This window comes from Telopea speciosissima, chromosome 1, assembly GCF_018873765.1.
Source record: "Telopea speciosissima isolate NSW1024214 ecotype Mountain lineage chromosome 1, Tspe_v1, whole genome shotgun sequence".
NCBI classification, from domain to species: Eukaryota; Viridiplantae; Streptophyta; class Magnoliopsida; order Proteales; family Proteaceae; genus Telopea; species Telopea speciosissima.
The window spans coordinates 26,474,874-26,526,771 of NC_057916.1; the positions used below are offsets into that span (position 1 = coordinate 26,474,874).

General features: G+C 38.0%; 4 protein-coding genes across 5 annotated transcripts; 2 read left to right on the forward strand and 2 right to left on the reverse strand.

Annotated features, from left to right (window-relative positions):
* The first annotated feature begins 6,863 nt into the window (after positions 1 to 6,863).
* On the forward strand, positions 6,864 to 8,175 carry LOC122667797 (germin-like protein subfamily 3 member 2). Its single transcript, XM_043864230.1, has 2 exons — positions 6,864 to 6,888; positions 7,528 to 8,175. Exon 2 carries the CDS (start codon positions 7,546 to 7,548, stop codon positions 8,173 to 8,175), a length of 630 nt encoding a protein of 209 aa, XP_043720165.1. The 5' UTR covers positions 6,864 to 6,888; positions 7,528 to 7,545.
* Positions 8,176 to 8,404: 229 nt separating this feature from the next.
* Positions 8,405 to 10,046, reverse strand: LOC122667780 (protein trichome birefringence-like 36). Its single transcript, XM_043864210.1, has 5 exons — positions 9,663 to 10,046; positions 9,325 to 9,496; positions 9,062 to 9,246; positions 8,797 to 8,955; positions 8,405 to 8,717 (listed from the first exon to the last, which is right to left on the reverse strand). The coding sequence occupies exons 1-5, from the start codon at positions 9,998 to 10,000 to the stop codon at positions 8,414 to 8,416; spliced, it is 1,158 nt and encodes a 385-aa protein (XP_043720145.1). The 5' UTR covers positions 10,001 to 10,046; the 3' UTR covers positions 8,405 to 8,413.
* Positions 10,047 to 17,507: 7,461 nt separating this feature from the next.
* LOC122665324 (diphosphomevalonate decarboxylase MVD2, peroxisomal-like) lies at positions 17,508 to 44,731 on the forward strand. Its single transcript, XM_043861444.1, has 10 exons — positions 17,508 to 17,835; positions 17,945 to 18,143; positions 19,180 to 19,243; positions 19,457 to 19,520; positions 19,636 to 19,716; positions 22,149 to 22,235; positions 22,943 to 23,100; positions 23,237 to 23,285; positions 44,089 to 44,213; positions 44,326 to 44,731. The coding sequence occupies exons 1-10, from the start codon at positions 17,620 to 17,622 to the stop codon at positions 44,546 to 44,548; spliced, it is 1,266 nt and encodes a 421-aa protein (XP_043717379.1). The 5' UTR covers positions 17,508 to 17,619; the 3' UTR covers positions 44,549 to 44,731.
* Positions 44,732 to 49,125: 4,394 nt separating this feature from the next.
* Positions 49,126 to 51,519, reverse strand: LOC122665334. Of its 2 annotated transcripts, none has more exons than XM_043861463.1 (5): positions 51,393 to 51,519; positions 50,986 to 51,239; positions 50,353 to 50,564; positions 49,993 to 50,260; positions 49,126 to 49,669 (listed from the first exon to the last, which is right to left on the reverse strand). In XM_043861463.1, the coding sequence occupies exons 2-5, from the start codon at positions 51,235 to 51,237 to the stop codon at positions 49,352 to 49,354; spliced, it is 1,050 nt and encodes a 349-aa protein (XP_043717398.1). In that variant the 5' UTR covers positions 51,238 to 51,239; positions 51,393 to 51,519; the 3' UTR covers positions 49,126 to 49,351. The 2 variants fall into 2 exon arrangements, with proteins under 2 accessions (XP_043717398.1, XP_043717390.1); XM_043861455.1 differs by having other exon boundaries at positions 50,986 to 51,247; positions 51,393 to 51,473.
* Between the last annotated feature and the right edge of the window lie 379 nt (positions 51,520 to 51,898).

Below are 51,898 nucleotides of genomic sequence, written 5' to 3' on the forward strand. Positions count from 1 at the left end.
ATATGTATTTCGACACATGTTCAATTCTTGTCCGAACCAGACTAGGTGGGTCTTTGGGGCTTTTAGGGGCATCTCTGTACTTATCTGGGTTAGGGTTTCCTTGTAAAATGTTCTTATCACGTTGAGAGGGTAAGGTGAGATCTAAGGTTTTGTAACTTGCTTCAGAGAAGTAGTGAAAATAGTTCTATCGCTTGCCGTGGAGGTAGCCTACCAAAATTGGGGGTGAACCTCATAAAATCTGGTATTGTGTGTTTGTCTTCACTTCTTTTTTGTTTTCTTTTGCAAAAATCCCCATTTTTGGACATTAATTTTCTAACAATGGCCCTCTGCTTATGAATTTGATTTGAATCTAACCCACTTCATAGCTTACTACAGTAAAGAGGGAGAGGGTGAGGGGGAAGGATAATGTTCAATGCGGTAGTGAATTTGGTAGCTGTCACTTGGAAAGACTAAGTGGATCCATGTCATAGTGGCCCCACAACCTATTTATGTATTGTCATGCACCCTCTTGGTAATCCTAGATTTTTGAAAGCATCAATAGGTGCATGGACGTACGTTGAGCAGCGTTAATTTCGCAAAAGTAGATATTAATGAGACACGAGATGCTAGATATCAAATCTTTATTTTTTATTTCCAATAATGGAATGTGTTAATGAATTGGAGGTAGAAAAGAGAAATGTTGTAAAGATCTTAGGATAAGATTGAGGGACTTTCAACTCGAGCTCTTAGCCGTTAATATAACACACACTCTATGACAAAGTGGCAATCTAAAACGGTTTCTTGGTCAATGTATCTCTCCTCTAATCCTCCTCCTGAACTCTCTCCCTCCTTCCCCTAAATTCGGGATGACAGGTATGTAGTGTGTGGGTGGACCATATTCATCAAACTACAAAGCACGCAATGTTAGTGTGAAAAATGATAGCTAAGAGGGAACGACAACATCTCCTACTCCTCATCAAGCAACCAAAGCTAATAAGTGAAAGTGCTTTTCCCTTCCTTGTTTCGGTATCATTGTCTCAAAGAGAAACATAAAAACGGTTTTATTCTAACTTCCACCAATGCTCTCTCCCCGTTGTAAACCATTTTCACCACCATTCCTGTTCAAAAATCATATCTCACGATCCAACTCCTTAAACTATGAAATGCACTAGTTCTCACGACTAGAATCTCAAGCCGCAACAATCATATTTTTCTTTAGGCGAAAGGTTCCCTAAAAGGAATTGTGGCCCCTCCACCAGTGTGGGGGCCAATGGGAACATACAATGAAGCATCAACAAAAGTGGAATGTCTGCCTTTCATGGGGGGGTGCATTTCACGCCCACTGTGTCTGGGTGCAGGGGCCACACACCGTCTTTTGGGGTTCTTTTTCCTTTTCTTTATTTTCTGAAAATTTCTCTATCACCGTTGATTTAATAGTTTGTGACATGTGAAGTACCCATAAATCATAATAATATCATGATCTCACAATCTACCCTTTCTGTTCAAATCCCAAACATGCAAAAGATCCACTATAGTGTGTAAAGGTTTGAAGGAGAGAGAAGAAAGTACATGGACATAAATAGGAGAGAGAGAGAGAGAGAGATGTCAGAACAAGAAGCTGTTTTAGATGACCTCCTCATCTCGATTCTAGAGGTTGGGTGATTTCAATGGCTAAAGCCTCGAGCCAAAAGCATTTTTATTTTTGCAATATTTTTCAGGGGAAAAGGTTCTTGTCACTAAATTAGGGTATGCTAACACCTTTGCGTCTATCTCTCTCCTCTTGACATGAAATAGCAGTTTTTCCCTCCACTGTAACATGTCACTTTGTCACACCTCATTGGTCTGCTCCTCTATGCTGTTGTTTGCTTAAAGAATCCTCACCTTGATTTAGGGTGAGCTTCCATATTGTATTTACACCTAAGGTTTAAAACATTGGAATTAGATGAGTTGAATCGTCCAATCATGGAAAGGTTTCTCAGATTCAAGGTGATCCCAAGTGATTCTTAACTGATTCTGGTTGAATTGGAATTAGCATAAATAGTCTTGTTTCTAATTCTGCTTACTTGAACCTTGTTTGCACTCCATTGAGTACTCTATTACATACTAATTACGAAGTATTACCAAACCCCAAGATAAGTATGCTCATGAAATTAAAAAAAATTAAGGGAAAGAGAATGCCACTCAGTTGCGCAGTGCACGCCACCCTTGTATCCTAATACAGGGATGCACGAAATGACCACCGCACCCCTGGAACCTTATAAATGATTAGAGTTGCAGTGGTCATTTCACGCGCCCCTATGTCTAGGTGCAGGGGCAGCATGTCTAGCACAACGGGGTGGCGTTCTTTTTCCCAAAAGTTAATTATAAAACAAATAGATTTACAAGACAAATAGGTCAAATAGGTCAAACGTGCTTTTTATAAATAACTTTCTTATCTTGTAGTTTTACGTAAATAAGAAAAGGAACCAGGAGTGCTGGCGTAGGTCTCTCTCCTTCCCATATGAAAAGATAACTCTGCCCCCTTACTTTGAGGAGAGGAATAAAGTAATGAGAGCGCGGTCACTCTCCCGCATAGAAAACTGTTTCTCAAACAAAAACCGAGGAGGAACACTTTAGCTACTTCCAGAGGAAACCATTTGAAGATTAAAATTTACACTAGTTTCAAGAGTGAGCTACGATATTCACGAAGAATCGATCAAATTAGTCCATCTCTAGATGGATCGATAAAATAATATCAAAATCTAACCAAAATCCATTACTGAAAAGCATTATTAAATTAACTAGAAAGAAAGAATATTGATTCAAAATGAGAATAAGAATAAGAAACAAAATTTCTTCAGAGAAAAGAAAATTGAAATCTAAAGTCAAAGTACAGAAAAGTGTACCTTATTGGATCCTCTGCTCTTCACTCTTCGCGAATACCACTTCCACTACTCCCATACTACTGGTCCAAATTTTCCTCTTTCACGATAAATAACCAAATCTCAACAATTGGACCAGAAATTAATAAGATTGGCCATTGACGAGCTTCTGGAACTTCTGAGATTCACCGCAAAGCTTCTGCGGTAACAACTTATTCCCTTCTTCTCTCCGAGAAGAAGAAGAAGAAGAAGAAGAGGCCCTGACAATGACAAGTGCCAACAGACTCAATAAAATGGTTCGTTTTTCGCCAGACCCATTTTTATATAGTCTGTTCAGTTTTCAGCCCCACAGCGGCTGTTTTTATTGAGTTTTTACGGTCCGTTTTCTTACCTAGCGTCGTTATCTCCGGAAAATGTGGTCCCAATTTAGGTCAATTCAGCTAAATTTTATACTGCTCTTCAAGTCCAGTTCTGTAGATACAGAGACACGTTTTAGCCAGGTGTCAGCAAGAGCTGTTTCCTGCTACTCTCACTTCTCTTAATGCTGTATTGTGTCGTGTCCCTCATTCCCTTTAGCGTTCGGTGCATGCGAGTCAAAATTGTATTTAACCGCATGTGCGCTTTTGATGCATTCTTTTCTATTTTGACACATTTGCCCTTATCTTTTATCTCTTTTGTCTCCTTCAGTGTTTCTTTAGTCCTTATCACGTTTCTTCGCACTTCGTAGTATCAGGAGTTTGGACCGTATGTCCTACACTCCTATATACCCGAGAATGAACTCCACTGTCTTATTACTTCTATTGGGCCACGTTTTATTTAGGTGGGACCTAGGACTCTGTAAACGGAGGCATCATCCATCAACTTCTATTTTTTTGTACTTTTCATTTTGATAATATATCGTGGGGAAAAACCGAAAAAAGCTCCCCACAACATCATACATTCATACTGCAGTTTTTCTTTCGTATGAATTTTTTTATTTTTTTTTCACTGAATATGATGATTCCTATGTGGGTGTTATTTTTATTAGACAATCATTGGTCTGGCATGCAGATTCTCAATGTTTTTCTCCTACCACAATAGGGGGTAGATATATCATTTCATATGAGGATAAGAGAGAGAGAGATAGACATAAGGAGGTGCCAGCATACAATAACCCCAAGGGGTTGGGGACAAGGGGATACAAGGGGTGAAGGGGGGATACTTAGATGAGGAAAAGGGGGGGGTCTTGAAACCGAGGTCTCCCGGTGGGCTAGGCTGTACTTTACGAGCCACTAGCCAGTTGCACTAGTAGTTGTCCTCTTTTTTCTAATTATTTTGGAAGTGACTTATCATTATGTTTGAAAATAATCATTATGTTTGAAAATGTCTTCATCTATGTAAAATGACATGAATTAGTCTTATTGAAGAAACAAAATAAGTGTATTATATTCGAAGGGCAAAAAGGTAAAATTATAATTTTTTTTTTGAGAAAAATATTTGTACAACACTAGCTAAAAAATGAAATTGTACACCCCCTCACGACGTTTAGAAGACTGAGATGAACAAACCTATTCATCTTCCAGTGAGTTACTCGGCAAGAGAAAGAGAAGCTTTGCGTCAAGAAATTGTCAAGGGGGATCCTCCAGTGACATAGCCTACACAGAGGAACAGAGAAAGCACAAGAGAGTCGGTCTTCTCCGACAAGGAACTCTTCGATGCTTAAGTTAGGTCTCTTTAGCAACAGATAAAATACTAGAAGTCAAAATAAGATCTGTTATGGTTTATATCTGAGTATATATAGAGTAGACTGTAGATAGAGGTGGTGGTAGATAGTCCCGTTTATTGAGTCTTCTATTCATGGTAGGAGATTCTCTAGAAGAATCCTTTTGGAAAAGTGATCCCTAATTAGTAGGAATCGTGAGTGCTCCTTATGGAGATGTAGTTTCTTTATAGGAGTGTGATGATAACTGACTGCGGCATATTAGGAGTGGGATTGTTCCCACGTGGTGGATAATGTCCCTATATAATTGAATCCCTGGTTCCGAGTAAGTAGGCGCGTATGTGAGCCTGACCAAGTGGGCTTTTATCCATCGGACTGTTCCTTGCCCTAATGACGTGGCGTGATGTCAATATCATTGGGTGGCTATATTTAGGTATATCAAGAAGAATATCTCTTTCATCAGAATTAAAAACCTAGCCAATTAGAGAGAGCTAAGATTTCGTCCGATAAAACAAATTGATTATGGCTTCTGTTGCTTGGGCAGGATATCTAATTAGCGTTTTCCATTCTGCAAAGTTCCATCCAAAATGGTGGGACTTTGGAGGGGGGTGAGGTGAGAGAAATGGATTGCTATGTAGGCCGACAATCTCCCTTGATTTAATTATTTTTGTCTCTTCAATTCTCCCACTCTGGCAACCAAACAACAACAATTTTGATATTTTATGCAAAAATTTAAAATCCTTCCATCCCTTTGTTCCCATCCCTTATTTTTCTTCCGGCAAACAGATCAAGCTTAAGTGTAATTTGTCAAAACATTAGCTACCCCTCATATATGTCATCCATCATTCGCCATTCGCTCAAAATGTGAGAACCTTCTCCCTTTTTTTTCTTTCAATAACCTCATATACAACAAGAATTTTTTATTTAAATTACACTTGGGGTATCTCATATTTCAAAAACTATATTTGGGGTATCCTATTTGAAAAATGTTATATTTGGGATAACGCACGTTTCATAAATACCTTCTATTTTCATATTTTCAGTTTTGTCCATAGCTCTCACCCTCTCTCTCCACATTTCAAAAATTATATTTGGGATACCCTATTTAAAAAATGTTATATTTGGGATACACACACAACCAACTAAAATATCTAAAATACATGCGGAGACTTAGTCTCCGTGGGCTATCATATGAACTCATGTTGGGTTTTTTTAATGGAAAAATCTTATTGTAATCAAGATTGGTGAAAAAAAGTTTACCTTATTTTTTTTGTCCTTTGAGTATAATAAAAAATTTTCAATGAGGGTTAATCGTGTCATTTCAAATAAAAATTATATTAAATACTTCATTAAATAACTTTCAATATTTTGAAAACTCATTTTTACCCTTACATCAAATACTGTATTAAATAATTTTAAGAATACAACAATGGGCAATTAAAAGAAGGTTACGGCTTCTAATTAATTTTTAAATCCTTACCCCTAGCTAGGAGAGGGTTTTGAGAGAGAATTTTGGAGCTTAATTTCCATTCTATGTTGTCCAAAAGGAATCTACTCAATTCCCTTTCCTCGCTTATAACATCATTTTAATTTTTAAGGATTATATTTTGAGGGTGGTAGGGAAATGAGTTGGGGGCCTAGGGCAAAAGGTATTTTTATCTGCTCATTTTCCTGTCTATTCCATTTCTCCAAGGTTCTCTAATCTAGGCAATGTGTTCGGGCAGGGGTGGGATGGTCATTTCTATCTCTCTATTAGAGGGACTTGGGAAAATGGACCTGCCGATGAAATGAAGCAGATAAAGGTCCGGGCAAAGGAAAATCAGTCCAAACATATGACATAACGAAATTAGCAGTCCTATTGCCAGAGTATGAGTTGTTGTAGGGGTGTCAAACCCCAAATTGAATCGATCCAATCTGATCGAAGAAACTCAAATCAATCCGAATCGATTTTTTATCGGACTAGCTTTGGTTTGAAATATTATGACACTAGTTAAAATCGGACTGAACCGGACTGATAAAATGGTACAAAACCAATAAAAATTTGAAAAGCGATAAAAATAAAAAATAAAAAATCCATATCTTTTTAAAATATATACATGATAGATTGAAGATCCGAGCTTGATATCAAACTGTTAATAGCCCAATAAAAAGAAACCGAAATAAACCGAATCTAAGACCGATCCTTCTCTTATCAGGCCAGCTTTGATTTCACCTATCAATCTAAAACCGGTCAACCCAATCGAACCAAATCAAACTGATGGATTGATACCCCCCTAGTTGATGTTAGATTGGTGCATTACCACTTCTTCGAACCTAGAGTGTCCAAAACCATGGTTAGAGGTATTGGTATCAGATTGGCCGATCCGTCCAACTCATATCGGTATCGGTTGATCGGTATGGATAGGTGTAAAAATGAGAAACAAAAGTAATTTTTTGATGAAAACAGAACCGATCCAGACTGATACGGCCGTTCAGGATCAGTATCAGTCCGATACTAAAACACTGGTCCAAACACATAAATGATCAATCCCTAGTATTGCGGGTTTCTAGCCATACCTAATGTTCACGCTAGCTGACTGCCATGATCATGGCATCTTCCCTTTACTAACTACAAGACATCCAGAAGTGACCCAAGCTTAAGTGGATTGAATCATGTCCTCCACTGTCCTGCTCCAGCTTGAACCTTACGCAAAGGATGCTATACTATAATTTCGAAACCATCCCTCACTGAAAGTCATCCATTAATGGATGTTCAAGTCACACATAATGCTCAAAGACAATAGCAGTTGTAGTCTAATTAAGTCCTTTCTTGCTTCAATCAAGTTTAATTTTGTAATAATGATCGTAAGAACATGATTTGAAAATTGGGTGCAGTTTAATCATTTCATTAGCTCAAATTCTATAAAATGCTTCTCCGGCAATCTGGTTCCAGACCCATAAGGACTGAAGGAGTTCAAGATGGAAGGAAAAAAATTCTTTAGTTTATTGGTTACTCTCCTGTTCTTCATGAATGGAAACCACATAATCATGGCGTCCGACCCAGATCCTGTCCAAGATTTCTGCATTCTCTATACACCAAAGCCTGACTCGGTAAGAGTCGGCAGAACCAGTAGTCTCCAACGGTGCAAGAACGCATCGGAAGCTACCGCAGACGATTTCATCTTCTCCGGAATAAAATCCGCCGGCGACTTCAAAGAGTCTGGCTTTTCAACCTTGTCTATCAACCCCACAGCCTTTCCGGGGCTTAACACTCTGGGGATGTCGTTCGTGCGAGCAGACCTTGATGTGGGTGGCATCAATGTGCCTCATTTCCATCCCAGAGCCACAGAGGTTGCATTGGTGCTGGAAGGAAAGGTTTACTCGGGTTTCGTCGATTCAGCTAATCGGATTTATGCGAAAGTGATTGAGAAAGGGGAGGTGATAGTGTTTCCAAAGGGTCTGTTGCATTTCCAGATGAACGTCGGAGATTCGCCGGCGACGATTTACGGGAGCTTTAACAGCCAGAACCCTGGATTGCAGAGAATCCCCGCGGCGGTTTTTGGGTCAGGGATAAAAGAAGAGCTCTTGAAGAAGGCGTTTGGATTGAGTGGAAAGCAGATTGATGAGATGAGGAGGAAGTTCAAACCAGAGGATTGAGTGGTCAGAATTGTAACCTTACTTGCCTTTAGAATTGTGGAATTCCATTTTTTGAATCTAAATTTGTAGATTTATATCATATTTTGTCCTGAATTACCTAAAAGTTTTCCTAAAAAGACAGAATAACCTGAAAGAAAGCTTCATCATCTTCCCCAACAAGTCATTGGGGAAGGAAATCTGAACATACAGCAACACTCAAAAAACACCCGTGATTACATCAGATATCTCTAAAGCTAAGCTAAATTAATGCATTCAACATTTCATTCCAGATATCAGGAACTCCAGGAAGGCACCAATGGCTACAGTCAGAGGTGTAGTCTCTTGGGTGCTGTCTCTCCTGCGGATCCAAAGCTCTGGCATACACAGATGGATGACCATCCCTTCGAAGCTCTGACATTGTTGTGATATCTTGCAAGTATACTGGAAATCTCATCTGTTTCAGAACCCCTTCAAGTATTTTCACTTGTCCTGGAACATGAACTTGGTGGTGATTCAAGTACTCCATAGGCTCTCTTTGATTGTAGCATTTCCAACCATTTTCTCTGTTAGAGAAACCCATTAATCTCATTACTATACTTTTCATTTAGCTGCATACATCATCAATTAATCGATGGATTTTACCTGTTATGTCGAGGCGAAACGCTTCTGAAAATGACCTGGGTTTGTCGAGGATCTAGGTTTAGATCTACCCATCTAGCCCAGGTGGTGAGTCCCTTCTCATAAGCAACCATTGGGTTCATCTCTGTAAACATTTTGTTCCCCTCCATCAAAAAATCCCACCTGCTAATGTCAAACAGTTTTTGATTATTAAAGAATGGAAATCATGAAGTAGCTAATCAGGAAATTTAAAAAAAAAAAAAGCCACACCAGGTGTTTGTTCTCTTACGTGCTTGAATCACTGGCATGTGTCCACCAGTGAGCTGAATCAAACACAAGAATATCAACACCTCTCCAGAATCTTGCGTTCTCTTCAATAGAATCCAAATGTAGAATCCTTTTGTTCTGAGGTCCTCCCCTCTGCAATTCCACCAGGAATGGAGCCCAGCAAAACTCAATCGATGTTTCAAAATCCTGCACAAATAGATTGACAGATTACTCTTACTGCAAAGGGAGATGAAGAAGGAAAAAATGAAAAAAATTTGATCTTACCAAGAGGTGGAAGGCCATGGTTGGACCAGTGTAGGTTACAATCTTTCTCTCAGTTGGAATGACTGATTCAACAAGGCAAACAAGAGACTCCCATTGATTCCTGACTATGGAATCACCCACAAGCATTATCCTCTTCCTCCTTATCTTCCCAAGAAACTCCAACGCATTAAACCTGAATTAATCAAGAAGATCAAGAAAAGGAATTTTGAATACTCTGCTAGCTAGTGTAAGCTCAAAAGCTCCAAAATTCAGCTTTGAAGTTTAAAAAAACATTGGAACTTGGTGTGATTGGGTGTTGTACTGAGAAGCAACTAGTATGAGTAGTAAGAATCATTTACCTAGGAATTGTACAGCCTTGAGGCGTCCACCTCCATTTTTCATAGTCTGAATCTGGCCTTCCATTTTTTTGACAACTAACTGCAGAACTAAGATAAGGGCAAGTTGAATCATAAAGAGGGTAAGATGAATCATAAACCCATTTGCCAATAGACATGTCACAACTCTTGGGAGAACCCCACTGACTCTGAACCATGTTAACATCATCATCTTTCTCTTCTTCAAGCCATGGATTCTCACCTTGGTTGAATTGGGTTGATTCACCATGGAAGAAGAAGAGTGTCACAGAAAGGAGGAACATGAGGAAGAGACAAGAGCAGAGTGGTGTGGATTCACCCATTGTGAGGCTGAAGAGAGGTCAAGAAGAAGAGGAAAAACAGAGATGAAACTTAAATGTCCCAAGCCTCTAGGGCCAAGGGGGAAGGGAGGCACTTTGGCTTTTAAGATGTGAGCTCCATAGGTTGACTAGATATAATTTCGGCATAAGTTACGGTGGATATGGACCATGCAATGCGCTTTTTTTACTCCATTTCATGATTTCCTGCAATTGAGATGTCTAGTTTCACTTTTATTATGTTGGCTACTTTTGGCTAAAGAGAGAGAGAGAGAGGCTGTAATAATATTAGGTCTGTGGACCATTGTGATTGTGGTAGTGGTAAAGCTTAAAAAAAACCGGGCTGGAATGTCCGGTTAGACAGGTTTAATTGGAGCCGGCCACCTTTCAAGTTCATTGTTTTTTATAATGCCCAGTGGTTAAACCAGAAACCAAAAAGTACACCCAGATCGGGGTTTTAATAATTGGAAACGACCGAACCCAATCCGAATTGGCCGGTTCATGTTGGATTTCTAGGGGTTCAGGTTGATTCCAGACCAATTTTGATCAATTCCAGTTGATTTAGAATTGACTAAAGCCGGTCCCATTTTAAAATTGAGGTCGTTTAATTAAACGGTTTGAACCAAATCAAATCATTTAATCAAATAAACCATTTAACACTCTTAAATGTACATAAATGTGTCAAAAGTCACACATAAGCCGTTTACCTAATTTGAACCGAACCGTTTAAAATGGAAACCATTTAATAAATGGTTCGATTATAATTTCAAAATTGAGACCATTTCATTAAATTATTTAAATCAAACCAAACCGTTTAACCGAAACTGAACCATTTAACACCCTTACCTTTTCATTTGTGGTTTTGTTCGGAGAGAGAGAGAGAGAGAGAGAGAGATAAAAGAACCTAGTGGTTAAGATTATTAATTACCCTAACTCCAGTGATTGAATGTTCCATGGGCCACACACAATTTTTCCCTGTTTCCCCACGTTAAAAGGCGTGTCACATACGGGGATCATCATAGACGAGGGAAGGTAACTCTGCTCCATCTTGCAATTAACTTGAAAACGGTTTAGTGGGTTTCAAGAACATGTTGTGGGCCTCACCACTATTGTGGGGCCTGCGTTTGGTAAAAACCGATCGGACGGTTCTCATGTGTGCTGTAGAATTAGTACAGCGATAAAGAAAAAGGGTTCCTTTTCGAGCAGTGGGATCCATGGGAATGAGTACCATTAGGTTAGGTACGGAATCCATCGCATGCAGCGGGTTACTCAGGGACTCAGCCCCAGTTGCTGGTAAGGTCTTGGTCGAAATTTGGGCACCTGATCCGATCAATAATTGGGCCATAGAATGAGACTAGACCAGTTGAACAGACCATAACTGATCGATGGAACAATTTACTGGTTGGATATGAGTTTTGATTTCTATTCATTTCTTGCCAACCAAACCTAGCTCAGGACTAGGAGCACTTGCAACGACAATAGAACCGTAGAAACACCGATTCATGATAGAGGACAAAGCAAATATCTCATTGCTAGAATTTCAGCTTGAAATGAATAGAGGAAGTAACTTAAAATTAATAGAGAAGGTCCCAAGCACCCATGTGATTTGTGTGCAACACAAAAGAATCAAAAGCAAACAAGTTACCTTAGGATTGGATGGAGTTTTCCTTCACCCGAGGTGAAATAGAAATCCTCTCATCATTGTCATTAGTTCTGTTTTAGTGAAAAAAGTTGGGTAGGAAAAGTTTAATATAGATGGATAATCTATTAATCTCCCACCAGAATTTCTAACAATTGGTTTTTTTTTATTTGTGGTGCAATTCAAGGGTTGATAGGCCATCAACTCCATCAGGGCCCCACAAGAAGGTTAGGAGAGGACCCACATGAGGTCAAAAATGGTACTCATAGGCTCCACTTCTTGGAAAGCAAATAAATGTAGACTAGATGTCGTTAAGGAGACTTGAACCACCGATCAAGCTCCTAATGCAATTCTTCCAAGGGAGTAGCAAACCACCAGGGCAAGCCCTGGATCAACAAAATAGCATGTTGGACGATGGGTAGAAAAGGAAAAGAGATTTTGGAAATAAATTGTAGGGGGAGCGCAGGGGTCATGCGTGCGTTGGCATATGGGGGGGAAGCATTTCAATGGTTTTTCAATCTCTAGTTTTTTATTTGTGAAAAGGTTCTTTGACAGTAGACCCTTTGTGTCTATCTTTTCTCTTTACATGAAATGATCTCTCTGTCCTTTAATGTGTGATACCATTTTACTGTACCTCATTGGTATGCTCTTCAATGCCGTTTGCTCATAGACCCATTTCCTTTTTTATTTGTTTATTGAAACTTTTTTTTCAATTTTATTTAGGACTAAATTTTCCTCCACCCATCATCCTAGGGTTCACAAACTCATCTTAGGATTTTTGTGTGTTCCAAAATACCATACCGATACCTTTTCCCACCTTCTCTCGGATGGGTTGAGGGAAACTTACATGGACTTTGCAAAGTCATGGGCTAAGCCAATCAATGGCCAAGCCCATTGAATATGTGGGCCCTTAACCATATGGGTTGCGAATTGTATGTGAGCCAACTATGAGCGTGTCTGAAATCTCAACTCTGAACTATCGAATGGTTTCGATTTGTGCCTCTCATTGTGGTTCTCAAACAGAACCAAATTACTCTGACTTGCTCTGATTATACACCTACTATTACGAATCAATGTAGTCATCAATTTCTTTTCTTATTAAATGGGAAATTATCAGCACCACCCCCTAACGTTTGCCTATATTTTTAGGCACACCCACTAACTACCATAATATCACGCTGCCCCCTACTTTACCAAACTAATTCCACACAGACCCCCAACCATTAGTTAAGAGCTGTTAAGTGGTGATGTCAACCATTTAATATTTTTTAAAAGACAATTTTGTCCTTCTTAGTGGGCCATGTACCTAATCTACCCTTTCAATTAAAAAACCCACAAACCCGTCTTCTTCCTCACACTCAATTGATGAAGTTCTTTGAGGCCCCGATTGTCTTCCTCACTCCGGTGAGTACAAATGTATAGCAAACACCCCATTTCCTCTGTTTACATGGTAATGTAAGTGAACTTTTGGGCTATTTGTAAGAGTAACTAAGAAAAAAAAAACACTACACAAAGCAACCCCAACCCTTCTTTATCTGTCGCATAATCGTTGTCTCTACAAACTGCAACCATTGAGATTTAAGCTAAGACCTGGTCTAAACTATGGGCTCTCCCTCTGTGTTAATATCTGGTTTGGTTTTTTGGGTTGATGTGTTACAGCTTGGCTTTTTCGACCCGAACCCTAACCCAAATCCAATGGTAGGTCTAGAATCCGAAGTGGTAGCCTTGTATACATTTTGGAGTATTGTTTTGATGTTCGAACGAGTAGAAGATGAAGAAATAATCTTGGTGGTAACCTGTCGTCTACCGGCAAAATGACGCGTACCTCCCCCATACAATTTCAAAATTTACAATCTAATGTATAAATCATGGAAAGCGACCCTGACCATGTTTTGAGTATTTGGGCCATGAAAACATCGTTGGAAATGTGTTAATATGCGACACCACCAAAGCTCGAGACTTTTCGACACTTGGAGTGCGGGACCCGGTGCCTCGAGTCGGGGATCTTGCCGCCGCGTCTCATTTAGCTTGTTGAAATGTTTCCCCGACAACGTTGGTACGTGGGACCCACTTAACTAACCTTCGTACATAAATTCGGCTAAATAATCATTTTATAATTAATAGGGATAAGATTTAAATGACCGACTAATACACCTTATATATAAATAAAACTTCTCCCACTATTCACTCCTCTTCAAATCTGAACGATAGAAACTGAGAGAAGTAGAGAAAAACTAAGAAGAAGAAGAGAAGAGGAAAGATAAAGATTTAATTTCTGGTTTTGGTAAGAAACTTGTTACCCACACCTCCCTCTATCTAATCCTAGTTACTCTCTCAATCGTTTTCTCCTTGTAATCTGGCTATGAATTCCGTTCAGCTTCCATACACATGATTGAAGAAGGAAGTTCATCCAAATATCTTTAAACAACAACTACCATAAGGTAATTTATTTCCCTTTCCATGAATCCTTCCTTAATTCTCCTTTCTTACCATAATCTTTGTGTCAAGGCCATCTCTGAATTGAGAATCTAAACACCTAGCTTCATGTGTGCAGATTTACTTGGAAGGTTGTTCAATTTGGTCTGATTTATGTAAAGCTTAGAATTCTTTATGCATATCTAAACCATGATCATTACCTTAACCCCAATTCCCCAAAATTGCCCACCTCCCTAGTCTATTTTGAGTCACAATAACTCAATCTTATATGTAGAAATCATCTCTGATGTGAATTGAGGAAGACCAATCCAAAAACTCCATTAAAACTCTGTTTTTCTTTTTATTTTTCGTTTCTAGTTGTCTCTGGTGGAAGTTACTAATCAACCAGAGACATAGACCAAAGTTACTAAAAGGTGTTTCCTAACTTCAGATCTATTCCGAATCGACCCTAACTTATCTTGGGATTTCAGTATCATTAGAATATCATATAGCATGTATGTTTAGTTGATAACTTTTAAAAACCTAGCTCTCGAGTCAACTTTTCGATTGCTGTTTGTCTCTGGTGGAAGTCACTAGTCAACCAAAGACACTGACCAGTGTTGCTGTCAGATGTTCTCTTAGCTCCAGACCTGTTTTAAATTAACCTAACCTATATTGGAACTCCAGAAACATTAGAATACCGGCTAACATATATGTTTGGTTTATAAATATTAGGACCTAACTCTTGGATCATTGAACCTACCGGCAAACCACTCGTGAACTAAACCGGCAGCGCAAAATCAACTAAAGCAAGGTGAGTGGGGATAGGCCTTGATTTTATTTTGGAATGTTTATCATTTTAGATTGATTATCAGAATTCATGCATATGTATGAATTTATTCTTGTTGGAACCTATTTTATTAATTATTTCATTTATTTCTTATGAAATTGTGGAATCACGATGCGATGTGGAATGTGATGGAATGTGAACTTTGTATGTTAGAATAGATGCCGTAGACGGATTGGCAACGAGAGGTATGGTGTGTCGTAGTATGGGATGCGGGAGCACTGTACACCTCATACTATGTCATTTAGTCTGCATATGGCTAAGGACATCATTCCTTAGTACTACAACCCTTACCAGCAGAGGTTCAGGTGCTGGGTGATCATAGCTCCCTGTCGCTGAGGAGTGTGCGAAACACCGGGGTGGGGTTCAGGCTATGATTATTAGGGTCTACCCACGGGAGGATCTGGGAATTACTACTGGTGTGGGCTCCATGCAACAAGTGAGGTTACGGCTTGGGTTGAGTTGACGGACCCAAGTCTATTTTCCCGAGTGGTTGGCATAGTACCGACTTAGAAACTTAGGCATTGTTTGTTAGGTGAAAATTATGTTTAAAATTGAATCCATGCATTTAGGATTTTTGCTTTGTATGTGTGAATGCTTGTGTGTAGTTTATCCTCTATTTACTGGGCTCGGTGGAGCTCACCCCTGTGGAATATTTTCTTTTAGATGGTCTTGCAGGTGGATATGATGGAGGTGGAGGGGATTACTTGGAGAACAGGGACTGATGACGTAGTCTTTTTATTTGTTTTTCTTTTGTTAAAACTCTACTCTTTATGGCAGATGTATTTCCACTGTAAATATTTTAGTATAGCTTGTTTCTGGCCCAATGGATGAAACTATGTAAATTTAGGTTGTTTGGGAAAAAGGGGATCTGAATGTAAATAATATGTATACAAACTTGAAAATTTTACTGTTCATGTACTTTGATCAATGAAATACTTTTTATCTTGATATGGTGTTGTGCTTGTGACGTGTATATACTGCATCGGGATCCTGGAGGTCTTCAAATACTTTGGGTATTTGGGTCTCTGGCCGAATCCTCCCAGGGGGTGGTTTGCGGTCGTGACAGAACGACGACAAAGATGGGATTTCTATTTTAGGTTCGTCCAACAAGCCCTCTTAGTCCACCTCCTCCTCTCCCTCGCCCTACTGGCTTGTTCGCTTCCTCTCTTTTCCATTTCTCTCAACACCTTCGCCGCTGCCGCCTCCTTTGCCAGCACTTTAAACCTCAAACTCCCTTGACTCAGCAAACGATGTGAGCCCTAGCACAAGTATCTAGGTAAGAAAATCTCAGGCAAGAATTGGCGGAATCCAACACCCAACACGTCAAAAGATGGCAAATTCGACGAGTAGTTGGAACCAGAGAGAAGCTTATGAATTGGAGAATGAACCACAAACGAATTACCATCATTTTGGTAAGAACGGTAGTGATAAGCAGGTGATAGAGTTCGTTGAAATGAATCCATAACTCAGCTTTTGTTTTAAAGCATACAAAAACCCAATACCATTTGACACGTTTTAGTTCATAAGGTCCGGAAAGAGCTTCTAGCTTCTATCGATAAGAGCAATAAGCGAAAAATGGCTAGCAAATTCAGATCCGTAACCAAGATCCGATCACAAAAATTTCCAGAAACAAAGGAAAATCAAGAACCTAGTGCATATGCAACAAATTGGATAACTAGACGGGAAAAAAAAAAACACTAGAATGTGCTAAGGATCGAGACAATCAATAACAAAATGAGCTCTCTCTCAGGAAAAAGCAGAATAGAAAGACGCTTTCTTTTACTACTCTTTGCAACTTTTTCTTCCTTTTTGTATAAGTAGTGCCTTGCTCGCGAGGTCCCCTCCCTTTGCCATGGCTAACAGTGTCGACACAAAACCCAGTTTCACAAGTTGGAGTGGTTGCTCTGAACCAGCGAGAGATGGTACAGAGTGAGCGCCGAGTCGTGCCGAGCCCACTCACTCTCCGACCGAAGCATGTGGAGCAGCGGTGGCAACGCGCCTAACACACCTATAGCCATCTTGTTCTCATCGTCAAGAGCGAGGCTGAAGAGGGCACCCACAACCTGTTCATGCACTTCAGAGAACCCTCCCTTCAACACATCGATCAATGGTGGAACGATCCCCGCCCGTACGATCTTTACCTTGTTGATCTTTTCCAACGAGAGATTCACAAGAGATGCCACCGTGTTTATCTGGATGACGGAATAGTGTAAAGGGTATTTTGGTCCAAGGAATTTCAGAGGTTAACACCGTTTAAAAATGGGTAACAGTTGATATTATGGTAGTTAGTGCAATTTTTACCCTCTCATATTACAACACGGTGCTGTAATGTATCGTGCGGAGGCTGTAGAGGCCATGTGCATCATGTGGGGCCTGCTGTGCCACATGGCCTTTGCAGCGCCGCACGATGCATTACAGCACCGTGCTGTAACGGGATAACGATTCGTAGTTTGCGGGTGTGATTTAAAATATAGGCAAACGTCAGGGATGTTGCTGATAATTTCCCTATTGATAATCCTCTCAGATCTAAATCGAACTTCTACCTTCGGATTTTCTGGAATCGAGTTTCCATTCCATTATTCGCGTTTCTTAGCTTCATTTGCCTGGCTTTCGATTTTCTTCCAACAAATGTTGCACTCCAAGCTTCATTTTTCGAATTAAATCACATAAATTTCTTTTGTTTTTGGTTTTTGTTCTTCTTCGGGTGTTTCTTAGCTCGAAATGGCGGATAAACCACAGAACTGGGTGTTAATGGTGACTGCCCAGTCTCCGACGAACATTGCAGTCATCAAGTACTGGGGGAAGAGGGATGAAACCCTGATTCTCCCTGTAAACGACAGCATCAGTGTTACACTTGATCCCAAACACCTCTGTACGACGACGACTGTGGCTGTTAGCCCCAGCTTCGACAGAGATCGGATGTGGCTCAATGGGAAGGTACATTTCATGGATGTTTTATCCGTTCATGTATGTTTATCGAGATGGGAATTTTTGGCGTAGATGTGATCTCATTTTTCGGTATTTTCGTTCTTCGTGGTTAGTGTAGGAGATTTCCCTTTCTGGAGGTAGATATCAGAACTGTCTTAGGGAAATCCGGGGTCGTGCGAGCTCCGTTGAGGATGATGAGAAGGGGATCCGCATTCAGAAACAAGATTGGGAGAAGTTGCATGTACACATTGCTTCCTACAACAACTTCCCCACTGCTGCAGGCTTGGCTTCTTCTGCTGCCGGTTTTGCTTGTCTTGGTAGGTTTGTGCATGCCTTGTGCTACTATTGATTTGATGGTATTGCCTCTTTTCAATTTAATTTTACGCTATTGGTGTAATTTTTTACTGATTGAAGGGTTTATCCACGGCGGTAGGTGATGTTCAGTCTGGATATTGTATAGAGATTGTAGTCCAATAAATCTTGGTTATTCGCGTGATCTGGAATTTCAGAAGCTTTCATGCAAGTGACTAGAGGATTTATCCCCTCCTTTGGAAGTCACTTTATCTTGCCATCATGCAGCACAATCTCCATATTTCTATTTTTTTTGTTTTTTTTGGGGCTGTTCTGGTTAAAGCCGAAAGAGTTAGAAATGATCTTGCCTTCTTGGTATCCTATACTGCTATACATACTGATTGACTGGGTACTAATCCAGCAGTTTTGACGAGGCCATTGACGAGAACCGACTAGGCATTGACTATAAACTACTTGGCTCATTGCATTTGTTTTTGACTTGAGGTAGTAACCTGCTAAGGTGCTTCATCTTGTTTTCATGTTGCTCTTTGTTTGACTACTTTTTTATACGCTTTTAAGTTGGTAACTTCAATACCATACTTATGGACGGAGAATATGAAAAGGACACGGGGGTTACGAAATTATTTTGGTTTCATTGAATATATCTATTTCAATCATCTGAGAACAAAAGAGGGGTGGATGAAGTGGAGAGACGCCTCTCAGTTGCGATATGATTGAAACATACTGTTCAAATCAAAGGGTAAATTTAATAAATCAGGCTACAAGACTTACAATTTGACAATTGAGAAACATTTCCTACATAGAATAAGTGTAGATGTGATGAAGATGTTAAGATAGATGAATCTTGATAGAGAACCACATCTTGATCATTATCATGATTGTGTGACCTCTGACTGCTTGTAACTTTGTGCTTAGACTGATTCTTCTGTTGATTAGATTTGTCTTGCTATCCTGCAGCTTAACTTAAGTGATTTTATTTGGAATGTGAAATTGAAGACTGCTCTACATCAGTATAACTAGTTACCACATTGTTGTTTGCAGTCTTTGCTCTTGCAAAACTAATGAATGTAAAGGAAGATCAGGGAAAACTTTCTGCTATTGCAAGGTCAGTTTCTGAGTCGACTTTTCTGCTCTCTTTTTAAAATTGATTCTATAACGTATTGTGTGTGTGTGCACGTATGCCTTACATGAATTGATACAACACTTTCTTTTGCTCTATTTTTTTATTGTTTCAAACAGCTCTCGTAATCCCCCATTGTATTAGGATAAGGAAGTGAAAATTAGTTGCATTTCTCAAATTTTCTTCATACATGTACAGGCAAGGATCAGGTAGTGCTTGTCGTAGTCTTTATGGTGGATTTGTCAAGTGGGTCATGGGAAATGTAAGGTTGATTTCTTGGTTCATCTTTGGTGTCTTCTATAAGAAAGCATGTCTAGTGTACTTGGCATCATTTCTATATCAGTCTGATACTAATCTTTATATTGTCATTTGTCAAGGTTGAGAATGGAAGTGACAGCATTGCTATTCAACTTGCTAGTGAAACTCATTGGGATGATCTGGTTATTATTATTGCAGTGGTATGTTGTATTCTTATATGTAGCCATCTTATCAGTTGAAATAGACATATAGTTTACTGAGTAGTATGTTGAACGGTTTGGTAATTTCTCACTAGATATGCTATATCTGGTGCCTTCAGGAAATTCTTTCTCCATTATTATCTGATCATCTGATTCTTTTATTTAGCCATATCGCGGGTGATGGTGGGGGGGGGTGAGGGGAGAAAAGATATGAACAACTGAGCCATGTTCTTTAAAACTCTCTTTATCTCTCAATCCTCAGCGCTTTTTTGTTTTGTTTTGTTTTCATTTCCTTTGTTCTTTAATAATAATAATATATTATTATTATTACAGCATGCAAGACTCGGTTAGAGAGAGAATTTCAGCATGGAAAGAAATTGAAAGCTTATCCGTATTATTTATTATGTTTCAAAATGTTACGTTTAGTATGACATCTCTTTTGTCATACAGACATACATGGTAACCAAAGGTTGATCGAAGCATTTGGAGAATATCTAACTTTTTCTTTCCCTTCTATTCTGGTTCATTTGCATTGATCTTCTTGTGCCTTACTCTATATTATGTTTTACGAATGAATGTATCTGTTCTAGAAAACATTGTTTTACTTATCAACTTTATGTTGTTTTAGTGTGTTGTAAGTTGGAGTTTCCATTGCCAAATATGTTTGGCACTGGGTATTTGCTTATTAATCCTGTTTTTTCCCCAAATTTTCTTTCTTCAATAAATATTTAACTTTAACTATAATTTCTTCTAAATCTTTTGTTCATGCTCTTAAGTCTATTGTTGTCTTACACATGCCATAAAACCGGGGGTGTGGGGTGGGGGATACTGATGACCCTTGACAAGGAAATAAACATTTACCTTCTCAAATAACTAATCTATCAATTATATTCAAAGCCTGATTTTTTCGTGTACTAGAAATTAAATGATTACCTTGAAATTCTAGCGTTGAATACCTTTTCTTTTTCTGAGTGATTAAAACTTCATATAAAAAGCAAGAGTGAAATTGCACAATAGTGCATGAGAATGAATGTAGAACAAAAAAGATGCATGTCACTGAAAAACAAGCTTGGTCCTCTCTCTCTCTCTCATTCCTTTTTCTCTTTTTTAATTTTGTATACAAAGTTATTAACTTGGGGTATTAGGGAACATAGATGTTTACTATCTTGGTTAGTTGCATGGTTTGTGTTATGATGTTGGATAGTCACAAGGCAACCTCTTTTCTGAAGACCCAGTCAATGCTGTTGGGGTACAATGTCTTGTATTTCTGTCGCTTGCATTAGTGGGCTGATTCCGAAGGGCTGTTAAGAGGACGTAGGGCCTGAGGTCTGGAGTAATGTAGTTACTAGTTTGAAGACTCAATCAAATAGCCAATAACAAGATCTTTTAACGAAAGGAAAGTTCAGATTAGGGAGAATAGTGAATGACACAATCAAATGTTGGGAATGACCTAAGACTCCGACCGAGTCTAATAAAAGTGAATGGAATGATTTGTTGAAAGTTTCAGTCCAATAGGATGTTTAAACCAGCAATTAAGGGGTAATCCACAAATCCTAGTTCTAATGGGAGTAGTGGTAAAGCAGTAATTTAACTGAAATTAGGGTTTGAAAGTGAAGACAGGTTGCTGGTTTCAGACATAGTTCTAAATCTTGCCAGATCCAACGGTTGGTTTGCTTAATCTCAAAAAAAGTGCTGCATATGAACTTCTAGAAGATAGAGTTATAGTTGCAGAAAATTTCAGATTAAAGTTTACCTGTTAATGGGTAAGATCTAAAAAGAAGAATGACAAACCAATAACCAGCAGTAGCAATAGCACAAGAACACTGATAAACCTGCTCTGATGCCATGAAACAATATCATCAGGCTAAGATGCCGCAACTGCAAGCCTAAAAGAACCAGGCTAAGTATACCCCCGAGCTTAAATAATTACACAATAACCCTTAATAACACACACACACTTGTACCCAAATTACCCCTGCGATAACACCAATCTCAACATTCTGTTCTGTAAATCAGAAGTTTCATTCAAGTTTATGGATGACATAATTGTGATGTGCAACTTGTGATTAGTATATGTGGCATTTGTGATTCTGATGCATGGTTTCCACTGATTTGCTGATTATTTGGTTGTAAGCTTGTATTTTATTTATATGATTATATCATGCTGTGTAATGTTAGTACTTATTTACTGTTTTCTAATCTACTGCCACATGACTTAATCTCTTGGATTATATTGCCACGCAACTGTGGCAAGATGTGCATCAGATGTCATGGGCTTTGTCAATCTGGCAATTGTAATAGAATAACTATGATTGATAGGAGAGTTTTCTTTGTGCTTTGCTTGTGAAGCCTCTTTACGGGCATCTCTTATATTTTATTTATCTCATCAGTTCACAGCTCTCTATAAACCAACGTTTTTTTGTTAATTTCAGGTAAGTTCACTGCAAAAGGAAACAAGTAGCACTTCAGGAATGCGTGAGAGTGTTGAAACAAGTGCTCTCTTAAATTACAGGTCAAAGGTACTTTTTCATACACTCTATTTGATCCAGTCATTTGAGACTTCAATAGTCCAACGCTTCTTGGCTGTTTGTAATTTTGGATTCTTTAAGAATCATTCTAAGTAATTGGACTCAAATTAACTCAAAAAGTGTTACCCGAACTACTTGGGGTTCTTTTTTAGGAGTCCTGTTCCACCATTCATTCTACTGACATAACTCATATTCAGTCATAAGCAGTCAGCAGTCAGCAGTCAATGTCTTTTCTCACTACTTCAAGTCAAGTAATTTTCAGCTTCTCCCATATCTTTTTCACACCTCCAGTTTGCATCATTTCACTTCTCAATTATTCCTTTCTTCAGAGCACACAGCCAACCCAACCATCACCCTTCCCTCATTTTATCACTTCTTGGTGCTAGCTTTGTATGTGCCCAGATGCAGTTTTTTCTGATTCTATCTTCTCTTGCCACTCGTCTAATCTCAGCTAGACTTATTTTATGATATCTCATTTCTTTTATGCTTAACATTCAGATTCATGGGACATGCTGGTCTTTTTTCCATCTTATAAAATTCTCTTTACTTTCTGATGCAGAAATTATTCTAGGTGATTATGCTTTGAAATTTCCACCGCCTCTTCCTTTTAAAGAGGTTCCCTTATTAATCCTTTTGAACTTTTGAGGTTGGAAAGAATTTGTTCTAACTTATGATATTTATATATTCTTGCTTGATAGGAAGTAGTACCAAAGCGGATATTGCAGATGGAAGAAGCCATTAGAACACATGACTTCCCATCTTTTGCAAGGTTAACTTGTGCTGATAGTAACCAGTTTCATGCGGTTTGCTTGGATACTTGTCCTCCCATTTTCTACATGAATGATACTTCACACAGGCAAGTGCTGCTCTTTGGTCTTTCTAGTCTTTATTTTAACGCTTCTATCCATTTGCTTGTTAATAGACAGTTGTATCTCTGAGGTTTATTTAGGTTTCCTTAGAATTTAAGTGTTGATAGAGAAACTCTTTTTCAGAATAATCAACTACATGGAGAAATGGAATCGGTTTGAAGAAAAACCTCAGGTATGGTTTCTAAAGTACTATTCGTAAGTCATCATAATTTTCAATAGTTGGCCAAATCATTGATAGAAAGCTCCTTCTGAGTAGATAATATAAGTAGGAATTTCTCCTTGCTACATTGGATTTGACTTGCTCTCTGAGCAGGCTATAATTATATTATTTCCCTCAATCATCATTCAACTGTTTAGAGTTTAATGTTTTTAAATATCCAATGTTGCATTTAAGTGTTTGCATATGTGTCCACTTGTTAAGGGATTATGACAATTCAATTATCTTCATTTTTAAGTTTACTCCCTGTTTTGGCTGTTTATGTGAGATTCCAACTCAAAAGCTCAAACTATTGGGTGGATTCTCCCCACAGTTCAATCCTTTTGTTGGTCTTGCTTTCTCTCCCAAGCTGCCATTCTATTTCATCATCCTCATTGCTTGAATCAGAGTCCTACTTGTTACATCTATTGACATATTTACATTTTACCCATCCACCCCCCCCCCCCCTTAAAAAAAAAGAAAGAAAAGAAGCACATATATATTGCTAGATTGGAATTAAGGAATGCTTACCTGAATATTGCTTCACAAACTTTAAATCTCATTGCAAGTACTTAGCTTCAGCTTCTTTTCACAAAAAGGTTGTTGCAAGGTATGTTTAATTATTGGAAGACCTTTCTATTGAAGAATGAAGAGTCCATGCGAAATGCTTGTTAGGCAAGGTTATTGGATTACAATATTTCAATTCGATCTGGTACATTCGAGTATGCAAATTGATCACAACTGTATGACTAATAATATTTATTTTAGGTGATATAAAATGCAGGTTTATACAAAAGTAAATGATTACTTTTGTCATAAAATATAAATAAATCCAAAGAATGTTATTAGTGTAAAGTAGTCATATTATTGTACAATACTAGATCATAATGCTTGATCATAATATAGCAGTGGATATGTCAATCTGAATTTTTTTTTGGTGAAATAAAAAACTTACTATTAATAACTGAACATAATAGGTACATTAGTATCCATACAATCCGATTTAGAGCGGTTTAGTCTGGCATAATTAGCTAAGTTATCAACTGGATGGAGATAAAGTCTAGGTTGTTTTAGAGTAATTACAGACTTAAATAAAGTAAGAAATGACTTAATATCAAATAACCAACTAAAAAGTTCCCAAGGCCATTAAAACTCTTTCGGGGATGTCAGCCAATTCTTTACTTCTTGTGACTCAGTCCAATGATCAATTGTCGGCATTCCAATGAAAGTGCCTTTACGATTCCTTCTTGGAGTGTACTCTGAGTTCTTGATGCAGATTCATCATCGAAATGGGCTTATTTCTATAGAAATAAGTCTAGGGTTGGGATATATATATGTCGGGCCTTTGTTCCCAAGGGTTTTCTATGTAATTGGCCACTTTAATGAGCTTAAACTGGGGGTACATAGGTTGTATACGGGATTAGTCCAATACTTGGTTTATTTTTCATGTTTTAAATTGAACCGGTTGAACCACTGGTTCAATTTAAGTGAAATGTTCCTATTGGCTGATAGGGTGTTATATCCTATTGGTTACTTAGGAATCTTCCTAGGCACCGTTTGATAACGTTACTAGTGTTTCTGTGCCGTTTTTGATCAAAAACATATTTTGGTGTTACTGTTACCAGAATAACGTTACTGGCTTCCTGAAAGGTGTTTGATAAACCTGTTCCAGAAACGTATCCAGAACACTATTAATATTAAAAAGTGTTTGATAAAACCTATTTCTGTAATAGTTTTGTATTGATTAATATAAATTACAAATTTACCATTAATAATATAATACATATAAAGTCAATGATGTTAGGACATTAAAATTTATTAAAAATCTAAATAAAATGTATATTAAAAGAAAAAGCCAGAAATGCACTAATAGGTTACTATAAATTACAAAAATGTCATTAATATTATAAATTACAAAAGTTTATGGATCGATTAGACATACAAAAGTTTTAAAGAATACAAATAGGAAATGTTTCATTCGTTTTTGTATCTTCAAAACCAGAGAAGCAACAAAATTCATTCAAACTATCAACAAAAAAAGAAAAGAAAAGAAAAAAAACACAGAGAAGCAGACATTGTATGATGCTCATTGTCTTTTATGAACAGTTGCATAAAAAGAATCATGGTGGATTCGAACCACCATCCCCTTGGAACATGCTTGACACATCCTCATGTTCCAAGTGCTCTACCAATTTGAGCTAAAGACCCAACAAGTAACGTTTGAAATTTACAAGTAACCATGAGACCATGCCACAAACCATGCTTCAATGATAATACCCAATTGAGAACGATATAAATACATTATACTATGAAAACACACATACACAGTTTTGGTGCAATGAGAAAGAGAAGAAGAAGAAGAAGAAGAAGAACATTACATAAGCTGTGCTTCTGTGTAACCAGTATGCAATTTAAGCATTTCACTCAACAGAGGGGTTATGCTGATGGGACCCAATCACATTTGCTATGTGGTTGGTTCCATTTCCAACTCAGATTTTTCAACAGTCACCAATAACACCTTCAAGCTACAAACAAGAGAAAGGTCCTCCAACAGCAACGCTGCCTTGCAATAAATTGCCAGCTCTCCTTACCTTCTCCCTTTGTAATTCCATCCACAATCTTCACTATGAGACTCCCTATCAAGTTACCTGCAGCCATACCCAATGTGAAAAGAGCCATTGCCATGCTAGCCATGTTCTTAGAGAAATGAGAGTAATAAAAATCTATTTGTGCCACACCACTTATTGCCTCAGCTAAGCCATTCAAACATTGCTGTGGAACCAACCACATAGCCGATGGTCAAATTGATTGGGTCAAATTCCTAGGAGCTGATGGGACCCAATCACATTTGCTATTTTGCTTTGGAATGGACTTTTGATCAACTCGATTCATTACTTTGATGGAAGCTATAGGTGTTGTTGCTTGTAATGGAGTTTGGTATAGCCTCTCAATCCTGATTCTAAGGACTTGCATCATATTTGATTTCTTAATGATCTTGGGCCATGTTTGGTGTAGTTAGAAAGATACTCTCAGTAGCTATCTCTTCTATTCCTTTTCGATTTTTCAAGAAATTGTTACCCAAAAATAAGTTACCATACTTTCTCCACCCTGTCTACCTTATTGTATGTACAACCCATTCATTAATCAAGTAGAAAGCCTGCACAAATAGAGAGTTTAAGGTTCTTTATGGAACTTCACTGCATTTCAAAGGAATCAGATTAAGGTAGATCCCCCAATTTTTTAGAAGAGCCTCTTTTATAGCTGTGGATCTTACTTCAAAACTTAGGGGGTATGTGGCAAAAATGTTGAAATACTTGAAAAGGAAAACAAAAACAAAACTGATATATTTATGCAATGTGCATGGGTAATTTTGTCAATACAAGGACTACATTAAGTTCTGTAGCTATCTTATAACAATCAGTTGAGACTTGAGAGCAACCTGCCTTTCATGTTATACTATAGTCCATATAAAGTGTCTCTCTCTCTCTTTCTGGTTTTGACTGAATCAGCTATATAATTTGGCTGTTTCATGTTTGTGATCCAACACTACAACAACTGGTTTCTTCTATATACCAAAGTGAAGCCATTAAACTCATACATCTATCGATGGGCACTGAATCAAGCTCTAAAAACAGAGCAGCCACAGGGTTTAATAGGCTTTCATAGATATGAATCAATATTAACAGAGAACAATGAATAACGCTAAAATCAAAAGGAAAGAATCCATACCTTGGGTGGATTTCTTCAAGCTACAACTCAAAGGCCCAGCAGAGAAAAGAAGTCAGAGAGGTTACATGAGAATTAACACTTCACATTAGATGTAATACTGTAATAGTAATGAATTGGGTCAAAGGTGTAAATGATTTCTTGATAAGTGAAGATATCAGGAAAAACTTCATTCCCCATACCGTTCTTGCAGAGCCCATAAATGATTTCTTGATAAGTGAAGATATCAGGAAGCCGATCCTTCGCTATCATTAAATGGAGAAGCTCTGAGACCTTAACGTAATTCCCATCTCTGCAAAATCCAGAAATCAATTTGGTGAAAGCAATATTATCAAGGGTATGCCCAGCTTCAATCACTTGCCGAAGAAGCTCATAAGCTTTGGAGAGCTTGTTATCCTTACAAAAGGCTCGGATTAGATACCCAACAGTGTCAACATCGCCCACGAGGCCAGATTCCATCATCTTAGCATACAAATCCCAAACCAGATCAGTTCTCCCAATACGTAGAGAACCCAAAAAAGCTGAATTCCAAACTGATAGAGAAGGCACAAAGTTGAAAATTTTTGAGCCTCGAAAACCCATCATGAGCATCGTAGATTGCTCCATCATCGCAGAGACATCGAATGAAGGATTCTAAAGAAGGTGGTTGGGGTTGAAATCCAGGGAAATTTAGAAGAAATGATTTTGCAGCTTTTGCTGCTTTGGCTTCGACGAGGGTATCGAAGAGAACAGAGCAGAATTGAGGGTCAGGAGAGAAACCAGGTTGAGAGGAGACCCATTGAAAGAAACAGAAAGACGGGAAAGCATTGTTTTGACGCTTAATGATCTCTCCAACGCAGTTAGGATCAAACATACTGTGACTAAGAGAGGGGAAATCAGAGAGGAGTGTCTGTTCCCATCTCGGTCGTGTTCGTATGGTCTTGCAGACCTCAATCTCCATTTGTTCGTATGGTCTTGCAGACCTCCTCCGCAACACTCGACAATCCAGTCTCTGTGGCAGCATTAAGAACAAGTTTCCGCAAATTAGGGCATCCCTGTGTAATAACTCGTAGCCCTCCATCAATCGAAGCCGGTGGCCGCAAATTCTTTTCAGGGACAAACTCACAAGGCGAGAAATCAGAATCAAGGTGAACTGATAAGAATTTATGGGTCAACAAAACTCTAGAACTCCTGGGAGAGTCAATACAGACGGCAACGAGATCAACATCGGTGAGGTTGGGGAAATGTAAAAGAAGCCGACCTGAGATGAGGATATCCTAGTCGAGCAGCTTGACAGAGTGAACTTGACAGCCTTGGAGATTCACCCATTGCTTGCAAACGAGTGAATTAGGGTTGCGTTGTGAATCAGGAAGCTTGGAGAATACCCGGAGAAGAAGCTCGTCGGATAAGAGAGCGGTAAGGTCTGTCTTGGAAGATACTAAAGCAGCTTTCTTCTCCCATTCTGCTGAGACTTTGTGGTCTGGTGGCAGTGGTGATGGCGTTTTGCTAAGAGTTGAGAGAGCTTTCAGGGAAGGTCGAGCGAGAGTTGAGAGAGGAGACCTTTCTTCAATGGCTCTCTTTCTTTAAAACACGGGTAACACTTGTGGATTTTGGACCACAAAGTGGTAATAACAACAAATAGTTGTTATGTCAAAAATGTTTTTTTGGGCATAAATTGTTAAAAATTTTGATTTTTGTTATAAAAAACACTTGAAACAAAACGGATTTATCAAACGGTTTTTCTGTGCCAATTGTGTGTTGGGAACATTATTGGCACAAAAACAACAGAAACAAAACGTTGTCCAACGGTGCCTTAGTTTAAGTGTTTTAAATTGTTTTAAGTAGTTTAATTATACCTCTCCACAATTTATGAAGAGGGAAGAGTTGCAATAGCTTTAGGATTTGGCCTATGGCCTTTTATTATAAAAGATTAAATCGTGGGAGGCTTCCCCACAGTTGAATATTTGAAAAAAAACAGAATTGTTGGCTGCCGATGGTTGCTGCTACTGCTCTTTGGAGTGTTTGCCTTTTGGTTCTATCAAGGAAGAAGGGCAGGTGGATCTCTTGTGACCCTTTACGCCGTGACGGCTGGGAGGTTCTTCTCTGAAGGTGGTTATATCCTTCAATCTTGTTTAAGCTACTGCCAATGGATTTCTGCTGCAACTTGTTCACCAATTTCTTCTTCTAATCCTCTAATTCCCCCCTAATTGATTCCCTTTATTTTGGAATAAAAACCTCCCATATTTTGGAATTTAGGGTTTTTTTGGTTTTCACAGAGACAAGGCAAACTAGGGTTGGAGTGGGAGGATGGGGCTGCAAGTTGGATCGAATGGAGGGGATGTAGTATGGAGGCTGTGGTTTGAATTTGAAGAAATTCTGATGGTCAAATATGGTTGGGCAGCAAGATCTAGGGTTTAATGGAATTAGGAATAATGGAATTCAAACACAAAAATAAAGGGGATCGATTGGGGGGGGGAATTAGAGGATTAAAAGAAGAAATTGGTGAACAAGTTGCAGCAAAAATCCACTGGCAGCAGCTTGAACAGGGTTGATGGATAGAACCACCTTCAGAGAAGAATCTCCCAACCGTCACGACGTAAAGAGTCACAGGAGATCCACCTGCCCTTCTTCCTTGATAGAACCACAAGGCAAATACTCCAAAGAGCAGTAGCAACACCAATCGGCAGCCAACAATTCTGTTTTTTTTCTTTCAAATATTCAACTGTGGGGGAGCCTTCAACGATTTAATCTTTTATAATAAAAGGCCATAGGCCAAATCCTAAAGCTATTGCAACTCTTTCCTCTTTATAAAACGTGGAGAGGTATAATTAAACTACTCAAAACAATTTAAAATACTTAAAACTAAGAAGATTCCCAAGTAACCAATAGGATATAACACCCTATCAGCCAACAGCCAATAGGAACATTTCACTTAAATTGGATCAGTTGTTTATCCGGTTCAAATTAAAACATGAAAAATAAACTAAGGCACCGTTTGACAACGTTACTAGTGTTTCTGTGTTGTTTCTGACCAAAAACGTATTTTGGTGTTACTGTTACCAGAATAACGTTTCTGGCTTCCTGAAAAGTGTTTGATAAACCTGTTTAAAAAACGTATTCAGAACACTATTAATACTGAAAGGTGTTTGATAAAACTTGTTTCTGTAACAGTTTTGTATTGATTAATTTAAATTACAAAATTACCATTTTTACTAAAATGCATATAAAGTCATGGATGGTAGGACATTAAAAATTATTTTTTAATAAAAAAAATTTTAAAAAAATATTGAAAAACCATATAAAGAGAATTATGTGTAACCATTAGTACTGTAATCCATATAAAGTCAATAACATTAGGACATTAATTATTACAAACCCATATAAAGTGTATATTGAAATAAAAGGTACACAATCATCTCAAGAATAGTTTCTCCTCATTTTTTGTTTATGTTCGTATTCTTAAGGTCTTCAAGGATATCATTATATATTTTTGACTTTTTCTCTGAAGCTTGAATTGCTCATATTAAAATCCTTTTTTTTTTCTTCCTCTTCTTGCATAGCTTTCTGCAAATATTCCCTAACCTGTACAGATGTAGGAGATGAGGAAGAGGTGACTGAAGTTGAAGTGCCCACACATTCACTTGACATTGGGTTAGGCTATTTATAACCACACATGATTTCTTCATCTATCCATTTGAAAAACCTACAACGTGGGCTTTTAATCTGTATTAAAAATAAAAACATTCTTATTAACATTCATATAATCTTAAAAGGAATGTAATGCATGTAAACTTATGTGAATATTAGGCATACCCCTGTTGATTTTGGGCAACACCAGAATCTTCGGTCGGGGTTTGCTGCGGTTTTTTATGTTTGTACCTAACATTGACATAATCTTAATTCCTCCACCCACATGAAAAATTCTTTATGTTGTAGACATTTTTTCAAATGTCTTTATTGGGACATTTCTTTGTTATATCTGTACTACAAATGGAGTTGCAAATTTCACATCTAGCATGTGTAAGCGTATACTGATTAGAAGCCATCTGGTCAAATAAAAAGATAGTATGATAATGGATATGATATAAAAGATATTTAAATATAATACAAAGATATAAACTATGTTAAGTACATAACCATTAATCCATCAACAGCATCAATATCCATAAGTTTAAAAGTTAACCAAATAAAATATATAACCATGAATCCATCATCACCATCAATCTCCATAAGTATTAAAATAACATTGTTAAAGTATATAACCATGTAGTCCAACTATTATAAAGTCCTCCTAAGTAGGAATCTGAGGTATCCTCATATCGATGGCCAATTGGTTTGCAATTTGGAGGCATCTTCCTGTCATTTGTCTTGCACTTTCCCTCTGAGTTGTAGTTGCATTAGCTCGTTCAAAGGATTGGGGGGGGGGGATTAAAGTCATCTATTATGTGTCTTTCATAACCATTCTCCTCAAACAATTCATCCGCTATTTATTGGTCTTTGATATAGTTATGCAAACCACAACAAGCCAACACAATTGACGCTTTGTCATTAATATCATACGCCTTCATTGACCTTAAGATTTGGAATCTATTTTTTAGAACTCCAAATGTCCTTTCAATAACATTTCTTAGAGAGGAATGCCTGTGGTTGAACCACTCTTAAGCCGTTCTTGGTCTCCTGCTCGCCCCATTAAAGTCCGGTAAGTGATACATTGCTCCTCTAAACGGTGTTAAGTACCCAAGTTGGTTTGCATAACTTGAGTCCACAATATAATACTTACCTAGAAGCATTATGAATTATATGTATTAATATTAATTATAATAATCAAAATCTGATAGAATAGACCGTTTTCAAATCCTATAATTTACCTAGAGGTAGATGAGGGGAACCTAAAGATGGATCTGCTCTTAGAGCTTCAAAGACTCTAGCATCATGTGTACTACCTTACCAGCCCGCGTACACAGACGTGAAACGTATATCGAATGAATAAGCACACATGACATTTTGTGTGGTTATTCCCTTTCGGTTTAGATATCGGGCTTGCTCTCCTGCTTTGACTATTGCACTGATATGGGAGCCATCAATAGCACCGATGCAATCCTAAAAGTAATAGTAGGTACATCTTATATTTTTAGGAAAAAGGATTGCAGTGATGAATTAACATACTAAAAGTGCATAGTCAAAGTTGAGATTACCTCAAAATAAGGATTGTATTTTATCTCATCTGGTATTACCTCATAAGAAGGTGGTTGAATGATTTCCCCCGCTAAATTGACCATAACTTGCAACACAAGCTGAAAGACAACGTGTTGTTTCTATTATTTCTGTACCAATAATGTTCCCAACACATAAATGGCACAGAAATAGCGTTTGATAAACCTGTTTTGTTTCAGGCGTTTTTGATAACAAAAATCAAAATTTATAGCAATTTATGGCTAAAGTAACGTTTTTGTAATAACAACTTTTTCTTGTTATGACTGTTTTATGGTCCAAAGTAAAAAAGTTGTTACACGATTTTACATGAAGGAAAGACCTCTAATCAAAAGTGTTGCCCGATAGGTTTCAACATATGCAATTCTTCTGAAAGCCCTTCTGTCTATTCGAAACGCTCCAACCTGCAACCTCCATCATTGTGGAAACAACATATCTTTCGACTCTCAACGGTACCTTCTCAAGTGTTGCCCGATAGGTTTCAGCTTGTGTTGCAAGCTATGGTCAATTTATCGGGGGAAATCATTCAACCATCTTCCTATGAGGTAATACCAGACGAGATAGAATACAACCCTTATTTTGAGGTAATCTCAATTTTGACTATGCATTTTTAGTATGTTAATTCATCACTGCAATCCTTTTTCCTAAAAATATAAGATGTGCCTTTTAGGATTGCATCGGTGCTATTGATGACTCCCATATCAGTACAATAGTCAAAGCAGGAGAGCAAACCCGATATCGAAACCGAAAGGGAATAATTACACAGAATGTCATGTGTGCTTGTGCATTCGATATGCGTTTCACGTTTGTGTACGCGGGCTAGGAAGGTAGTGCACATGATGCTAGAGTCTTTGAAGCTGCAAGAGCAGATCCATCTTTAGGTTTTCCTCATCCACCTTCAGGTAAATTATAGAATTTGAAAACGCTCTATTTTGTCAGATTTTGATTATTATAATTAATATTAATATATATAATTTATAATGCTTCTAGGTAAGTATTATGTTGTGGACTCAGGTTATGCAAACCAACTTGGGTACTTAACACTGTTTAGGGGAGAAAGGTATCACTTGCCAGACTTTAATGGGGCGAGCAGGAGACCAAGAACGGCTCAAGAGTTGTTCAATCACAGGCATTCCTCTCTAAGGAATATTATTGAAAGGACATTTGAAGTTCTAAAAAATAGGTTCCAAATCTTAAGGTCAATGAAAAGGCGTATGATATTAATGACAAAGCGTCAATTGTGTTAGCTTGTTGTGGTTTGCATAACTATATTAAAGGCCAACAAAGAGCGGATGAATTGTTTGAGGAGTATCGTTATGAAAGACACATAGTAGATGACCTTAATCCCGCCCCCCAATCCTTTGAATAAGCTAATGTAACTACAACTCAGAGAGAAAGTGCAAGACAAATGACAGGAAGACGCCTCCAAATTACAAACCAATTGGCCATCGATATGAGGATACCTTAGATTCTTACTTAGGAGGACTTTATAATGGTTGGACTACATGGTTATATATTTTAATAATGTTATGTTAATACTTATGGAGATTGATGGTGATGATGGATGCATGATTATATATTTTATTTGGTTAACTTTTAAACTTATGGATATTGATGCTGTTGATGGATTAATGGTTATGTATTTAACATAGTTTATATCTTTGTGTCATGTTTAAATATCTTTCATATCATATCTATTATCATACTATCTTTTTATTTGACCAGATGGCTTATAGTCAGTATACGCTTACACATGCTAGATGTGAAGTTTGCAACTCCATTTGTAGTACAGATATAACAAAGAAATGTCCCAATAAAGGTAGACATTTTTTCAAATGTCTACAACATAAAGAATTTTTCATGTGGGTGGAGGATTTAAGATTATGTCAATGTAAAGAAGGACAACGTAAGGTACGAACATAAAAAATCGCAGCAAACCCCAGCCAAAGATTCTGGTGTTGCCCAAAATCAACAGGGGTATGTCTAATATTCACATAAGTTTACATGGATTACATTCCTTTAAGATTATGTGAATGTTAATAAGAATGTTTTTATTTTTAATATAGATTGAAAGCCCGGGTTATAGGTTTTTCAAATGGATAGATGAAGAAATCATATGCGGTTATAAACAACCTAACCCAATGTCAAGTGATTGTGTGGGCACTTCAACTTCAGTCACCTCTTCCTCATCTCCTACATCTATACGGGTTATGAAATATTTGCAGCAAGCTATGTAAGAAGAGGAAGAAAAAAAAAAGAATTTTAATAGGAAGAATTTAAGCTTTAGAAGAAAAGTAAAAAATATATAATGATATCCTTGAAGGCCTTAAGAATATGAACATAAACAAAAAATGAGGAGAAACTATTCTTGAGATGATTGTGTACCTTTTATTTCAATATACATTTTATATGAGTTTGTAATAACTAATGTCCTAATGTTATTGACTTTATATGAATTACAGTATTAATAGTTACACATAATTCTCTTTATATGGCTTTTCAATATATATTTTTTATTAAAAATAATTTTTAATGTCTTACCATCCATGACTTTATATGTATTTTAGTAAAAATGGTAATTTTGTAATTTATATTAATCAATACAAAACTGTTACAGAAACAAGTTTTATCAAACACCTTTGAGCATTAATAGTGTTCTGGATACGTTTCTGGAACAGGTTTATCAAACACCTTTCAGGAAGCCAGTAACGTTATTCTGGTAACAGTAACACCAAAATATGTTTTTGATTAGAAATGACACTAGTAACATTGTCAAACGGTGCCTTATTGGCTTCCTGAAAGGTGTTTGATAAACCTGTTCTAGAAACGTATCTAGAACACTATTAATACTGAAAGGTATTTGATAAAACCTGTTTCTGTAACAGTTTTGTATTGATTAATATGAATTACAGAAATGCCATTATTACTATAATCCATATAAAGTCAATGATGTTAGGACATTAAAAAGTATTAAAAATCCAAATAAAGTGTATATTAAAAAAAAAGAAAAATTTCACAGACACCCCCTAAAAGTATCCAATATCTCAGAAACTTACCATACTTGGTCAAAAAGGCAAACTTCCCCCTGGCGTTAAGCAGGGTAACCCCCCCAAGATAAAATGCCGATTTTACCCTCTTGGAAAAATTACTAGGGTAAGGCTGTCCTTTTTCCTCTTCTTCTTCTTCCTCCCTGTTTCCTTCATTGTTCAATTTTCCGGCGACTTTTGCCGTAATACAATAATTTTTTTCAGTTGGACCTGCTACTTTTCCTCCATCTGAGCACTCCAAGGTTGGCTCCTCCCTGAAAATTTCCCGAACCTGTAGTTACCTGACATCGTTTTTCTTGTTTTCTTTTGAAACCATGGAAGATCTGACTTTTTTAAGGTTTTAGTAGAGTTGTCCTTCAGAATGCAGGGATTTTCTATTTTTGTGAGCTTTTTATCTCCTTCTCTTGTTTATTTATTTTTATTGATTCTTCCCATTGGAGCGTGAAGAACAGAACCTCCGTTTCATGTTGTTGTTGGTTTCTCAACTCGGAGGTGCTCGAAATGGGTATGGAAGAACTGCGATTAAGACTCCTGGAGAAGCATCTCGGATAACCGGATGTAACTTTACCGGTCCCATTTTTTTCTCTAACACCCCATTTAAACCTCTTTTATTTCTTTATCTCTCCCACTCAACCAAATCCAAATCCAACATCTGAAACCCTTTTCATTTTCTCTTTGATTGATAGCGGAAGAAGCAAGAACAGGGAAGGGGGGCATGGGACTTCTTCTTCTTCTATGGAATCTTCTGTGAGCAAAGGCTTGAATTGAATGTTTTAATTCAAACATAAGAAAGTAAAACAAATCATTTTCCTTGTTAAAGTTACATCTGGTTATCCAGAAGGTTTTAGTTACGATGAAAAACACAGGAATCAGGGAGTATTCTGTTGGAAAAATGACTCTGAGGGGACCTAGAATTGGGGAAAACTCCACATTTCTTGACACCTAAAGATAGCTTTAGGAGAAGAGCAAGTAGCAGATTAAAAACTCCAATAGAAAGCAAGAAAACCTTTCACTTTCGATCAATCGAGAGAGAGAGAGAGATGGACTTACACAAGAGCTTTCATATCGGTGTATTTGGCCTTCTTTTGGATTGAGAAGATCACCCTGACCTGTGAATCTGAAGCCAGAAGAGCGGCAGCGAGAACTCCTAGTCCACAAATGGCACACCTCAGGACGAATGGTTTGTATTTGGAGGTTGCAACGGTAGAGCAGAAAGAAACGGTGGTGGTCGGAGGTTGCAGCGCTGGAGCAGAAAGAAACGAAGAAGAAGAAGAAGAAGAAATGGTGGGTCCCATGAAGAGAATGGTTTGTATTCCCTAAGGGTATTATGGAGATTTCACAAGTAAGGGTAATTTTGCCATTTAAAAAGAGTTAACAGACACTTAACTGTAGAGACTAACGGAGTGGACTAAGTTGAAATAAATTCATAAAAATAGGGGGTGTCTATGCCATTTTGACCAAGTATGGTAAGTTTCTGAGATATTGGATACTTTTAGGGGGTGTCCGTGAAATTTTCCCTAAAAAAAAAAGAGACAAAGATGCACTAATAGATTATTATAAATTACAAAAATGCCATTAACACTAATACATGTAAAGTGAACGATGTGAAGACATTAAAAGTTATTACAAATCCTCAACAAAGTGTATATTAAAAAAAAAAAAAAAAGAGAGACAGAGATGCACAAAAAGGGCCTTGAGAAGCACACATTGTATGATGCTCATGATTATCTTTTATGAACAGTTGAATAAAAAGAGTCCTGGTGGATTCGAACCACCATCCTCTTAGAACATGCTTGAGACATCCTCATGTTCCAAGTGCTCTACCAATTTGAGCTAAAGACCCAACAAGTAAAATTTGAAATTTGCAAGTTTGAATTTCGCAATTCCATCCTCTTACTTCATAGAATCTCACTCATAACTCATATACATATTTCAAACTGAATATGGAGGATCAATCTATCTTTTTGTTTTCTTTTCCTTTGATATCATCATAAAGGAATGTGGTGTTACCTTCTGGAGGGGAGTTGGTGGAGATTGGAATTATAGATTCTGCCTTTTCTTGCATTGCCCCTTCAATTGTAGAAACTGAATTTTGTTTGTTTAAGATAAAGAATGAGTATTAATATCAGAAAATAGATTTGTTCTGTGAATAGGTAGGAGGATCAAACAGGGCAGATTGGTTTAAGGCCCAACCTCCCTCTGCAGCTTCCCCTTTTGAATACCCTTTACATGAACATTCAGGAGAGATGTATTACACTTAAGAACAGTTTTTCAATCTCTCTCAAATATAACTAATAAGGGTTATTTTGCAGGCATTTTGGCATGTAAGTATTACTAGTAAAAACAAGTAAAAGAACTAATATGAGGCTCTGTGCATTTAATATAACATTGTAAATTGTATTAACTGTAGAAGGGTAGTAAATGGTTCAAGGAATTAGTATTTCAGTTTGGCTAGTGTTTAAATGAAATGAAACTGTCCAGAGAAAAAGGAAAAGAATCCAAAAACAGAATAGAAATGTGGTTAATTTAGTGATAATCATGCCTAGCATTTGTGGCTGTTTCTTCATGTTTGAAAAGAAAAGGAAACAATTTGTAGTTCAGCCAGCATGTCAATGTGGTTAACTTATTATATTACATAAGATTTAGAAAACAAACCTCAGCCACCATGTCAAAGTCAAAATACCGGTTCTTGGATCCTCTACTTCCAACCATCTTAGATGGGTGAGACTCAATTGGAACCCCCTACAACAGACCAAGGAAATTGAGCATCCAGAGCATCAAAGGCTACCAGAAAGTAGAAGATCTAAACAATGTCCGACGTATGAGACTCACCCTTTCTCTCACATATCGTGGCAGAGCAATGGATGCCAAATTACAAACTGCTGTTTCGGTCGGACTTGTGTACTCAATGATCTCTGTGCACAAGTTTGAAGACTTGATAGTCCCCAGATTCTGCCGGTTACTTTTTCTGTTGCAAGTATCCTGAAGATGCAAAACAAGGGAATGCAGTGCTAATCTCAAACCAATAACATCCAGCTGGAGATCAACTTACAATGGAATCACAGGTAACGAATGAAATCAGATTTCTAGTGAATAGAGAGGCGAGATAGAGAGGCGAGAAACACGCCAATGATTTCTGACAGAAGAGTACCAATCCACATCCAAACCCAGAGAGCACAAGATAGAGAGGCGAAAAACAGAGAGAGAGAGAGAGAGAGATGAACAAATTGAACCCTAAATCAGGAGGACAAACAATCATTCGCACCGTATGGTCTTCCATTGAAGAAGATCAGACCATACCATATCAGAGAGTGAGAGAGACAGCGAAAGAGGGTCTATCAGACATAAAAGTGATATAACTGATACTGAAAGTTTCCAATTTAACCAACACCACCACCCCCCCCTCCACAAAGCCACTTTGGTTTGTCCAGTAGAGAGAAAAGCTTTCCTTTATTTTGTATCCTATCTGTGTTGCTTAATTCAAGTAAACCAATACGTGGCCTTTGTTCATCCTTTAACAATGGAGTAAGGTCTTCATCACCAGATACCTCTGTTTCATGAGCCCTTTAACTATAATAATTAATGGCTAAAACCCACAAGTGCCTTGCCTTGCCTTGGTTTTCTTGTTGGAGGGCTAAGACTATATGATGTTCCATTGCTCCATTAATGGAAGCACCTTTTTATCACATGAGGCCTGAATGCGCTCCAGTTCATGATTAAATAAATTTTCATCTATTCATGTTGGTGAAGAACAACATTCCCATTGTCTTTTGACCCAACGAATCTATATGATTAAAAAAGTTCAATTGTATAACCCCTTCCCTAATTTATTAAGCTGGCTGCGATTCGATACGTAAATCATTCACTTGATCCTTCCAATTAAATTTTCTGATCTCAAGTCCAACTTTTAAACAACTCCAATAAAGAAAAAAAAGGTCAAAATATATACAGTGAATATAGGGTGAAAGAGAGTTGTGGAACCTGATTTATTTTTAAGTAGAGACTAGAGAGCAGGAGATCTGAGATCTCCTACCTGTAATCCATCAATACAGCAGCCCCAACCTGAGCACACTAACTAGAAGGTTCCCATTTTAATGCCATGAAATTAAATGTCTAGATGTAACCCCTTTGGTTTTTTGCATTGTTCAAGAGGTTAGTGTACTGCATTCAAATTACTTAAATACAGAACAGAAATAAACTTGCCATGTTGCTTTGACACATCCCACCCAACACAAACAATCCAAATAGTTTTCTTAGGCCAACCCCAAGATTAAACAAATCTAATTCCTTCAGAATTCAAGTAGTTCAGAACAACCCAATACTAAACAAATCTAATTGATTCATATTGGCTTCAGCCATCTAACAAGTGGCAATCCTGAACAATCGAAGCTCTTAGTTAACATTTAATTAGTGTGCAGTTCATTGTTTTTACAACACCACCAATGGAACTTAAAAGAAGAAAAAGATGGCAAGTTGTAAACAGTGACACACTTTTTAGAGTTGGAAAGGAAGGCATTATATAAGTTACCTCTTCTATAGTGCACCAAGGCACCACTGAACAATGAAGATGCCCTAATTACCTGGCTTTTGGACACCCAAGTGGGTCAATGAAGCATTCACCCATAAAGGTTATTAATCACCCAAATAAAATGATTAAGGTTATTGAGCATTTTGGTTGGCCATTGTCACTGGTGGGGTTGGTTGGTTGATTTTTGTGTATGTGTGTGTGAAGGAGAGGGGGTGGGGGAGATAATTTTCCACTCAAACTCCCCACGTAGTGACAGACTCTATTGTTGATGTCATCAAGCACAACAGGGGGGAGGACCCACTGTAGAAAAGAGGAAAGTTGGAAGTTGGAAGGAAACCACAGGATTGATTGTGGTTGCTGGGTTGAAGAAGAAGGCTGAGAGCCGCATACAGAGAGAGTATTGGAAGAGGTATAGCCCACGGAAGGTTTATTCAGAAAATGAAAGGAGAGAAAAAGCGAGATTAGACCCAGTTCACCTCGTAGTTTTGTTTTCCTTATGCTCTTTCTGTAAAAAATTTAATAGAAAAACTATTGACAAGTTAATTAGACAGTTTGGGAAGGTCAGAGCAGGGGAATTAAGAGAGCAAGCAGCCACATAGCAGCAGAAGGTCATATCGTTGATGTCCTTGGCACCAAAGTTGCAGAAATCACAATGGAATTCCTTTAAAGTTGGATTTGGGGGGAAGGATGTCGGCAACAGGTTGAATTTTGTTGTTCAGATCTAGGGTTACATAGCAGCAGGTTTCTTGGTAGAGAAAACCAGTTTCATAGCAGCAGGTTTCCTTGAGATCTAGGATTTCATAGCAGAGAGAGAGAGAGAGAGAGAGAGAGTTTTACCTGGATGGTTGAGGTACAGCAGCAGAGAACTCCCGAGCTTGTTGCGAGGACGATGATAGCTTCAAGTCCCAACTCGAGCAGAGGTTATGATGAAGACTCCAAGTCCCAACTCAAGCAGAGATCAGCGAGAGAGAGAGTTGCAGGTTTTGGGGGTTTTTGACGGTTTGGAACTTTCACAGCAAGAGAGAGTTGAGCGAGAGATGAGCCATGCCTTCGCGTATAGCTCTTGTCGGGTAACAGTTTTTGTTAAAAGCCACAAAACAGTCATAACAACAAATAGTTGTTATTTCAAAAACGTTATTTTAGTCATAAATTGTTATAAATTTTGATTTTTGTTATAAAAAACACCTTAAACAAAACAGGTTTATCAAACGGTTTTCTGTGCCTTTTGTGTGCTGGGAACATTATTGGCACAGAAACAAAACGTTGTCAAACGGTGCCTTAGTTTATTTTTCATGTTTTAAATTGAACCGGTTGAACAACTGATCCAATTTAAGTGAAATGTTTCTATTGGCTGATAGGGTGTTATATCCTATTGGTTATTTAGGAATCTTCTTAATTTAAGTGTTTTAAATTGTTTTAAGTAGTTTAATTATACCTCTCCACGATTTATGAAGAGGAAAGAGTTGTAATAGCTTTAGGATTTGGCCCATGACCCTTTTATTATAAATGATTAAATCGTGGGAGGCTCCCCCACAGTTGAATGTTTAAAAAAAAACAGAATTGTTGGCTGCCGATTGTTGCTGCTACTGCTCTTTGGAGTGTTTGCCTTGTGGTTCTATCAAGGAAGAAGGGCAGGTGGATCTCTTGTGACTCTTTACGCCGCGACGGCTGGGAGGTTCTTCTCTGAAGGTGGTTCTATCCTTCAACCCTGTTCAAGCTGCTGCCAACGGATTTCTGCTGCAACTTGTTCACCAATTTCTTCTTCTAATCCTCTAATTTCCCCCCACCCAATCAATCCCTTTTATTTTTGTGTTTGAATTCCAGTATTCCTAATTCCATTAAACCCTAGATCTTGCTGCCCAACCATATTTGACCATCAGATTTTTTTCAAATTCAAACCACAGCCTCCGTACTACATCCCCTCCATTCGATCCAACTTGCAGCCCCATCCTCCCACTCCAACCCTAGTTTGCCTTGTCTTTGTGAAGCCCAAAAAAAACCCTAATTCCAGAATATGGGAGGTTTTTATTCCAAAATAAAGGGGATCAATTGGGGAGGAATTAGAGGATTAGAAGAAGAAATTGGTGAACAAGTTGCAGCAGAAATACACTGGTAGCAGCTTGAACAGGGTTGAAGGATAGAACCACCTTCAGGGAAGAACCTCCCTGCCGTCACGACGTAAAGGGTCACAGGAGATCCACCTGCCCTTCTTCTTCCTTGATAGAACCACAAGGCAAACACTCCAAAGAGCAGTAGTAGCAACAATCGGCAGCCAACAATTCTGTTTTTTTCAAATATTCAGCTGTGGGGGAGCCTCCCACGATTTAATCTTTTATAATAAAAGGCCATAGGCCAAATCCTAAAGCTATTGCAACTCTTCCCTCTTCATAAATCGTGGAGAGGTATAATTAAACTACTTAAAACAATTTAAAACACTTAAGCTAAGAAGATTCCTAAGTAACCAATAGGATATAACACCCTATCAGCCGATAGGAACATTTCACTTAAATTGGACCAGTGGTTCAACCGGTTCAATTTAAAACATGAAAAATAAACTAAGTATTGGACTAATCCCGTATGCAACCTATGTACCCCTAGTTTAGGCTCATTAAAGTGGCCTATTACATAGAAAACCCTTGGGAACAAAGGTCCAACATATATATATCCCAACCCTAGACTTATTTCTAAAGAAATAAGCCCATTTCGATGATGAATCTGCATCAGTTCTGCTTCCTGTGCTGACCCTGCAAATCCACAATTCATAGAAGAGGCATATATAGTTCATGGTTGTGGATAATTAAATAGCCATCCTCCATAACGTGAGGAATTGGTATAGCTTCCATCTGAAATGATTAGACATGTGTCCTTTGTATCCAAGTTAAGGTAAAAGGGTATAGGAAATGATTTAGGATTATGTGCAGAGGTAATGCTTGATGGTGGATGGAGCAATTCATTAGCTGTACTTGGAATCAGATTTGACTCTTCTATCCATCTGGTAATGTGATCCATGATGATCGTTGGGTTAATAGGTTGATTTTGGAACACCACCTTGTTCCTATGGTGCCATATAAAATATAGAGTAATGCTTGCAATGCTTAAGATTCGGTTCCCATCAGATTTGCTACAACTGGGAAGTGCCAACAGATTGGAGAAAGCATCAACTATTGAGCTTCCTACAAGGTTTTCAGATCTATTCCCCAAGGGACCTGCAGCCCAGATTCTTTTTGAACTTTTACAAGAGAAGAATAAGTGCCATGAAGATTCTGATTCCTCCTTACAGAAGGGGCACAAGTCAAGGCTTTGATTTAACCAAGAGAGTTGAGATTTAGTGGTAAGACCATTGTGAAAAACTTTCCATAAGAAGAGTCTGAATTTTGGGTGAACTTATGGTTTCCAAAATTTTGACCAAATAGAGATTTGATTGGAATAATGATGAGAAGGAGAAGAGAGAGAAGCAGCAATAATTTTTTTGGTCAACGAACCAGATTTTGATAATGGAGGAAAAAGGTTATCATTGTGGTGGTGTAGTGAAAGTGGGATGGATAGAATAAGGTTACTAATGGATTGTGGGAAAATGGATGTGAGTAGAGATGTATTCCAAGACCTGTTAGTGATTAATTCACTAACAGATTGGTACATAGGGTTGGGCTGTGATGATTGGTTTAAGGTAGTGAACAGAGTTGTCGGAATCCAAGGATCGGACCAAGTATTGACATTTGAACCATCCCCAATACGCCATTGAACCATTTGTCTGAAGGTAGGGAGGACAGTCCAAATGCTATTCCAAGTCCAGGAACCCAAAGAAAGTCTGATCTGTGGATTTAGAATAGATGATTTTGGGAAATATTTGCACTTCTGCATCTTAGCCCAAAGAAAATCAGACTTAGAAACCAAAGAAAATCAGGCTTAGAAACCAGCCTCCAGGTAAACTTGAGGATAAGAGCTCTATCAATCTGAATTTGTATCTGGTTACTGGAGATATATATATAAAAAAAGCACATGCATTTGTTCTGGATAAATGTCTGAATAAAACAGTTACAAATTATTTTTTCGATCTGGTTTATTTGCTATCTGCTTACATCCCTGAACATATCCCTAAAAAGCCAGGTAAGTTGCAAATTGCCAACAGGAAATCTGACCAGGCCAAGTGAAATATAAAATCTAGGGGGGACTGAACATCTGCAAGAGGGTCTATATGGACTGAACATCCGGTGCTATTGTTTGCAGTGTTATTTGGATGGTTATTTTGGTAAATTGGAGGTGGGACTTATTTAGGGATAATTGACAGGTTGCCTACACTTTTGATGCGGGGCCCAATGCAGTTTTAATTGCTCGTAATAGAAAAGTTGCTTCTCTTCTGCTTCAAAGGCTGCTGTTCTACTTTCCTCCACTTCCAGATACTGATATGGATAGGTATGGCATGATCAGATGTTTTTCTGAAAAAAAAAATGTTGACCTTTTGGAAAAGACATTTCACTGTCATATTTCACTCCTGGAGCTGATTGGTCTTTTAACAAATTTTCAGTTACGTTCTTGGAGATAAATCAATACTAAAAGATGCTGGTGTTGAAGCAATGAAAGATGTAGAAGCTTTGCCATCGCCTCCAGAACTTATGAACAATGTCCCATCCAAGAGACATGCAGGAGATGTAAGTTATTTCATCTGCACCAGACCAGGTAGAGGCCCTATTTTGCTTGCTGATGAAAGCCAAGCCCTTCTCCACCCCAAAACTGGGTTGCCAAAGTAGGTTCTGAGATATCTTTTTCTTTGTCATTATTTTTATGAAATTTAAACCCTCCCGCCCAAAAAAAGTGTTTTGCATGTTGCGACCATGTTTATTCCTTTTAGAATTTTCTGTTTTAGCCATTTAAGACTTTATGCATTGTCTAAGACATGAACTACCAAGGAAGCATGAATTGTTTGCTTTGAACTTCCATTGTACCCTTTTGAATTTGATTTTTATATATATCCTGCCCCTCCCCCTTTGTTCTATTATTACTGCTCAGTTTGGGTTGGGGGAGCGCAAATAGCCTACAATTGTTAAGTTCTGCATTTAATCTGTTGATGATTAGTTAGTCCAGCCTGCAAATTAAATTCTCATTGAATCAACTAATTTCCACGACTCAATAGAAATCCATCCACAACTTTAGTTGGAGACCTTCATTGCTGTCAGACATAGGAACTGATCTGATAATTTTACTAAATATTCGATCATATTAGTCATAAGGAGCGGCTTGGTTCCTGTGTGAGGACTTTAGCCAATAGTTTGCCACATGTGGTGTATCATCAAGTAAGGACCCGCCGATCGTATGTATCAGTTTGGCTTTGTCCTGAACCAAGGAGGCATTCTGGTGGGTGCGTGTGTAGCCGGTCATACCCGAAAGTGAATAAGGCACTCATTGTCGGTCGCTGGCTTTTATTAGGACCAATTGAGAACTTGGAGGGCTACTTGCATTGATCAAGTCAAGTACCCAGTGCGACTCTGCTTCAGTTTAGGAGCACCACCGGGGTACTGTTATCCCTAGATCCTATCTCAGAGATTGAATTGGTTCATGATCAGATGATTGTCCACTGTATGATCTGCAGTTTACTTTCTTTGCTTTACTCCACATTTTCTTGATCATCCAGTATATATAGTAAAAAAATACCTTATCCTGATCACATGATCAGGCGGATTTAACTTAACACACTGTTTGAGTTGTATGAGATTCTAATTCTTGATCTCCTCAAAACAAGATATGTGAAAAATTCTTTGTGCCCCAAACAGCTGTCTAAATGGTCCAAGATTTTTATTTTCTATATCACTGTAATGTTCCCGATTATGTTGAATTTTACTCGCCCCTCGGCAGAAAGTCAGAAATAGTGCTTTGAGAAGTACTTGGTTGGAGGATTAGAAGAAGGGTGAAGGTGGGATTTGATCAGACTTGAGCTTGTGGTTTCTTATATGCAAACCCGTATGCATGGTGAATTTAGATACATCTAGCCCAGAAAATTACTGATTCCCAAAGTAGAGGGATTAAAATTGAGAAAACCCATTATAAGGGAAAAAGGGGACGTAACCTTCTCATCCTGCAATTTTAGTTTTCAGATGAGATCAAAATTTTGAACATAGACATAACAACTTTGCTTCATTTTCATGTCATGCGTTGCATTTCTTTCAATGGAATTTTTTTTTTAAATCTGTCCTTCTCAAGCTAGTTGAGTGACTACTACATGTTCGACTAGCTGCTTCTCCACCAATCTTTATCTTTCCTCCAGACTTTATCTCTCTCCCTTTGTATGGGATCTTTGGGCGCTGCTGGGCGCATCGTGTGGTGCAGCAGCGCCCATGTGTGCATGGTGGGGCCCATTGTGCACACATGGGCACTGCTGCGCCACACGATGCGCACAGCAGCGCCCCTAGTACTAGGGGCGATAATTTTCCCTTTGTATGCTGATATTTGTGGAACTTTGTTCCGCCGGTAATAAAATCTGTTTACCAGAAAAAAAAAGTCAGCCACCAGTAAAGCAAGGATGGGGTATGGACGTATGGTAAGCAACCCTTAATGCCCATTGGTCGTGCACTAGCTGCCTTCTGTGGGCAACTCTTGATAGGTTGATTGGGAACGGTGGACAGGAACCACTAGAGATGCTCTTGCTAGCGTGCAACCATATCTTCTTTTGATTGTCTTGTCTTATTTTCAAAAGTTATTCAAGACTAGTAAAAATGAATTTTCTTTACAAGTGGAAAGTGACTAATCATTATGAGTTGTGAATTCTGATTGATTTATGTGAAATAAGTGTCAATTTTCAGCCCGCACTGGTAAGATCGACCTATCTTGACCAGTGAAAGTTCGAAACCAGTCTGACACAATAGTTAAACATGTCGGTCACGATGCAAGAGGATGGATGATGGGCGTCTGATCGAGCCCGACACATTTAAGTCCGATTATGGATTGGTTTATTTTATCCTAATTATCCCATGAAGTCTTTATTTTATTCAAAATATATCATTTTTTAATCTCCTTAATTAATTTATCATCTTGCATTACGTAGTAAAAAAAAAGTACCATTTTATGGGCAGAGTAAAAACATAGAATTGATAATTGTATATTATTGCACTATGAAGTTGATGGCAAAAAATAAACGAAGCACATAATCAAGGTTATTTATATTGTTCGAAATGTCGTCATTTGTGTGTTCATTGAGATTGAGAGCCACAGAGCTCTAAATAAATTTGAGATTTACTTATGAATGTCCGTTAACCCAGTGAAGAACATTCTCTCAGGTAAGTTCTTGTTTAATCACATAGAATTGAATCTCATTAGGAGCTCTATGGACTACACTTGCATAGTCCGATTATAGCCCATTTAGTATGACCGTTTATAGGTAGGTTTAGCCCATTTAGTACAAGTCCGATTATAGATCAGTACCCGACCGCCCATTTATAAATGGGACCATGCCTAGCCTATGAGGACCGATTACTTAAACGGGATAGTCACGATGCGGGAAGTATTAATGCTTTTGTCAAGTAATGGGATTTAGTTGAGGGATTTTCTTATTTACATTCCTCAATGTGTCAAATAATTTGTAATCTTATGTTTTTACTCTTTTGATATGAAACACATTTTTTTTCCCAGTAGGAGTAATAGACTAATAGTATCATGTCAAACATGTTTCACTACTTCATTCGCACAATATTATATACTCAGACAATCCTATTCTGTGTTGTACCTGATCATTTGAACCGGGACTAGACAAGTCGGCCTGGGTTTTTTGTGTTATTCTACATGGAAAAATCATTTTGGCAGATATAGGGAAAATGGAAGCACATCACCTGCTAGAACCAGACATTTTGGCAATGAAGAAAGGAGTTGAGAGAGCTCAAGCTGTGGACCTCAAGCTGCAGGAAATCTGGACTTCGAGTGAAATGTTTTACTTTTTGTTCCTCAACCAAAAGACCGACCATGGCCGTGGATCTTAGTCCCCCTTCTTTTTGATATTTTGAATGATGCTCGGAATTGTAGTTTTGTTCATGTCTTGGGATAACTATATTTTTTTTGGGTTATCTATGATGATTAGGACTAACTCCCTGAACTTTAACCAATTTGTAATTTCCCCACTTTGCTAATATAAAGTTTGTTCTTGTTTCATCCAAAAATAAATAAATAAATAAAAATAGTTTCATGTCACATTATACTTGAAAAAATGTGCATTAGATCATTTTCAACTTATTTTTAAAAACCCTTTTGTAGATCTATCTTAAAAACTTTTTCAGAATAAGACAAAAGGGAGTTAAAAGGTTTCAAATTCTAAATACACCTATAGTGTGGCGTCATTCAAACACTCCCACAAAATTTTTTTTTTGTTCTTTTTTTGGGACGTAGACACTACCGTAAGTAAAGCGATTCAATGATGTGTATATAGGAGAATTTAAGGATCTATAGTTACTGTATGAAGCCAAAAATTGGAAGATTGGTCAGTTGTGAAATGGAAAGGATTCCATGGAAAATCCTCAAAAGTAAAGAATTAGAGAAGCTCATGTATAACTCCACTTGAATTTAAACAACAAAGGTTGCATCATTTGTTAACTTTCCTAAACTAAAAAACAATAAGAAAGTTTTCAAAATTCAAGTTCATGGATCTGCCATCTCGTGTAATTGGCTACTTGCTTTTCCATAGCCAGCTTATTCATGATTCATTAATCCCACTCTTAGCTTTATAATATCCACTCCAAGGGTCAACATTCAGCTACATCCACCTTCTGGTTCCATTACTAATGGTACCCTTCAAACCCCACAGAACCAATGCAAGTTACTCTAAAAACAGAATGGATTCACACTTCAGAGGTTTCTAAGGCATAACTCGAGATACAATGAATCATGTATGACAGAGTTCCCTGCTTGCATTTGATGGGTGTTTGCATGGCAGCCCTGGGCTCTTTGGTCTTGAGCATCTTTTATATTTGAGGTGATTCAGTTTTTTTGGGTCATAAAAGGCAGAGCTGTGATTCTTGCATTTGCAGAGAACTCAGATTTCATGCCTGAACTAGAAGAGGGTGTTCATGTGCACAGAGAGGCTAGCCACTAGCTAAGAGTTGCCATTCTCCTGTGGGCAACAGTAGATGAAAGAAACCATTTCTGAGTTCTTTGGACTACATAACAAAGTCCCCAAAGATCAACTCGTCCACAACCATTTCCATTAAGCCTCTCTTGATAGTTTTGCAGGTAAATGGTTGATGGCTGGAGCTCATAGTATCAGTGTATAGCACCATTGGACACAAAATTGCATTGAAGCTTATATGTGGATTACAGAGAATCTGTTGCTTAATGTTTTGCTGTTGTGACATTTTTTCTCAGAACAGAAATTATTCTTGAAATAGTCCATGTGTGTTGCAAAATTATCAATGCGATCCAAAACATGAAACTAGATTATCACAAGAATGCAATAGTTGTATATCCCTATCATCTCCAATTTCTCACTGGTTTGTCACCAATGGAATATATATAGAAATTATGTCATGTGACACTTATGCTTTTTAGTTAATAGCATACAAACCACTTCAATTTAACTAGTCTAGTAAGATAGAAGAAGGCTCTTCTCCAAGCAAAAGTGCTCTCAAGACGGCCTCACATAAGCTTCCGTCATAAATGAACAAATGCCCACCATCATGAACCTCATGATACCTGATCCAAGGGAGCCTATGAGCAACATAGCGCTGCAGTAGAGATGGAACCATTCTATCTTCATGACCCTGCCAGATGTGAACAGAGCCTTCGCTTTGAGGGAATGGGTTACTTAGATCCATAGGATCAAAGTCCCAAGTGCCAAAACCAACCATCAAGTCTCGATGCAGAGATTCGAACACCCCCTGTTGTCGAACCTTATCCTGAAAATTAAAAACATAATTTTCCTCACAAATACACCTTGCAAAGTTATCAGGTGTTTATATTCCAACAAAAGGAGAAGATGGGGAGAATCATCACATGTTAAACATGGCAATCAAAGTAAAAAGGCAAACGAAGAAGGCAGCAAACAACCCGATACATCTCAACATCACAGAACATGAATTGCTTAGTGACTAATTGAACACACCATCTATGAACATATTTGATAGCAATCATATAAGCACACAGATCTCTAATTAATGCAGATGATACAAATGTGAAGTAAACTTAGTTGAAACGTGTAATGCACAGGAAGAGTAACTACCTGACCAGGCCTTATGGTGTCTGACATCTTCGTCAAGATCTCTTTATCTGTACTGCTAAAAATTACTGGATGACCCTCAAGCAGAGGGGCAGGAGGCAGCCATTTCTGAGTTACCCACCAGTATAGTAATCCAGGGGCATGGTGCGCGATCCTAAATACCCATTGGTCTGGCACCGACTTCTCTCTATAGGCACTTCTTGATAGATTAGCAGGCAAAGAAGGCCACCAGTAGTTTATCACAGGCGCTACTAAGGATATACCTGCTAGCCTGCAAGTGTGGTTGAGAAAATATTCAAAGAGAATGTTATTACAGGATGAAGTTATAGGAGAAATCAAATCCTAAATTCCCAAGTATCATGCCTGTGTGGTATGTATTTAAGGCAACCCCAAACAGCATAGCCTCCCATAGAAGCCCCAATCACATAAAACTTTGATCCAATATCCAACTGATCAGCGAGTTCTTGAATGTCAAATGCTTCACTCTTCACCGACCGCCTTGGGTTTGGATCACTGTCTCCATACCCAGCTCTATCAAATGATAGAAAATATATCCTTAACTCTTCTATAAGTTCCTGCCAACAGTATCATAGTAAGATTCAACACACATTAATTCATTTTTAATATAAACAGACATCATGTTTAACATGGTACTTGTAACTCTGTTTATTAGTCTCTCTATCTATATTGTGTTGGTTGCATATCTTGATAATAGAATTGGAGTGAAAGACAATAAACAGATTACAGATCTCTGTTGTCATCTCCACCCATCAACCCTCCCAACTCAATTTTGGCCTAGAATACCATTTCTGCAGGTAGAAATTGATCATACAGTGAGGTTGCATCAATCCTATTTCTTCTACATCTTCATTTAGTTACTTACATAAAATTTCTCTTAAGAAATTCCATGGCTGGCACTTGCCCACTGTATCTAACATTATATTAAATGCAAACCCAACAAATAATCTCAATTTGAGTGATAGATAGGTACTTTACCTGGGATGCAGGCAAACTGAACTCTTTGGAGTTGTCGAAGCCGTGAACGACGATGATACTGTACTTGGCCTCATCCTTAGGGACTCCACTCTCTCTGTAGGCCAGATGTCTTCCATCACTGAGTCTGATTCTAGGTGAAGTAACAGGAGGACCATCTGGGGCTCCGCATATCCTTGGAGGAGGAGGCTTTGTGGTCTGATAAGCCCATCCCAGAAAACCCACCACCAACACCGCTGCTATCCCTGCTAACATCCCTGGAAAGCTGAAACAGTAACATATTTGACATTATCCATATGCCAGAACTAAAATCTAAACTAGTAGGTTTGAGATTTGAGAATTTTTTTTTTTTTTTTTGGTTAGAGAGATTTGAGAATGAGGGTTCTATAAAATATGAACCCTAAGCCCACCTGAAGAATCACCTTACTGGGTTTGAATCTTAAGATCCTTTCAGAGAGTAATCTACCACTACCAGAAGATTTTATATTGCATCAATTATTTGAAACGTGGCTTCCAGAGGAAGTAGGAAGTGGGGTAGATTGGTTTTCAGGTTTTTAATAAATCCAGTAGCTTAAAAAGAACTATTTTACCTTGAACTTCTGGAGTTTTATATATTCATTTCTTAACCTGTTCGCTTTAACTCAGAGATTGACTTGATGCATGATTGTTGTGCGAGATGGGTATTCACTGAATTGCCTCCTCTGTGATTTTTTTAGAAAGTAAAACAGAGATGCCGTGTAGAATCATCCAATAAAGCCTGGGATGTCAAGGGATTTGGTACTATTTCTGATTTTAATTGGGTAGCTAGAATTTTCTTTTAAGTTTTGAAGTCTTTATCAAAATATGTCATTTTCTGATGTTTACACTGTCTCTTGATTTTGCAGCGGCTCCACGTTTAATCCGTGTTTTTTTTTTT

Excerpts from the sequence above, each read along its gene's own strand:
- LOC122667780 (XM_043864210.1), bottom strand. The coding sequence starts at position 10,000 with ATGGGTGAATCCACACCACTCTGCTCTTGTCTCTTCCTCATGTTCCTC. Across the intron at positions 8,956-9,061 it reads CATGCCAGTGATTCAAGCAC|GTGGGATTTTTTGATGGAGG; the intron begins GTAAGAGAACAA and ends TGACATTAGCAG. Across the intron at positions 8,718-8,796 it reads GTTTCGCCTCGACATAACAG|AGAAAATGGTTGGAAATGCT; the intron begins GTAAAATCCATC and ends TTTCTCTAACAG.
- LOC122665334 (XM_043861463.1), bottom strand. The coding sequence starts at position 51,237 with ATGTTAGCAGGGATAGCAGCGGTGTTGGTGGTGGGTTTTCTGGGATGG. Across the intron at positions 50,261-50,352 it reads CTTAAATACATACCACACAG|GCTAGCAGGTATATCCTTAG; the intron begins GCATGATACTTG and ends CCACACTTGCAG. Across the intron at positions 49,670-49,992 it reads ACACCATAAGGCCTGGTCAG|GATAAGGTTCGACAACAGGG; the intron begins GTAGTTACTCTT and ends TTTAATTTTCAG.
- LOC122665324 (XM_043861444.1), top strand. The coding sequence starts at position 17,620 with ATGGCGGATAAACCACAGAACTGGGTGTTAATGGTGACTGCCCAGTCT. Across the intron at positions 19,521-19,635 it reads TCAAGTGGGTCATGGGAAAT|GTTGAGAATGGAAGTGACAG; the intron begins GTAAGGTTGATT and ends TCATTTGTCAAG. Across the intron at positions 23,286-44,088 it reads GGTTTGAAGAAAAACCTCAG|GTTGCCTACACTTTTGATGC; the intron begins GTATGGTTTCTA and ends GATAATTGACAG.
- LOC122667797 (XM_043864230.1), top strand. The coding sequence starts at position 7,546 with ATGAATGGAAACCACATAATCATGGCGTCCGACCCAGATCCTGTCCAA.